Source organism: Trichomycterus rosablanca, chromosome 19 (assembly GCF_030014385.1).
Source record: "Trichomycterus rosablanca isolate fTriRos1 chromosome 19, fTriRos1.hap1, whole genome shotgun sequence".
NCBI lineage: Eukaryota > Metazoa > Chordata > Actinopteri > Siluriformes > Trichomycteridae > Trichomycterus > Trichomycterus rosablanca.
Window position 1 is genome coordinate 13,725,122 of NC_086006.1, and position 60,948 is coordinate 13,786,069.

Below are 60,948 nucleotides of genomic sequence, written 5' to 3' on the forward strand. Positions count from 1 at the left end.
CCAACAGACGAGCTACTGTAGCTCAGATTGCTGAAGAAGTTAATGCTGGTTCTGATAGAAAGGTGTCAGAATACACAGTGTATCACAGTTCGTTGCATATGGGGCAGCAAAAAGGGGACCAACACAATATGGGGAAGGTGGTCATAATGTTATGCCTAATTGGTGTATACTGTAACTGTGTTGTAAGTCGCTTTGGGTAAAGGTGTCTGCTAAATGCCAAAAAATGAAAATGTAAATGCTTCAGGGGCAGGGGTAGCTCAGTGGTTAAAGTACAGGACTAGTAATCGAAAGGTCACTGATTCAAGCCCCACATCTGCCAGGTTGCCACTGTTGGGGCCTTGAGAAAGGCCCTTAAACCTCAATTGCCTGCAGTGTATATCGTCTTTGTTGTAAGTCGCTTTGGATAAATGCTGAAAATGTACATTTAAATGCAAACTTAGAGCAGGATTAGGGATTAAACTAAACTTGTTACCTCATCAGCTGTTTTTTTCCCTTAAATTTTGTCAGCATTTCTTTAGCAGAATTCCTCATTAATAATAAACATAACAAGGTGCTTGGACAGCAGTAAACTATGCCGCTGGGATCCTGAGTCCATATCCCCAACAATGCCAGTCTGGCATCTATATACCAACACGATTGGCTATGTATGGGAAAGAAAAAGGGGGTGACCGAGGCCCCTATGAACTGTATTTATAGAGCTTGCACTTCTTATATCCTCTGGAACGCTCTTCAAGTGTGCAGGGCTCTTCAAGAAAAACATCTTCCGCTGTTAAAGGTCATCAGCAGGACTTTGTAATCAATGTGGAATTCAGCAGGCTGTCAGTATAAACTGAACAAGAGCAGGAAAATATGTTCATTTTCCTGTTAGGAAAACAAGCTGCTGTGTTCTAAACACACTTTTTTGGACATAAACTGCAGGATAGCCAGTTTTCAGTATCTAGAGAATATATGAGCATGTACCAGCATCATGCAGGGATAACACACGTCTTATTTTTGGTATTTGTTTTTAATTATTCTGTATTATGTGTTGTTACAGAAGATATAAGACCCTTTTATGAAATGTAAAACTATGTGCTTCATTTAGTTTTACTAGGCTGAATATAAAACCACACGTTTGTTATATAGTTAATTAATGACATACTTGTGTAAGCTGGTTCAGTAACACTGACAGTCTTGACCAAAGGCTTTTAAGCTGGTTTACTTACCCAAGTAATTGAATAATGGTGCCAATAATTGATGTATTTATTTATTAGGATTTTAATGTCATGTTTTACACACTTTGGTTACATTCATGACAGAACAGGTAGTTACTGGTTACACAAGATTCATCAGTTCACGTCTTTATGTCAAACACAGTCATGGACAATTTAGCATCTCCTATTCACCTCACTTGCATGTCTGAAAGACTGTGGGAGGAAACCGGAGCTCCCAGAGGAAACCCACACAGACACGGGGAGAACATGCGAACTCCACACAGAAAGGACCCGGACGGCTCCACCTGGGAATCAAACCCAGGAGCTTCTTGCTGTGAGGCCAAAGTACTACCCACCGAGCCACTGTGTCGGCCTGGTTGCCAATAAATGCCAAATTTTACGCATTCAACAGGCTGGCAAGTTTATAGTTAAAGCTATACAAATACATGAACTCATACATATCACTTTCCCAGGATCCTAACCACAAGGTGATAAATGTGTACAACTTACAAGACAATCAAAGACTTTGAGGCCATATCTCTGAGAGCTTTCATCTAAGATGCCGAAGAGTGCATCCAGTGTATCCTGTAAAAACTATTAAAAAAAAGTCCACTTTAGTGAGTAAGAGGTATGTAGAGGACACAGTCTTAAAATATTTATGTTTATTTTAATATGAAAATGATGATATTTACCTTGACTATTTCAGAGCCGTCGATGTCTTTTAGTTTGGACAAGCTGTCACCAATACTTTCTGGATGAGCTCTCCATTTCAACAAGTCCAGCATATCACCTGCATCGAGGAAAAAGCAACATTATAGGTTATTTACCAGGTGATCACCAGTGCTAGGTCTGTATCAGTGCTGTTTGGTTCTAATCATTGGTATGTAACAGAACAGGTTCAATTTGCAAAAGTGGGTAATGTACTGTTTATATGAACTGGTTGAACTGGGTACTTTTACATTATACAGTACAAGAATGGGCAATGATAACCAGCTATGGGAAATCAGCTATTTACTTGAGAAATTACATACGGGGTAGGGGAGTAAAATCCTGAATTGGATACCTCAACCTTCCAACTGATATGCCAAGGCACAAGCCAGTAAACTACCACCTTCACACTTCATGTTGCCAACATGACCCAATCAACTTTTACATATTGTAATTAACAACAATGGCGTTGTTAATACATGTTGATAATCAGAGTGGGTAACATCTATTATCATTATCATTTAGAATGCATGGTTCTAGTGACCAGCTATACAGTAAAAATACATCCATAATGCAAGATCACAGAGGATAAGCATGGTACCGTTCTGGGTGAGTTTGGTGGAGCAGAGGAAAGAGGTTATCCAGAATGACTCCTTGCTGCCCTTCACGGCTTGGTTGTTGCCTGGCTGGTTAGGTTTGTAGAAAGGTAGTTTGAGGTAGCGAGAGCAATCATCAAGATTAGTATTCTCCTCGCACTGAAAAACAAGCAACAAAAACTTGATTCAAATTGTTTAACATAGATTATGATGTCTCACAGATGCTAACACCTGGCTAACTTACTGATAAAAATGTCTGTTTTTCAATAATTCCTTTTGGCTGCTTACGTTAGCCTATTGGTCCGCATATTTGATTTGGCACTTTTTACACTTCCTGATGTAACCCTCCTATTTATCCAGGTTAAGGGTCCACGCTCCAATGGCTAGGTTCACGTAATGTCTGTATGTGTGAGCCTAGCGTGGGATTCAAACCCCCAGAACTCCAAAAACTCTTTAAAAACTTTTAAAAACTCCACCAGTGCTGCTGTGTCTTATCCACTCATACCAGCACAACACACACTAACACACCGCCACCAGAAACAAGGGGGTGGTTTTAATGTTATGGCTGATCGGTGTACATCAGAATTCATTCTTAAATTACACTATGGTTGATAACATTACCAGAGTTATATTAGATGATGAATTGGTGCAGATGGTGATGATAGTGGAGGGCACATCTGTATGATGTCATAATGCACTGTGCTGATATTATCTATGGTTGCATGTATTTGAAGTATATCCTTGAACAAATCTAGGGTTGTGAATCACTGGAAAATCAAAAAGCTATTAAAACTTCTTTAAAGAAAGTTTTATCCTTCTCTTTAAATGATAAAACACATTATAATGAACTCCAAAACATTTTTCTGCTCATAAACATTTACAAAGTTTTAATGAGTTATTTTTTTGCTTCAGAGGAACTGTATAAAGTTTACAGGAAGCCCACACAGACTGCATATTTAGATACTTTCATTTAGTCTGTAGCACGGAGGCAATATTTCATATTATATCAGAGCATCAGTGTAAAAATGTTTGTTAGTATTTTACCAGCCTGGGGCTGTAAATGCATAGGGTTATAAAGCTCCTTTTTACACAAAGCAGATGTTTTGTTCAATACATTAATCATATGTCCAGTTTAGGGCTGCTGCGATTGGTCGACCTAGTCGATGACGTTGATGCATTTTTAGTCAATATTTTAAGATGATGCATCCTTATTAAAACTATGTTTATAATTGATCCTTTATAATTTCTACAATGTTTCCAGCCATGTAACCATTCATTAGATTTCCCTCAGCACTATTTACTGCGTTCATGACCTAAGTCGTACTTGGTCCAGTCACTGATTGGCGGCATTAAGCGCAGTCTTAAAAAATGCCGTCTGCAGCAGTCAGAGGCCGATTGTAAAGAGCTTTCAAAGAAAAGCTAAAAGTTTTCCAAGACCCAAATCACAAAAAGTTTGGGAATACTTAAAACTGGCACAAAAAAGGTGGTTTGTACACTGTGCAAAGCTTTGATGCTACCACAGCAGCAATAGCGCAATGTTGCAGGTCTATATTGTTTCATTAAGCTTCTTAATCGCGGAGATCTTGGAATACTGTATTTCTGAGCGAGTTCAGTTAGGGCGCATGAGACGCGGCAAAACTTTGACTTCTATATTGTTTCATTAAGCTTCTTAATCGCGGATATCTTGGAATACCGTATTCCTTAGCGAGTTCAGTTAGACCGCCGCACACTTTGCTGCGTTGTGCTTGCAATTTTTGTGGTTTCCACGGTGCTCAAAGCACAAAACGCTTCACATGTGAAACACTTATCACTTTGTTTACATCGCTTAGAATGTGAAGTAAGTTTTGAGTGAATGTGTAGGGTAGATTCTGGGCTCATTCTGTCGTTACTGTACGTTGGACTGTACGTGAGACATGCCTACATCTAACTATTTTATTTCTGCTATAAGTTTAAGCACTTTGCTTTGTGTATGGAATGCCATAAACACATGCTGCACCTTGTTTAATATGGAGCACTTGAGAATTTGATAATATGGAAATAAACCCTGTTTACATTTAGTTGTTGTTGAAATTAATTGTTTAGATTAATCGACTAATCAATAAAATAGTCTATACATTAATCAATAGAAAAGTAGTCATTAGTGGCAGCCCTAGTCCAGTTTAATCCTGTAATACTGTAAAGCTCTAATTCAGGTTACATAGAAACAGCCCTATGTGTAACCCTTTAATCTATGAAACCAGGTGTGTATTATTATTATTATTTAACCCTCTCGGCTCCAAGGACACATAGCGTTTGAAGACCCCACCCACACAGTCCGGTCATCTCGCCGCCCTAGCAGAAACGTGTTTGCTGCAGGGACTGCCAATTATGTCTGCTAGATGGCGCCCAGCCGACTAGTGGCAACGTTGAGTTTCGAACCGAGGAGTTCAGAATCTCGGCGCTGGTGTGCTAGCGGAACATCCCGCTGCGCTACCTGGGTGCCTAAAATCTTTTCTTTCTATTTGTATCAGTAAAAGTATTCATGAGAATTAACAAATTGCAGATTGTTTTTTTTATTGTGTAAAATTCTTAAATAGAAATTAATAATAAAATTATTAATTATTATTATTAATTATTATTAATTGAAACCTGCTGTACACAATATGGTACATACTAAACACACAATAAGAAGTGAGATTAAAAAAAAATTACCTTATGGACGATGAGCTCATGGGTGCCGTCTTGCAGGGTCCGTCCATCTTCTCGCATTAAAGGAACAAAGGAAAATCCAAAAAGCTTCTTCTCTCCCTTGTCTTTTGCTAGAATTATATTAAATCAAAGCTTTGACATAACAAATCACATGTCAAATGTTTTTGCTATTTAACACATGTAAACATCACTTTGTTAGGCAAAGCTTCACTCAAAGTAGGGACTTTATAGATAACAGCCTCCACATCTTATGAAAGCCTTTCTAACATTTATAGCAGGAATTCATTCCAAGTCAATGTTACACACAGTGTAGACACTTTTAACAGATTTCTTTTTTTATTCTTTAAACACTAGCCTTCATTGTTACTGGTGTTAAAGATGATTAGACCATTATAGAACTATCATCTATTTTACCAAAGAATAAACAACAGTACTTAAATAGAAATTATATTCTATTTATGCATTTTCTCTTTTCACCCAATTTAGCGTGTTCAATTCGTCTTCAGGGGCGGCACGGTGGCTCGGTGGGTAGCACTGTCGCCTCACAGCAAGAAGGTCATGGGTTCGGTCCCCAGGCAGGGTGGCCCGGGTCCTTTCTGTGCGGAGTTTGCATGTTCTCCCCGTGTCTGCGTGGGTTTCCTCCGGGAGCTCCGGTTTCCCCCCACAGTCCAAAAACATGCAGTCAGGTTAATTGGAGATACTGAATTGCCCTATAGGTGAATGGGTGTGTATATGTGTGTCTGTGTGTATGTGTGTCTGCCCTGCGATGGACTGGCACCCTGTCCAGGGTGTTACTGTGTGCCTTGCACCCATTGAAGAGCTGGGATAGGCTCCAGCATCCCCCGCGACCCTAATTGGATAAGCAATTAAGAAAGTGAGCGAGTGAATTCGTCTTCCGCTGCTGGAAACTCCGATCATGTCCGAGGAGGGTTGTTTGCCTCCTGTTTCTACCAACATGCGCAGCCCTAACCCTTCTTATTCGCCTCCACCTCCTGTACAGACGCCTCAGGCTACCAACCAGAGTCCTTGCACAGCTCCGAAGACCCCACCCACTTTTTCAGTAGAGTCTTTTGTTCACCCGGCAGACATAATTTTTGTCTGCTGCAGGCATTGTCAATTATGCCCGCTAGGGGGGCGTCCAGCCGACCGGTAGCAGTGCAGAGTTTCAAACTTTAGAGTTCGGAATCCCAGCACTGGTGTGCTAGCGGATTATCCCGCCGCGCCACCTGGGCGTCCCGCTCCCTTTTTTATTTTTTTATTAAATTCATTTGCAATGTTGTAAATGTGGACTATTAAAAGGTTAAATTAGTGCAGAAAAAATGCAACACATTTGGTGGAAAGCTTATTAAAGTCAATACTTTATATGCTGTGTCTATAAGTCGGACTATAAACTCAAATTTAGAAAATATTGAGACAAATAAGTGTGTCAATAAGTCAGTTTTTTCTGACTTATTCAATTATTAAGTTACAAAAAAAATTGGTATTTCAAGACTAACATGACATGCATGTCCCTTTGAAGTATATGCAAGTATATTTACTCAGGCTTTTGATTAGTCTTTCCAAACCGGGGATGTGTGGCTCCAATCTTGGGGGTCTGGGGTCTGGGCAGTCTGGTGCTCTCATGTTTGTCAGATTGGCTTCTGGCTGTGCCTGGTCTCTGACCCCTAGGACCGGAACTGCCCACCTTGATTATAGACAAAGGCGCAGAGCTTGGAGGTTCTAGGTCATATACATTTGTGGTGATCAGGGATGTTGGGTTGGTGTCGTTCTGCCTCTCTTTTCCGATCACTCAGGTTTGTTGACGTTGGGGGAGGTGGGTGCTGATGTCCTATGAAAGCCCTCATGACTGTGTTACCTGCTAGTTCGCCTTTTTAGTTATGTTGTAATACTTCTTTGTTTTTTACCCTGTGGTGGTTCTGACCGAAACCTGTTCACCCACTTGAGGTTGAAGACTGCAAGTCAACAACAATGCTGCTCTTTCTAGATATAAAGGAAACCTGGCATGTTAGCAACGAAAATGTCCAGAACTCACTACGGACTTTATCACAGACTGGACTGAATAATAAATCTGCAACTGCTTGTTTATTCTTTTCACTAGTTTTAACCTTTAGTTTAAATTAATTTTGTGTATGTATGATTTGTGTAAGTCTACTTCATTCTCCAGGCCACCCAAGGAAGATGGGTCCCTCTGGTTCGTCTCAATACAAATCCACACTATACAAATAAATTAGACTTGACATATCAAGTGTTCTTACTGGAGCAGTGGCGGAACTCGAAGCGCACGTGGGAGCCGCGGAACATATCCACTGGGATGGGCAGCTTGATCTGTTCAGCCCATCGTGGACTGTTGTTGTGATAGAGTACAAAGGAAAGGTACTCATCTGCACCCGGCTCCCCTGAACCTGCTGCTACATAGCCCTGCAGGTACACACACACACACACACACACACACACACACACACACACACACACGTTACACATTAAACAAACAGGACAGTGTGTAACACTGCCCACTACCACCACTCATGTTCCACAGGAAACAGGAAAACCACAAGATAACAACTGCTCCATCGTTTGTGGGTCTAAATTTCAAAAATGAAACAAAAGTGCATCATGCTTGTGATTAGCTGCACAAATGCACCATTTGCAGATTTTTTTTTTTTTGCATGCACTTGTTGGCTAATAATACCCATCGCCTACTGACTGAACAGTGGTTTTAACAGGATGATGAGTAGAAGCTTAGTCATTAGTTTAAGAACCATTCACTTTATTTCTAGCATTATTACGCATTGACTGTTTAAACACTCATGCTGTTTTATCCTGAATAAAAAGCCCTACTCTGAAAGTGTTCTCATAAAACATGAGAGTCAGTGATAAACTAAAAATTAAATCATTTTAATTAATCTAGGCTAAAAGTGTTTTCTTTTTTTTTCTTAGTCTCCTTTCGTGTTTGCAATGCACCCACAGTGGCAGAGAGACATTCCTCCTCTGGCACGTTTGAAGACACTTACCACATCTTTTCACCAACCAGTTGGGTATTCCTACAAAGAGCCCTAATGTAAGAAGGAATATGCTATGTATTCATCCACCATCCAAGCCAGTATTACAGACAGAAAGGAGGAATCACTGTGTCAGCAGCAGGGAGGCGGTTTCCTCCCTCAGACATGTCCGACTGTGTCTGTTGAGTGCCCGACCAGGCCACTGGCATTGCTCAGACTCAAACCAGGTTTTCCGTGTTGCTGGGTGTTGCCAAAAAGTCTTGATCTAGTCATGGTTCTCGGTGCTCAATTAACCGCAGTAATCAGTATGACATGATTACCATGCAGCATGACGTCACGTCTTATTCCTCAGCATCACCTTTCATAAGAGCTTCACAGGCTTCCCATTTAATGATTAGCTGTTTGGCTAACATCAAAGACTGGTTGGCCAAGGGTTTTCATTAGATGAATATTAGATGATAAAACTGAAGCCATACTAATTGCATCCCCTTCGACTCTTCACTGGCTCCTGGTTCATTTTCACATCCACTATAAAATCCTCTGGTTTTCAAATCTCTCCATGGCCTCCATCCGGCTGGGCTGGGCGGCCACATGAACAGCGATTGGCTGTTGTTCAGGGTGGGTGAGGCGGACCAGGGCTTCTCATAACTGGTGCAATTACGACCTCTGCTGGCTGATTGATGGCGCCTGTACAGAGTTGGGGAATAATGCTGATCAGGGTGTGGCTCTCCATGCACAAGGCTGATCCGCATATGAACTCGTCTCGTGCAGGTGAAAAGAAGCAGTCGGTACTGCACGTGTGTCAGAGAGGGCGTGTGTCAGTTGCAAAGCTCCTCAGTCAGCAGTGGAGAGGGTGTATCGGCAGAGGTGAAGCGTAACACAATCAGGGTAATTGGATCAAACCAGATTAGGGGAAAAAATTGGGGGGAAAATGAAATCTCTCCATGGCCTGGCTCTCACTTATATCACTGATCTGCTGGCTAAGCACTAACCTTCGCACTCACTCTGGTCTTCTGATTCCCATCTAACTTTCTGTCCCTTTCTCTTAATTACGCACTGTCTGTGATGGGTCCTATAGTGTTGCAGGGTTAAAACTCTGGCACTTTTTTTATTCTGAGAAATCAGGTGCTTTGCAACATCCCAGCAAAAAATGCTAAAAATACATTTAAATATTTTTTAACATTAGTGGCTTATTTTGAATGAATTCATTACCCTGAGAATTTGGCCATCAGCATCCAGCGCATATACAGTGACCTCCACGTTTCTGGCTACGGTCTTCCCACCCTTCTCAAACTCGCCTTTCTCCAGAGTGATGTACAGATCGTTCCTCATCTCACCTAGGAGAAACCAGATAAATTAAATAGGTTTAACATGCAGGTATGTTTTAAGACATTTTACTTCATCCAAAAACATTTCATTTTACACATTTTGTAGACATTTTAGGCAATGTACTAAAATGTCAGGTAGTGCGACCATCTCAACCATTCACGAAGACGCATTTTTCTTTAATACAGAAAAAATAAACACATTTTAGGTTTAAAACCTTGCAAAAATAGAGCAGATTATAATGTGTTTAACAAGAAGCAAGGGCTGCATTAAACACATTGAATACAGCGATGACACTGAGCAATTAGCACTGTCTTTTAATTTGAGGTTCACTTAGGGACACAATAGTATAAGCATTAACAGCAAATTTTAACCTTTTTAACATCACTAGATGTATTATGCAAACATTGGGCTAAATTCTAAATACTATGGAGATTATATGGCCCTAATGACTGTTTTTATTCCACACATTATTCTGCAACCCATGTGTTAATAAAATAATTAAACATTAATTACTGGTAAACAGACTTTATTATAAGCACTTTACCCATATACTGTCTGGATTGAACCATGTGCAAATGTGTATATGTGTGAGTTTGTTTGAATAATGGGGTCATCAGAAATTCCACCAAAAGAGGTGGTTTCTAATCTTGGGGTCGATACCTGACATGGTGTCGCCTGAGATGCAAATGGGGTAATGAAATATTTTAACAAAACTGTTCATTTGGAGTTTAAATAAATCCAACTTAATCCATCTAAAGATTTAAAGATTTGAGTAATTATAATAATAAAATAAATAAAAATAATAACAATAATAACTAGAGAGTGCATTTCCGGAGAAAATGCGAGTGTGATTGCCGTGTCGCGGTCGGCAAGCGTGCGCAGGTTGGGGGTGCGCATGTGTTTAGAAGTGGTGCGGTGCGTGGGGTGTGAATACTTTCTCTCAGACAGGCCACTGTATCTGTGCACAAGCTGTGGTGTGAGCACAAGTTCACTCTGGGTGTGTTTGAAAAGCCAAACCTGTAAAAAAATGCATTTCTGCACGTTTGTACTGCTTACACATCAGTACTCACTCATTTACATGTGATTATCACTGCAGGGGCCATGGTATTGCGCAATCTATGATCGGCTGTGTCTCATTTACAGCTTTCAGGCATAGTGCACTCAGACTTCGGTCCCTCTTTTAGCATTTAGCAATTCCCATTGATTTCAATGCATCCGTTAGCCTTGAAGCTAACGGATAGAAATATCTTTTTTTCTGTTGCAACGCGAACGATATGACGCTCACTGCCAAGTCTAACTGAAGTATAATTTCATTCTGTGTAGCATTTTTACTTTAAAAATCACTAATACTTTAGTTACAGACCAAAATAAGTTCGTTTTCAAATCGGCAGCCATGTTGCTTTTTCGGAACAGTCCGAGGTGGTTGCCTACGTCATCACGTTGACGTGTTATGGAAGGCCAAAGATGTCAAAATTTTTCTCTCAAAATTCGGGCAAAAACGGGCATAAATGCCACACGGATGGGCGTATCCAGATGATTTTTTGGATTTGGGCGCTAATTAATGACCCGGTCCATCAAGAGTTGGAACGGCATTTATAGCTCGAAATTTTTTTCAAAATGAATGGGAGTCAATGGGGCAAAACGGGCACCTTAAAACGGGCACTGTGCCCACAGTGTTGGTTCGATCCAAAAGCTGTATACAAGCAGTCCATTCCCGTATGGGCCGGACGATTTGGCACTGGAACGGGGTCGATATCTCGAAAATTGCGGACGAAGAAAGGGAGACAAAAAACGGGCGGAATGGCAATAATATATTGAAAACGAAAATAACAATAACAATAGTGTGCTTGCATTCTGCAATCACACTAACTAGAGATGTGCATTTCCGGAGAAAATGCGAGTGTGATTGCCGTGTGCCGGTCGGCGGGCGTGCGCAGGTCGGGGGCGCGCATGCGTTTAGAAGTGGTGCGGTGCGTGGGGTGTGAATACTTTCTCCCAGACAGGCCACTGTATCTGTGCACAAGCTGTGGTGTGAGCACAAGTTCACTCTGGGTGTGTTTGAAAAGCCAAACCTGTAAAAAAATGCATTTCTGCACGTTTGTACTGCTTACAAATCAGTACTCATTCATTTACATGTGATTATCACTGCAGGGGCCATGGTATTGCGCAATCTATGATCGGCTGTGTGTCATTTACAGCTTTCAGGCATAGTGCACTCAGACTTCGGTCCCTCTTTTAGCATTTAGCAATTCCCATTGATTTTAATGCATCCGTTAGCCTTGAAGCTAACGGATATAAATATCTTTTTTTCTGTTGCAACGCGAATGATATGACGCTCCCTGCTAAGTGTAACTGCAGTATAATTTCATTCTGTGCAGCGTTTTCATCTTAAAAATCACTAATACCTTAGTTACAGACCAAAATAAGTCAGCTTTTTTGGCGGCCGCCATTTTCTATTCTCAGAACGGGCTGAAGATGCCGCCTACGTCATCACGTTGACGTTCTGTGGAAAGCCAAAGGTGTCAAGATTTTTGTCCAAAAATTCGGGCAAAAACGGGCATAAATGCCACACGGATGGGCGTATCCGGATGATTTTTTGGATTTGGGCGCTAATTAATGACCCGGTAAATCAAGGGTTGGAACGGCGTTGATAGCTCGAAATTTTTTTCAAAATGAATGGGAGTCAATGGGGCAAAACGGGCACCTTAAAACGGGCACTGTGCCCACAGTGTTGGTTCCATCCAAAAGCTGTATACAAGCAGTCCATTCCCGTATGGGCCGGACGATTTGGCACTGGAACGGGGTCGATATCTCGAAAATTGCGGACGAAGAAAGGGAGACAAAAAACGGGCGGAATGGCAATAATATATTGAAAACGAAAATAACAATAACAATAGTGTGCTTGCATTCTGCAATCACACTAACTAGAGATGTGCATTTCCGGAGAAAATGCGAGTGTGATTGCCGTGTGCCGGTCGGGCGGGCGCGTATCCTAATGCTTTATCCAACTCGGGGTGTCATCAGTGGGCTTTACGATTTAGAATTGGAACGGCGTCGATATCTCAAATTTTCAAAAAATGAATGGAAGTGAATGGGGACAAAAACCGGGCGTGGCAGGTGGGTGTGGGTTCGAATCCCCATGCTGTACCTGAGTCGGGGTTACATCAGTGAGCTTTACGATTTAGAGTTGGAACGGCGTCGATATCTCAAATTTTCAAAAAATGAATGGAAGTGAATGGGGACAAAAACCGGGCGTGGCAGGTGGGTGTGGGTTCGAATCCCCATGCTGTATCTGAGTCGGGGTTACATCAGTGAGCTTTACGATATAGAGTTGGAACGGCGTCGATATCTCGAACTTTCAAAAAATTAATGGAAGTGAATGGGGACAAAAACCGGGCGTGGCAGGTGGGCGTGGGTTCGAATCCCCATGCTGTATCAGTCGGGGTTACATCAGTGAGCTTTATGATATAGAGTTGGAACGGCGTCGATATCTCGAACTTTCAAAAAATGAATGGAAGTGAATGGGGACAAAAAACGGGCGTGGCAGGTGGGCGTGGGTTCGAATCCCCATGCTGTATGTTAGTGGGGTTACATCAGTGAGCTTTACGATATAGAGTTGGAACGGCGTCGATATCTCGAACTTTCAAAAAATGAATGGAAGTGAATGGGGACAAAAACCGGGCGTGGCAGGTGGGCGTGGGTTCGAATCCCCAAGCTGTATGTTAGTGGGGTTACATCAGTGAGCTTTACGATATAGAGTTGGAACGGCGTCGATATCTCGAACTTTCAAAAAATGAATGGAAGTGAATGGGGACAAAAACCGGGCGTGGCAGGTGGGCGTGTGTTCGAATCCCCATGCTGTATCTGAGTCGGGGTTACATCAGTGAGCTTTATGATATAGAGTTGGAACGGCGTCGATATCTCGAACTTTCAAAAAATGAATGGAAGTGAATGGGGACAAAAACCGGGCGTGGCAGGTGGGCGTGGGTTCGAATCCCCATGCTGTATCTGAGTCGGGGTTACATCAGTGAGCTTTATGATATAGAGTTGGAACGGCGTCGATATCTCGAACTTTCAAAAAATGAATGGAAGTGAATGGGGACAAAAAACGGGCGTGGCAGGTGGGCGTGGGTTCGAATCCCCATGCTGTACCTGAGTCGGGGTTACATCAGGGGGCTTTACGATATAGAGTTGGAACGGCGTTGATATCTCGAACTTTAAAAAAATGAATGGAAGTGAATGGGACCAAAAACCGGGTGTGGCAGGTGGGTGTGGGTTCGAATCCCCATGCTGTATCTGAGTCGGGGTTACATCAGGGGGCTTTACAATTTAGAGTTGGAACGGCGTTGATATCTCAAACTTTCAAAAAATGAATGGAAGTGAATGGGACCAAAAACCGGGCGTGGCAGGTGGGTGTGGGTTCGAATCCCCATGCTGTATCTGAGTCGGGGTTACATCAGTGGGCTTTACCATTTAGAGTTGGAACGGCGTTGATATCTCGAACTTTCAAAAAATGAATGGAAGTTAATGGAGCCGAAAAACGGGCGTGGCAGGTGGGTGTGGGTTCGAATCCCCATGCTCAGTGGGAAGTGAGCGTATCTAAATGCTGTATGTGAGTGGGGTTACATCAGTGGGAAGTGAGCATATCTAAATGCTGTATAGAAGAGGTACAGTGTGTGTTTGGGGGATGGGGGGTAAATACTTTATCTTTAAATCCTAGCTCTCGATTTGAGTCGAGGGCGGGTATAGGAAAATCCCATTCTAAAAAATGAATGGAAGTCAATGGGACCAAAAAACGCTACAAAAGCGGGCGTGGCTGGCGAACGGGCGGGCGGATCGAAAACCTGTATACAAGCAGTTGATTCCCGTATGGGCCGGACGATTTGGCGCTGGAACGGGGTCGATATCTCGAAAACTGCGGACGAAGATAGGGAGACAAAAAACGGGTGGAATAATAATAATAATAATAATAATAATAACTAGAGATGTGCATTTCCGGAGAAAATGCGAGTGTGATTGCCGTGTGCCGGTCGGGCGGGCGCGTATCCTAATGCTTTATCCAACTCGGGGTGTCATCAGTGGGCTTTACGATTTAGAATTGGAACGGCGTTGATATCTCAAACTTTCAAAAAATGAATGGAAGTGAATGGGACCAAAAACCGGGCGTGGCAGGTGGGTGTGGGTTCGAATCCCCAGGCTGTACCCAAGTCGGGGTTACATCAGTGGGCTTTACGATTTAGAGTTGGAACGGCGTTGATATCTCGAACTTTCAAAAAATGAATGGAAGTGAATGGGACCAAAAACCGGGCGTGGCATGTGGGCGTGGTTTCGAATCCCCATGCTGTACCTAAGTCGGGGTTACATCAGTGGGCTTTACGATTTAGAGTTGGAACGGCGTCGATATCTCAAACTTTCAAAAAATGAATGGAAGTGAATGGGACCAAAAACCGGGCGTGGCAGGTGGGTGTGGGTTCGAATCCCCATGCTGTACCTGAGTCGGGGTTACATCAGGGGGCTTTACAATTTAGAGTTGGAACGGCGTTGATATCTCGAACTTTCAAAAAATGAATAGAAGTGAATGGGACCAAAAACCGGGCGTGGCAGGTGGGTGTGGGTTCGAATCCCCAGGCTGTACCCAAGTCGGGGTTACATCAGTGGGCTTTACGATTTAGAGTTGGAACGGCGTTGATATCTCGAACTTTCAAAAAATGAATGGAAGTGAATGGGGACAAAAACCGGGCGTGGCAGGTGGGCGTGGGTTCGAATCCCCATGCTGTACCTGAGTCGGGGTTACATCAGGGGGCTTTACGATATAGAGTTGGAACGGCGTTGATATCTCGAACTTTAAAAAAATGAATGGAAGTGAATGGGAACAAAAACCGGGCGTGGCAGGTGGGCGTGGGTTCGAATCCCCATGCTGTACCTCAGTCGGGGTTACATCAGGGGGCTTTACGATATAGAGTTGGAACGGCGTTGATATCTCGAACTTAAAAAAAATGAATGGAAGTGAATGGGACCAAAAACCGGGCGTGGCAGGTGGGTGTGGGTTCGAATCCCCATAATGTATCTGAGTCGGGGTTACATCAGGGGGCTTTACAATTTAGAGTTGGAACGGCGTTGATATCTCGAACTTTCAAAAAATGAATGGAAGTGAATGGGACCAAAAACCGGGCGTGGCAGGTGGGTGTGGGTTCGAATCCCCATGCTGTATCTGAGTCGGGGTTACATCAGTGGGCTTTACCATTTAGAGTTGGAACGGCGTTGATATCTCGAACTTTCAAAAAATGAATGGAAGTGAATGGGGACAAAAACCGGGCGTGGCAGGTGGGCGTGGGTTCGAATCCCCATGCTGTATCTGAGTCGGGGTTACATCAGTGGGCTTTACGATATAGAGTTGGAACGGCGTCGATATCTCAAACTTTCAAAAAATGAATGGAAGTGAATGGGGTCAAAAACCGGGCGTGGCAGGTGGGTGTGGGTTCGAATCCCCATGCTGTATCTGAGTCGGGGTTACATCAGTGAGCTTCACGATATAGAGTTGGAACGGCGTCGATATCTCGAACTTTCAAAAAATGAATGGAAGTGAATGGGGACAAAAACCGGGCGTGGCAGATGGGTGTGGGTTCGAATCCCCATGCTGTATCTGAGTCGGGGTTACATCAGTGAGCTTCACGATATAGAGTTGGAACGGAGTCGATATCTCAAACTTTCAAAAAATGAATGGAAGTGAATGGGGACAAAAACCGGGCGTGGCAGGTGGGCGTAGGTTCGAATCCCCAAGCTGTATCTGAGTCGGGGTTACATCAGTGAGCTTTATGATATAGAGTTGGAACGGAGTCGATATCTCAAACTTTCAAAAAATGAATGGAAGTGAATGGGGACAAAAACCGGGCGTGGCAGGTGGGCGTGGGTTCGAATCCCCATGCTGTATCTGAGTCGGGGTTACATCAGTGAGCTTTACGATATAGAGTTGGAACGGCGTTGATATCTCGAACTTTCAAAAAATGAATGGAAGTGAATGGGGATAAAAACCGGGCGTGGCAGGTGGGTGTGGGTTCGAATCCCCATGCTGTATCTGAGTCGGGGTTACATCAGTGAGCTTTACGATATAGAGTTGGAACGGCGTTGATATCTCGAACTTTCAAAAAATGAATGGAAGTGAATGGGGACAAAAACCGGGCGTGGCAGGTGGGTGTGGGTTCGAATCCCCATGCTGTATCTGAGTCGGGGTAACATCAGTGAGCTTTATGATATAGAGTTGGAACGGCATCGATATCTCGAACTTTCAAAAAATGAATGGAAGTGAATGGGGACAAAAACCGGGCGTGGCAGGTGGGTGTGGGTTCGAATCCCCATGCTGTATCTGAGTCAGGGTTACATCAGTGAGCTTTACGATATAGAGTTGGAACGGCGTCGATATCTCGAACTTTCAAAAAATGAATGGAAGTGAATGGGGACAAAAACCGGGCGTGGCAGGTGGGTGTGGGTTCGAATCCCCATGCTGTATCTGAGTCGGGGTTACATCAGTGAGCTTTACGATATAGAGTTGGAACGGCGTCGATATCTCGAACTTTCAAAAAATGAATGGAAGTGAATGGGGACAAAAACCGGGCGTGGCAGGTGGGTGTGGGTTCGAATCCCCATGCTGTATCTGAGTCGGGGTTACATCAGTGAGCTTTACGATATAGAGTTGGAACGGCGTCGATATCTCGAACTTTCAAAAAATGAATGGAAGTGAATGGGAACAAAAACCGGGCGTGGCAGGTGGGCGTGGGTTCGAATCCCCATGCTGTACCTGAGTCGGGGTTACATCAGGGGGCTTTACGATATAGAGTTGGAACGGCGTTGATATCTCGAACTTTAAAAAAATGAATGGAAGTGAATGGGAACAAAAACCGGGCGTGGCAGGTGGGTGTGGGTTCGAATCCCCATGCTGTACCTGAGTCGGGATTACATCAGTGGGCTTTACGATTTAGATTTGGAACGGCGTTGATATCTCGAACTTTCAAAAAATGAATGGAAGTGAATGGGGCCGAAAATCGGGCGTGGCAGGTGGGCGTGGGTTCGAATCCCCATGCTGTACCTGAGTCGGGGTTACATCTGTGGGCTTTACGATATAGAGTTGGAACGGCGTCGATATCTCGAACTTTCAAAAAATGAATGGAAGTGAATAGGGACAAAAACCGGGTGTGGCAGGTGGGTGTGGGTTCAAATCCCCATGCTGTATCTGAGTCGGGGTTACATCAGTGAGCTTTACGATATAGAGTTGGAACGGCGTCGATATCTCGAACTTTCAAAAAATGAATGGAAGTGAATAGGGACAAAAACCGGGTGTGGCAGGTGGGTGTGGGTTCAAATCCCCATGCTGTGCCTGAGTCGGGGTTACATCAGTGAGCTTTACGATATAGAGTTGGAACGGCGTCGATATCTCGAACTTTCAAAAAATGAATGGAAGTGAATGAGGACAAAAACCGGGCGTGGCAGGTGGGTGTGGGTTCGAATCCCCATGCTGTATCTGAGTCGGGGTTACATCAGTGAGCTTTATGATATAGAGTTGGAACGGCGTCGATATCTCAAACTTTCAAAAAATGAATGGAAGTGAATGGGGACAAAAACTGGGCGTGGCGGGTGGGTGTGGGTTCGAATCCCCATGCTGTATCTGAGTCGGAGTTACATCAGTGAGCTTTACGATATAGAGTTGGAACGGCGTCGATATCTCAAATTTTCAAAAAATGAATGGAAGTGAATGGGGACAAAAATCGGGCGTGGCAGGTGGGTGTGGGTTCGAATCCCCATGCTGTATCTGAGTCGGGGTTACATCAGTGAGCTTTATGATATAGAGTTGGAACGGCGTCGATATCTCGAACTTTCAAAAAATGAATGGAAGTGAATGGGGACAAAAACCGGGCGTGGCAGGTGGGCGTGGGTTCGAATCCCCAAGCTGTATGTTAGTGGGGTTACATCAGTGGGAAGTGAGCGTGTCTAAATGCTGTATAGAAGAGCTGTAATGTGGGGTGTCGGGTGGGTGAAGACTCACAGGCGTCTCTATCTGAATCCTAGCTCTCGATTTGAGCCGAAGGCCGGTATAGGAACATGCCATTCTAAAAATGAATGGAAGTCAATGGGACCAAAAAATGCTACAAAAGCGGGCGTGGCACGTGAACGGGCGAGCGGATCGAAAACCTGTATACAAGCAGTCCATTCCCGTATGGGCCGGACGATTTGGCGCTGGAACGGGGTCGATATCTCGAAAACTGCGGACGAAGAAAGGGAGACAAAAAACGGGTGGAATAATAATAATAATAATAATAATAATAATAATAATAATATGACTTTCGGATAACAATAGTGTGCTTGCCTACTGCAATCACACTAATAATAATATGACTTTCGGATAACAATAGTGTGCTTGCCTACAGCAATCACACTAATAATAATAATAATATGACTTTCGGATAACAATAGTGTGCTTGCCTACAGCAATCACACTAATAATAATAATAATATGACTTTCGGATAACAATAGTGTGCTTGCCTACAGCAATCACACTAATAATATGACTTTCGGATAACAATAGTGTGCTTGCCTACAGCAATCACACTAATAATATGACTTTCGGATAACAATAGTGTGCTTGCCTACAGCAATCACACTAACTAGAGATGTGCATTTCCGGAGAAAATGCGAGTGTGATTGCCGTGTGCCGGTCGGGCGGGCGCGCGTAACCCAATGCTTTATCCAAGTTGGGGTGTCATCAGTGGGCTTTACGATTTAAAATTGGAACGGCGTCGATATCTCGAACTTTCAAAAAATGAATGGAAGTGAATGAGACCAAAAACGGGCGTGGCAGATGGGCGTGGGTTCGAATCCCCATGCTGTACCTGAGTCGGGGTTACATCAGGGGGCTTTACAATTCAGAGTTGGAACGGAGTTGATATCTCAAACTTTCAAAAAATGAATGGAAGTGAATAGGGCCGAAAACCGGGCGTGGCAGGTGGGCGTGGGTTCGAATTCCCATGCTGTATCTGAGTCGGGGTTACATCAGTGAGCTTTACAATATAGAGTTGGAACGGCGTTGATATCTCGAACTTTCAAAAAATGAATGGAAGTGAATAGGGACAAAAACCGGGCGTGGCAGGTGGGCGTGGGTTCGAATTCCCATGCTGTATCTGAGTCGGGGTTACATCAGTGAGCTTTACGATATAGAGTTGGAACGGCGTTGATATCTCGAACTTTCAAAAAATGAATGGAAGTGAATAGGGACAAAAACCGGGCGTGGCAGGTGGGCGTGGGTTCGAATCCCCATGCTGTACCTGAGTCGGGGTTACATCAGTGAGCTTTACGATATAGAGTTGGAACGGCGTTGATATCTCGAACTTTCAAAAAATGAATGGAAGTGAATAGGGACAAAAACCGGGCGTGGCAGGTGGGCGTGGGTTCGAATCCCCATACTGTACCTAAGTCGGGGTTACATCAGTGGGCTTTACGATATAGAGTTGGAACGGCGTTGATATCTCGAACTTTCAAAAAATGAATGGAAGTGAATGGAGCTGAAAAATGGGCGTGGCAGGTGGGTGTGGGTTCGAATCCCCATGCTGTATCTGAGTCGGGGTTACATCAGTGGGCTTTATGATATAGAGTTGGAACGGCGTTGATATCTCGAACTTTCAAAAAATGAATGGAAGTGAATGGGACTCTTATAGGTTAAATAAAGGTTGTAGAAATAACCATTCAACAACCATTCAGAAAAAATGAATGGAAGTCAATGGGACCAAAAAACGGTAAAAAAGAGGGCGTGGCGGGTGAACGGGCGAGCGGATCGAAAAGCAAAAAACAAGAAGTGACGTCAATAACGAGCCGGACGATTTATAGTTGGAACGGCGTCGATATCTCAAAATTTTTTCAAAAATGAATGGGAGTGTATGGGAAAAATTTTCCGGAAAAACGGGCGTGGCTGGCGACCGGCTAGGCGAATCGAAAACCTGTATACAAGCAGTCCATTCCCGTATGGGCCGGACGATTTGGCGCTGGAACGGGGTCGATATCTCGAAAACTGCGGACGAAGAAAGGGAGACAAAAAACGGGTGGAATAATAATAATAACTAGAGAGTGCATTTCCGGAGAAAATGCGAGTGTGATTGCCGTGTGCCGGTCGGGCGGGAGCGTATCCTAATGCTTTATCCAACTCGGGGTTACATCAGTGAGCTTTACGATATAGAGTTGGAACGGCGTTGATATCTCGAACTTTTAAAAAATGAATGGAAGTGAATAGGCACAAAACCGGGCGTGGCAGATGGGCGTGAGTTCGAATTCCCATGCTGTATCTGAGTCGGGGTTACATCAGTGAGCTTTACGATATAGAGTTGGAACGGCGTCGATATCTCGAACTTTCAAAAAATGAATGGAAGTGAATGGGGACAAAAACCGGGCGTGGCAGGTGGGCGTGGGGTCGAATCCCCATGCTGTATCTGAGTCGGGGTTACATCAGTGGGCTTTACGATATAGAGTTGGAACGGCGTCGATATCTCGAACTTTCAAAAAATGAATGGAAGTGAATGGGGACAAAAACCGGGCGTGGCAGGTGGGCGTGGGGTCGAATCCCCATGCTGTATCTGAGTCGGGGTTACATCAGTGGGCTTTACGATATAGAGTTGGAACGGCGTCGATATCTCGAACTTTCAAAAAATAAATGATAGTGAATGGTGACAAAAACCGGGCGTGGCAGGTGGGCGTGGGTTCGAATCCCCATGCTGTATCTGAGTCGGGGTTACATCAGTGGGCTTTACGATATAGAGTTGGAACGGCGTCGATATCTCGAACTTTCAAAAAATGAATGGAAGTGAATGGGGACAAAAACCGGGCGTGGCAGGTGGGCGTGGGGTCGAATCCCCATGCTGTATCTGAGTCGGGGTTACATCAGTGGGCTTTACGATATAGAGTTGGAACGGCGTCGATATCTCAAACTTTCAAAAAATGAATGGAAGTGAATGGGGACAAAAACCGGGCGTGGCAGGTGGGCGTGGGGTCGAATCCCCATGCTGTATCTGAGTCGGGGTTACATCAGTGGGCTTTACGATATAGAGTTGGAACGGCGTCGATATCTCGAACTTTCAAAAAATGAATGGAAGTGAATGGGGACAAAAACTGGGCGTGGCGGGTGGGTGTGGGTTCAAATCCCCATGCTGTACCTGAGTCGGGGTTACATCAGTGAGCTTTACGATATAGAGTTGGAACGGCGTCGATATCTCGAACTTTCAAAAAATGAATGGAAGTGAATGGGGACAAAAACCGGGCGTGGCAGTTGGGCGTGGGTTCGAATCCCCATGCTGTATCTAAGTCTGGGTTACATCAGTGAGCTTTACGATATAGAGTTGGAACGGCGTCGATATCTCGAACTTTCAAAAAATGAATGGAAGTGAATAGGGACAAAAACCGGGCGTGGCAGGTGGGTGTGGGTTCGAATCCCCATGCTTTATCTGAGTCGGGGTTACATCAGTGAGCTTTACGATATAGAGTTGGAACGGCGTCGATATCTCGAACTTTCAAAAAATGAATGGAAGTGAATAGGGACAAAAACCGGGCGTGGCAGGTGGGTATGGGTTCGAATCCCCATGCTGTATCTGAGTCGGGGTTACATCAGTGAGCTTTACGATATAGAGTTGGAACGGCGTTGATATCTCGAACTTTCAAAAAATGAATAGAAGTGAATGGAGCCGAAAAACGGGCGTGGCAGGTGGGTGTGGGTTCGAATCCCCATGCTGTATCTGAGTCGGGGTTACATCAGTGGGCTTTACGATATAGAGTTGGAACGGCGTTGATATCTCGAACTTTCAAAAAATGAATAGAAGTGAATGGAGCCGAAAAACGGGCGTGGCAGGTGGGTGTGGGTTCGAATCCCCATGCTGTATCTGAGTCGGGGTTACATCAGTGGGCTTTAAGATATAGAGTTGGAACGGCGTTGATATCTCAAACTTTTAAAAAATGAATGGAAGTGAATGGAGCCGGAAAATGGGCGTGGCAGGTGTGCATGGGTTCGAATCCCCATGCTGTATCTGAGTCGGGGTTACATCATTGGGCTTTACGATATAGAGTTGGAACGGCGTCGATATCTCGAACTTTCAAAAAATGAATGGAAGTGAATGGGGACAAAAACCGGGCGTGGCAGGTGGGCGTGGGTTCGAATCCCCATGCTGTATCTGAGTCGGGGTTACATCAGTGAGCTTTACGATATAGAGTTGGAACGGCGTCGATATCTCGAACTTTCAAAAAATGAATGGAAGTGAATGGGGACAAAAACCGGGCGTGGCAGGTGGGCGTGGGTTCGAATCCCCATGCTTTATCTGAGTCGGGGTTACATCAGTGAGCTTTATGATATAGAGTTGGAACGGCGTCGATATCTCGAACTTTCAAAAAATGAATGGAAGTGAATGGGGACAAAAACCGGGCGTGGCAGGTGGGCGTGGGTTCGAATCCCCAAGCTGTATGTTAGTGGGGTTACATCAGTGGGAAGTGAGCGTGTCTAAATGCTGTATAGAAGAGCTGTAATGTGGGGTGTCGGGTGGGTGAAGACTCACAGGCGTCTCTATCTGAATCCTAGCTCTCGATTTGAGCCGAAGGCCGGTATAGGAACATGCCATTCTAAAAATGAATGGAAGTCAATGGGACCAAAAAACGCTACAAAAGCGGGCGTGGCACGTGAACGGGCGAGCGGATCGAAAACCTGTATACAAGCAGTCCATTCCCGTATGGGCCGGACGATTTGGCGCTGGAACGGGGTCGATATCTCGAAAACTGCGGACGAAGAAAGGGAGACAAAAAACGGGTGGAATAATAATAATAATAACTAGAGAGTGCATTTCCGGAGAAAATGCGAGTGTGATTGCCGTGTGCCGGTCGGGCGGGCGTGCGTATCCCAATGCTTTATCCAACTCGGGGTGTCATCAGTGGGCTTTACGATTTAGAGTTGAAACGGCGTCGATATCTCGATCTTTCAAAAAATGAATAGAAGTGAGTGGAGTCGAAAAACGGGCGTGGCAGGTGGGCGTGAGTTCGAATCCCCATGCTGTACCCAAGTCAGGGTTACATCAGTAGGCTTTACGATATAGAGTTGGAACGGCGTTGATATCTCGAACTTTCAATAAATGAATTGAAGTGAATAGAGCCGAAAAACGGGCGTGGCAGGTGGGCGTGGGTTCGAATCCCCATGCTGTACCTGAGTCGGGGTTACATCAGTGGGCTTTACGATTTAGAGTTGGAACGGCGTCGATATCTCAAACTTTCAAAAAATGAATGGAAGTGAATGGAACAAAAAAACAGGCGTGGCAGGTGGGTGTGGGTTCGAGTCCCCATGCTTTATCTGAGTCGGGGTTACATCAGTGGGCTTTACAATTTAGAGTTGGAACGGCGTTGATATCTCAAACTTTCAAAAAATGAATGGAAGTGAATAGGACCAAAAAACGGGTGTGGCAGGTGGGTGTGGGTTCGAATCCCCATGCTGTACCTTAGTCGGGGTTACATCAGTGGGCTTTATGATTTAGAGTTGGAACGGCGTTGATATCTCAAACTTTCAAAAAATGAATGGAAGTCAATGAGGCTGAAAAACGGGCGTGGCAGTTGGGCGTGTGTTCGAATCCCCATGCTGTACCCATTTTGGGGTTACATTAGTGGGCTTTATGATTTAGAGTTGGAACAATGTTGATATCTCAAACTTTCAAAAAATGAATGGAAGTGAATGGGGCAGAAAACCGGGCGTGGCAGGTGGGCGTGAGTTCGAATCCCCATGCTGTACCTGAGTCGGGGTTACATCAGTGGGCTTTACAATTTAGAGTTGGAACGGCGTCGATATCTCGAACTTTCAAAAAATGAATGGAAGTGAATTGAGCTCAAAAATGGGCGTGGCAGGTGGGTGTGGGTTCGAATCCCCATGCTGTATCTGAGTCGGGGTTACATCAGTGGGCTTTACGATATAGAGTTGGAACGGTGTTGATATCTCGAACTTTCAAAAAATGAATGGAAGTGAATGGGACCAAAAACCGGGCGTGGCAGGTGGGTGTGGGTTCGAATCCCCATGCTGTACCCAAGTCGGGGTTACATCAGGGGGCTTTACAATTTAGAGTTGGAACAGTGTTGATATCTCAAACTTTCAAAAAATGAATGGAAGTGAATGGAGCCGGAAAACGGGCGTGGCAGGTGGGCGTGGGTTCGAATCCCCAAAACTGTATCTGAGTCGGGGTTACATCAGGGGGCTTTACGATTTAGAGTTGGAACGGTGTTGATATCTCAAACTTTCAAAAAATGAATGGAAGTGAATGGAGCCGGAAAACGGGCGTGGCAGGTGGGTGTGGGTTCGAATCCCCAAAACTGTATCTGAGTCGGGGTTACATCAGGGGGCTTTACGATTTAGAGTTGGAACGGTGTTGATATCTCAAACTTTCAAAAAATGAATGGAAGTGAATGGGACTCTTACAGGTTAAATAAACGTTATAGAAATAACCATTCAACAACCATTCAAAGAAAACGAATGGAAGTCAATGGGACCAAAAATCGGTACAAAAGCGGGCGTGGCGGGTGAACGGACGGGCGGATCAAAAAACTTTTTTTCAATAAGTGATGCCAATAACGGGCCGGACGATCTAGAGTTGGAACGGCATCGATATCTCAAAATTTTTTTGAAAATGAATGGAAGTCTATGGGAAAAAAATCGCTACAAAAGAGGGCGTGGCGGGCGAACGGGCAGGCGGATCCGAAAGCTGTATACAAGCCCGCGTCGCACCAACAGGCCGGACGATTTGGCGTTGGAACAGTGTCGATATCTCGAAAACTGCGGGGCGAGATAGCCGGCGACGAAAGTGGTGGAATAATAAAAAGAAAAAAAATAATAATAATATGACTAACGGATAACAATAGTGTGCTTGCCCATAGGCAATCACACTAATAATAATAATAATAATAATAATATGACTTTCGGATAACAATAGTGTGCTTGCCTACAGCAATCACACTAATAATATGACTTTCGGATAACAATAGTGTGCTTGCCTACAGCAATCACACTAATAATATGACTTTCGGATAACAATAGTGTGCTTGCCTACTGCAATCACACTAATTAGTGCCAGATTAAAATGCATTCACTACAGTAGAAAAAATTTGAAACTCAATGCACACATTGTTTGCATGTCACTTGACCTCTTTCCTGAAAACAGTATGCAGGGATTTGCATTTAAAAAACAAAATGCTGAAATATTATCAGAATTGTATATAATCAACTGTGAAATTAAATCAAGGAACAGCTTTATTGCTTTCCACCGTGAAGTGCTAAAATGACAAGTAAAAGATCCACTGCTTTGATTTAACCTCTTATTTTATATAAAATAGAATTTTCTATATGTATGAAAAATGCTTGGGTCTAACATTGTTTTACTATTCACTTAACTGCATTATATTATTATTGCAGTAAACAGATTATTTGATTGTTAAAATATTTTTTTGTTGCAGCCCTTGTTTATAAACCAGTTCACCAGCTTGTGCAGTTAACGGCATACATTGAAACAGGCTTTTAAGAACATCCATTCTTAAAAGTATTTCTGTTATGTATTCACACTGCACAATTTTTAGGTACACCTATCCGATGTGTGCATTTATTATTTTATATGCTACATAAACCAGATTTGAGTGGTGGACAATTCTTTAGCAATGCAATTATGCCAATGTGGTAATGACACAGTAATGTGTGTTGTATTTGTAAAATTGTGCATTGTGCAGGTGCAGCAGTGTTGGGATTTTTAAATGCTGGGAAAAAGCCAACAGTGTCCTGTGATTAGATTGTGTCCTCTGATAGACTAGAGCTATTCTCATTATTTAATGCACAATGTAAGTTAATCTTACACTAGTCTGTAATAAATTTAAACCCGCGAAAGATTGTGTTCCTGATAAGGCCAGCAAGTTTAAACAGTTTTTTAAAAATTCCAGCATCACTGCTGCACCTAAAAACACACTAATATACTATGTTATTACCATGTTAGTGTAATTGGTGCAGTGCTTAAAATGATCCAGTGGTCAGTGGGGTCCCTATTCAATTTCTTTGATTGCTAAATGTGGTACAGGGGGGTGAAAATGGGTACACACAATGGTTTTCTGTATGTTGTGTACCTTATAAATTATCTTTGAATGTACATACCACATAAGTGTACTTAATAAAATGCATTTTAAATATACTATTTTAGTACATAGAATGTGGTTTGGGACATAGCCAGAACATCACTTGCATGCATTGTACTGTATATAAATTGTATATAAATAAAGTTGACTTGACTTGACTTGACTTGACATTGTCTGACTAAAACCAAAGCTCTGGTGACTGTTTACCATCTGCCAGTTTTAATTAAGATTATACTGTCAATGTAATGCCCCATTTTATTTTCAACTTCTGTAGTTCAGCACAGTACGTAACTTTTTTTATTAGTGATCATGTCAGTTATTGACATTTATTATTATAGATTATTGTTGTTTTTGATGTTTTTTCTTTACAAAAACAACAGAGTGATTACATACAGTAATGTTTGCGCATAGACATACAATATGGCCACTAATTGTGTGGACACTTGATTGTAAGACCTCCCAGTTAAAAACAATGGGCATTATAAGAGAGTCCACTCTTCTGGGAAGACTGTGCACAAGAATTTGGAGTGTGTCTGTGTGTGTATGTGCTCATTCTGTCAAAAAATCATCTGTAAGGTCGAACACTGATGTCGGAACCGAAGGATTGGCATAATTTGTGTTAATCTCAAAAGTGTTCAGTGGGGTTGAAGTCAGGGCTCTATGCAGTCCACTAGAGTTCCTATGCCACACAAGCCAATAAATCATGTCTTTATTAACCACACTTTGTGGTCAGGGACACAGTCATTTTAAAAGAGGAAATTGCCCTCCTCAGACTGTCGGCACAAAGTTGGAGAAGTAGAATTGATTTTTATACACCTTGTTGGATGCAGCTGAAACACTTGAAAAAAGATGTGTCCACATACTGCTGGTCTAGTATGTTGGCTTGGCAAAGCCAAAGTTCTGTTCTGTTCTTTTTATTATTCGTATTATTATGCTGGCTTGACAATAGACAGCTAAACCCATCATCTACCTCACAGACGATTACCCCTAAACTCTAATCACCCCAACAACTAAATAACCTTCCAGTCTCAACTATCACACAGCCAATTACCCATCAACTAATATTACCCCAACAGCTAAATAACCCCTCAGCCACAACTACCTCACAGCCAGTTACCTCTCAGCTTTAATACCCCAACAGCTATTTACCCCAACAGCTAATTACCCCTCAACCATAATTACCCCAACAGCTTAATAATCCCTCATCCTTAACTACCACACAGCCAGTTACCCCTCAACCCTAATTACCCTAACAACTAAATAACCCCTCAGCCTCAACTACCCCTCAGCCAATTACCCATCAACCAATATTAAATCAACAGCTAAATAACCGCTTAGCCTCAACTACCACACAGCTAATTACTCCTCAACCCTAATTAACCCAACAGCTAAATAACCCCTCATCCTTAATTACCCCACAGCCAATTACTCCTTAACCCTAATTAGCACAACAGCTAAATAACCCCTTAGCCTCTACTACCCCAAAGCCAGTTAGCCATCAACCAAGATTACAGTTGACCAAAACTACCACAACATCTAAATACGTTCTACCACAACATCTGAATGCGTTCTCTTCACTGGCTTCCTGTAGCTGCACGCATTCAGTTTAAAACACTGATGCTCTCCTACAAAGCCAAAAATGGACCAGCCCCAAGCTACCTTCGAGGTCTAATCAAACCCTGCTCTGTACCATGCAACCTCCGAGCCACTAGTCTCGCTCGACTAGATCCTCCACCCAGGACTCGAGGAAGACACGCATCAAGGCTTTTCTCTGTACTTGCACCCAAGTGGTGTAACGAACTTCCTCTGTCTGTCCGAACATCTGAGTCTCTCGCTGTCTTCAAAAGACGATTAAAAACCCACCTCTTTACCAAACACTTAAGCTGACATGTACTTACTTACTAACGCTCTTATTTATATAAAAAAATAAAAAATAAAAAAATAAAAAAACAGGGCTTCAGCAGATTTGTGTTTTTGGACTGTTGTCTACTTAAACTAGAATAAGTAATGTTTACTATGGAAGCACTTCTGTAAGTTGCTCTGGATAAGAGAGTCTGCTAAATGCTGAAAATGTCAAATGTAAATGTAAATACCCTTCCAACCAAAAGTGATACTATTAAAAGTACTTACACATTAGCAACCAACTGCCAGCACTTTAGCAACCGCCTTAAACATCTTAGTAATCAACCCGACAACATTATTAATCAACCTGTTACTATAGCAACGTCCTAGGAATATATTTTCAACCTACCTCTGTATCATACTACCCAGCTAGCAACACATTAGAAACCACCTAGCAACACCTTAGCAACCACTCGATATACTTTAGCAATGGCATAGCAACACCTTATCAAGCAACACCTGGTTACAGCTTAACAAACACCCAATACACCTTGTCAACTGCCTAGCAACACCTTAACAACCAGCTTGCAACAGCTTAGCAATCTCTTTACACCTTGGCAATTGTGTAGCAAAACCTTAGCAACCACCCAGCAACACTTAGCACATTAGCAATTAGCGCACTACCATAGCAACTGCCTAGCAACACCAAAGCAGCCACTTGCCATCATCGTAGGAACTGCCTATCAACAATCTGTTAGCTGGCAACCACACAATCATCTGTCTGCAAACATATTTACACCACCACCAAATACATGCTTGCACACACAATCGCCTATCATTTTACCCCTTTTCAGGATTTTAACAGACTTTTTTGTTGCTAATTGCTAAATCCAAAAGTTCAGCTAGGCTCAGAGACTCATTAAAAAATAAAGAAAAGCAATGTAAGAGTCTTTCTAAATGTGAAAATGATTTCTGCTACTTGTGTGATTGTCCTCCCAGACTGCCCTTAAACCAACATTTTCATGAGCAAATAAACATTTCAGATGCCTTTATAAATACTATATTAATTATATTAATTGCTTAGGTGGCATAGTGGTTAGCACTATCTCTGTGTAGACACTGTCGGTTGGCTGGCTGGGCGTTTACATGGACATGACTGGCTATGTCTGAGGGGGTGGGATGGCCAAAGTAGACCCAGACCGAATATTTGATTTTTGGTTAAGACATTCTCGGAAGTCTAAGCTTAGGTCATGTAGTAAAAATTGGGAATTACCTCTTTTGTCCATGCTAATGTCTATTTTGGTAACATTTAAAATGTTTAGGTTTATAGATGAAAGACTATTCTTAAGCTTTTCTATGTTTATGGGTTTTGCTCGACAAGGTGCCTTGGAACCCAGACGTGGATGTGTGTTGGCACACTCTGATGGAAGGAGCATCAGATGAATGTGAGCCAGTGTGGTGTGAATCTGAAGACCCTCTCTTTATCCTTTATACCAGTGGCTCCACTGGCAAACCTAAGGTATCATTAAATATATTGTGCTAATATTTTGCAATAACAATTCAGAAAAAGCTGGGATTTATAAAAATGCAAATAAATAAACGCAGTGTTTCTTACATTTACTTTGACTTTAGTTTAATTGCAGAAAGTATGAAATCAAGATATTTCATGTTTTGTCTGGCCAGCTGTATTTAATTTGTTAATATACATCCATTCCTGCATTTCAGGCCTGCAACACATTCCAAAAAAAAGTGTGAACGGTAGGGGTGTAACGATGCATCGCGATGCAAAAATGTAGCGATGTGCATCGTGGACATCTTCGCAATTGCACGTGCGTTCTGTAATTTATTAGTGATGGGTCGGTCGCGAACAATCTGGCTCTTAGTCGGCTCTTAAAGTAAACGACGGGATCCGGCTCCTCATTGGGAGCCGATTCGTGTTTTTTCCGGGGTTTTTTCTGTTAAAGCCGCACGTGATTGATTTACACTGAGCAGGAGGGGAGGGGTTACATACACACACACACACACACACACACACACACACACGGAGAGCGAGCACACGAACAGGAGAGAGTGAGAGAGAGAGAGAGAGAGAGAGAGAGAGAGAGAGAGAGAGAGAGAGAGAGAGAACTTGATTTACAGAGTGTAGTTTTACAGAAAAAAGTTTTACAGAGCGCTTTACATAGCCAGACATTACACGCTGGAAAGGTGAGGAAAATGAGTGACATGAAACAGTTCAGACCCACTGAGCTGGTGGGAGACCAAGTGTTCAGTCTACCCACATCTTATACATGTCACTGTGTACTGTAGCAACATCTGTCCCCTCAGATAGAATCTTTTCTAAAACAGGGCAGATCATAACAGAAAGGAGAAACAAGATCAACCCCTTAAAGATGAGCTGCTTGGTTTTTCTGAATGCCAATCTTCACTAAATACTTACAAATACTGTCACCTGGATGCTGCTTTTTGTTTTGCACATTTTCATTTATATTTTGTTGAGTGATGCTTTGTTGATGTTGTGGTGTTCCACTGTAGATGCAAATTTACAAATAATATACACAATCAGACCTTTTTGTCTAATTGAGATGGGTCTTTTTTGTATTTTATAATTTATTGTTGTGGCACTCTGTTCCACGTTAAGTATATAAATAAAGCCGTTTAAATAATAAACATTTAATCAAATGTTTTTTACATTAGTATTTCATTATACATGTAATTTGGTAATAAATTAGTTTAAACAACAACAAAAAATCTGTTTAAAGACTCAGCTCAGCTCAATGAGCATGTTTGATTACTTTGATTTTCAATTTAAGATGGCGATAAGTAATTTTAAATTTGGTAAACCTGTTAGTAGGTTACAGTAAAGTACTCTGTTCTTGGTAATTACCTTTAAATTGCAGGGGACTGAAGTTTTTTGTTTTTTTTTGCTTAAAAATGTACAAGAAAATGTGCATTGTTTTGCACTGTTTACACTTCAGAAAAAATCGTGAGAAAATCGAATCGTGAACTCAGAATCGTGAATCGAATCGAATCGTGAGCAGAGTGTATCGTTACACCCCTAGTGAACGGTGAAGGATTTACCATTTGCCATTACGTTTTACAAAACTTAAAAAGTTTTGGCACCAAGGAAGAAGTGTTTCAGGATGCCGCTCAGGTGGTAAAACACACACTCTTCACCAGAGCTGAGATCTCGCATACATGGTATCAAAACTCAGCTCTGCCTTGCCGGCTGAAGGCTGGGCGGCTGCATGAACAACGATTGGCCGGTTGTTCAGATGAGGGGAGGGAATTCGCTGGAAGGGGACACTCTCTCAGACTAGTGTGATTACGCCCTCTGCTGGCTGGTTGGTGGCGCTTGCATGGAGATGGGAAGGAGTGCGGTGGAAGGGTGTGATCCTCCGTACGCAGTGCTTTGCCACGCTACACTCATCAAGTGTAGGTGATAAGACTGTCGATTGCTGTACACGTGTCGGAGGAGGCATGGAGCAGCTTCGTCAGCCCCAATCAGGAGCAGGGACCAGCATTAGTGAGAGGATGACTGATGGGTAGAAATTGGATGCGCTAAAGTGGAAGAAAAAGGGGTAAAAAAATATATGTATTTCGCATTTTATTATTTCCAAGTTTTCCACACATTCTCTTTTGGGGTCAGGTCAGTACTGCAGACAGGCCAGTCCAGTACCTGTACCCTCTTCTTCTGCAGCTATGTTTTTGTAATGTATGAAGCATGTACTTAAAGTTTTAAGTGGCAATTGTAAATACAATTCCGTAATGTAGTGCTTAACAAAGGTGTGCCAAAGTAATCCCTTGCCCATGTGTTTTTATCAGCTATTGTTAATGGCATTCTTGGTAAAGTGCTGACTGAGGGATCAAAGATCATGTGTGTTCAGCACCCTTGACCTTTACACTCTGAAACTCCTTCAGATTCCTGGAATCCTTTAATGATGATATGCACTGTAGAGGGAGAAATATGCAAATTTTGGCTGTTTCACCATTGATGTTGTAGTATGCAAATCTTAATACCTTACTTTTATGTATTCTGACTTATCCTGATCAGTGATTCTGGTTTGTTTCCCAGGGTGTGTTGCACACTGTCAGTGGCTACATGCTTTACACTGCAGCAACGTTTAAGCTGGTGTTTGACTACCATCCTGATGACATTTACTGGTGCACAGCAGATATTGGTTGGATCACAGGTCACTCCTACATTACCTATGGTCCACTTGCTAATGGTGCCACCAGCGTTCTGGTGAGTGAAAACTATGTTCTTTTTGTTAATAAAGTAATACATTTAGACTAGCTGTTCAGCTGTTTTTGATTTGTGGATTTATTTTGCTTTGTCTATGGTTGCTCGTACAGTTTGAAGGTCTACCCACCTATCCCGATGTTAGCAGAATGTGGGAGATAGTAGATAAATACCTTATCTCCAAATTTTACACAGCGCCTACTGCCATCAGACTTCTCATGAAGTATGGCAGCGAGCCAGTACACAAGTAAGTACTTTATTACAGCAGGATTTATTACACCTTTTTAATCCTGTAATAATCCTAAAAATATTACCATGTTTTGCAGCCACAGTGCTGCTTTAGACAAATAGCTATGTTGCACACTCCAAAAACTGGAAGAGGGCCATGTATATAGCTATGTATGATAGGTGTATTTGCAACAAAGTTAATGCTGTAAAATGTCAAAAAAATATTGCATTTAGCTTGATTTATATAATTTATGTAAAAATATGATAAAGTGGTGAATTTGATGTAACATACATTTGAGTCTACTGTTTGACTGGTTTACACTACTTGTCCAAAATATGTGGACACCCCTTCTTATTAGATGGATTGGCTGCATTGCAAAACAGTTTTTAAATGTAAGCATAGACAAACATTGGCAGTTAAATGGGGTACACTTAAGATGTCCTTCACCAAACAATACCCACATTTCATTCGTCAGTGTGTTAGATTTGCCGTAAGTTTGCGGAATCTGATACTCTCATCTTAGAATCATATGGAAGTCCCTTTTCAATTGGAATCTAGGGTACAGTGGATGAGAATTTTTTACAGGAAAAGATAGGCTACAGTCAGTATTTGTGTAGCCTCAAATTTCATCTGTATGGAAGCTGTATTTTGTAAAATAATACATTTTATTAAAATATGTACTGCACATGCATTCATAAATCTAGACATAGCTTCATGGCTTCTGATTACATGGCAGTATGCACAATGGCAAGCTTAGCCAGTAGTGGTGGAAAGCCCTACTGAAAGCCACTAGACACTTGAGAAGCAAAAACACATTCACAAGTGTAAATAAATTACACTCAAACATCTGGAAGTCAAAACTAAGAAAGTCTCCTGCCTGAATGTAAAGTGTACTTGTACATTTACTTTGACTTGAGTTTAATTGCAGAAAGTATGAAATCAAGATATTTCATGTTTTGTCTGGCCAGCTGTATTTAATTTGTTAATATACATCCATTCCTGCATTTCAGGCCTGCAACACATTCCAAAAAAAGTGTGAACAGTGAAGGATTTACCATTTGCCATTACGTTTTACAAAACTTAAAAAGTTTTGGCACCAAGGAAGAAGTGTTTCAGATGTTATTTTGTGCAACAGTACGGGGTTGTCGCATTTTATTATTTCCAAATTTTCCACACCTTCTCTTTTGGGGTCAGGTCAGTACTGCAGACATGCCAGTCCAGTACCTGTACCCTCTTCTTCTGCTGATATGTTTTTGTAATGTGTGAAGCATGTACTTAAAGTTTTAAGTGGCAATTGTAAATACAATTCCGTAATGTAGTGCTTAACAAAGGTGTGCCAAAGTAATCCCTTGCCCATGTGTTTTTATCAGCTATTGTTAATGGCATTCTTGGTAAAGTGCTGACTGAGGGATCAAAGATCATGTGTGTTCAGCACCCTTGACCTTTACACTCAAACTCCTTCAGATCCCTGGAATCCTTTAATGATTATATGCACTGTAGAGGGAGAAATATGCAAATCCCTTTTAATCATTTTTGAACATTTCAATAATATTGAAACATCTTAAACATCTGGAAGTCAAAACTAAGAAAGTCTCCTGCCTGAATGTAAAGTGTAATTGTAACTTTTTTGTTGCAGGATGAATACTAGTCTGGGGTTGTTTTTGTTAGCTTGTGGTGGAACTTGTGGAGCCAGTTAAAAGTCCAAATGCTACAGCATACAGTGACTTTCTTGGAAATTGTAGATGGAGCTTTAAGAAGGCAATACCCAGTGCATAAATCAATACCCATAAAAAAACAGTTTGCCAAAAATGGTATAAAATAGTTTGACTAGACCTAAACCCCAGTTCTGATGTATTCCAGTTTTGGGATTATTTGTCATCCAACATCAGTCACCCAACCTTATAAATGCTTTTGTGGCCATGTCATTGCCTACATTGTTTTGGCCATGTACTGTAGATTGGTGTAAAATTGTGTTCTGTTTCCTAGCCCTATCTGTTTTTAAAAATGTATAATTGTGTTGACAGATTTAAGCGTAGTTCTTTAAAGGTCTTGGGTACGGTAGGTGAACCTATTAACCCTGAAGCATGGCAGTGGTACTACAATGTAGTAGGAGAGAAGAGATGCCCCATAGTCGACACCTTCTGGCAGACTGAAACAGTAGGCAACTAATTTTTTGTTCCTTCTCTAATTTCTGCATTTGAAATAGTAATGTGCACTTGATTTGATGATAACGTTTTGTTATGTTTTTAGGGAGGACATGTTCTAACACCTCTTCCAGGTGCCATTTCGTTAAAACCAGGATCTGCTGTGAGTCTCTCAATTTGTATACTAACTCCATTACTAGAAATGTTAGGACATTTTGTAAAAAGAAGAATCTGTTAGAAATGAAAGATTTTCAATGTTTTCACTGATCAGTATATAATCCATCACCTTTACTATCAATAAAACTTTTTATGGTTTTAGGAACTAATTATTGCAGTTTTGCAAGTAGAACTGTCCATTCCTTATTGATACAAGACTTTAGCTTCTCAACAGTACATTAAGGCCATTATCTGATTCTCCTCTTAATGAAGCACTATATACACTGCCTGGCCAAAAAAAAGGTCACCACCTGGATTTAACTAAGCAAATAGGTAAGATTGGATAATTACTGCATGGGTGATTGTTTCAGCTGGCAACAAGTTATTTAACCCTAACTGATGCAGTGAGTAGCTTCTCATTTGTTAAACAACCATGTCGAAAGACACATCCTGTGGTCGTGGAAAAGATGTTAATCTGTTTCAGAAGGGTCAAATTATTGGCATGCATCAAGCAGAGAAAACATCTAAGGAGATTGCTGAAACTACTAAAATCGGGTTAAGAACGGTCCAATGCATTATTAAAAAGTGGAAGGACAGTGTGGAAACATCGTCTTCGAGGAAGGAATGTGGTTGGAAAAAAAATCTTGAATGATCGTGATCGGTGATCACTTAAACGTTTGGTGAAATCAAATCGTAGAAAAACTAGTAGAACTCAGGTATATGTTTAATAGGGAAAGTAAGAGCATTTCCACACGCACAATGCGAAGGGAACTCAAGGGATTGGGACTAAACAGCTGTGTAGCCTTAAGAAAACCACTTGTCAGTGAGGCTAACCGGCGAAAACGGCTTCAATTTGCTAGGGAGCATAAAGATTGGACTCTGGAGCAATGGAAGAAGGTCATGTGGTCTGTTGAGTCCAGATTTACCCTGTTCCAGAGTGATGGGCCCATCAGGGTAAGAAGAGAGGCGGCTGAAGTTATGCACCCATCATAGCTAGTGCCTACCGATCTGGGGTTGCTGCAGTTGGTCAGGTCTAGGTTCAGCAACGTTATGTGCCCAAAGAATGAGGTCAGCTGGACTACCTGAATATACTGAACAACCAGGTTATTCCATCAATGGATTTTTTCTTCCCTGATGGCACGGGCATATTCCAGGATGACAATGCCAGGATTCATTTTGTGAAAGAGTGGTTCAGGGAGCATGAGACATCATTTTCACACATGGATTGGCCACCACAGAGTCTAGAACTGAACCCCATTGAGAATCTTTAGGATGTGCTGGAGAAGACTTTGCGCAGTGGTCCAAATCTCCCATTGTTAATACAAGATCTTGGGGAAAAAGGAATGCAACTCTGGACAGAAATAAATGTTGTGACATTGCCGAAGCTTGTGGAAACGATGCGACAGCGAATGCGTGCCGTAATCAATGCTAAAGGCGGTCCAACGAAATATTAGTGTGTGACCTTTTTTTTGGCCAGGCAGTGTATTTATAATAAGAGACAGATCTGGACTGCAGGAAGGCCAGTCAAGCGCACACATTTTGTCTCTACGAAGCTACACTGTTTTAGTGGGTACAGAATGAGGCCTTGCATTGTCTTGCTGAATAATCATGAACTTCCTGGAATAAGATGTTGTCTTGATGTCAGCATCAGTGGTACCTTTACACATATGCAAGTCACCAGGCACGTGCACAGATAGACCCCTAGTGATGCTCAAGCACCTGCCCTTTTGCCCTGGATGAGAAAAGTGCCCTTTCTGCTGGAGCCCAATTTTTTTCTACATTCATCATTATTTAAAAATAAAAATTACCCTCTCTGTCATCAATTCCCCCCAAAAGTGTTTTGATATCTGACGGGCATTTATGAGTTCTTGTGAGAATTCTGCCCAGATCTGATCCGCGGTGCGCATAAGCTCCCGCCTTGCCCCTCCCTCCTCCTCCTCCGGTTAGCACTCATGCAGTGCTGAGCGCCAGGCCAAACCGCTGCTACACACTTCTCCTCTGACCTGCAGCATCAGACAGACAGGTAATGACAGTGTTTCATACAAAGAGCATCCATGCATAACGCATAGCCTACACGTTTTGTACTCATGAGTCATGAAATACGTGATTTCAAATGATTTGATGTGAAAGCCTGAAGAAAAAAAAAGCATGAGCACAAACATTTTGCAGGAGAATAGTAACTCTCACAGTAAAGTGTTGAAAATAGATACAAACATACAATATTTTATCATTACAGCATCCTGGCCAAAACGCTGTGTAGGAAAGGTCACCTTTAGTCAAGGAGTTATTTTCATGCAAGCATTTATACTTCAACAGTTGAGGTTTACAAATGAGGAATAATTTTGCTAGGTAATTAACATTACAAACTAATATATGTAGAAGGCTAAATATAATGCTTTATGATATAGAACAGCATACAAAAATGATGAATAAATAGGAAAATGTTATTTAGCTGTCTATTTGATTTTATTGGCATAATAATAGGCCCATTGTTAACATTAACTACCCAAAGTGGGTTTCTGATTTGAAATCAAAGGTAGGTCTTAAGTTGAGCTACATGACAGGCTGGTGAGGTAAATTAATAATAATAATGGTATATTATTAGTGTAATGCTTCAACTCTGTCAGAAAACAGTAAAATGATGTATACTGTGTTCTCCCCTTTATGGAGATTTAGTAAGTCACTCTTGATTATTATGCACAACATTGATTTATCTCATTTACAAATTTTGCTGCATAATGCCAAGAAAATAAAGGTTACAAAAGCAGAAAGAAAAGGAACTACAGCAAGCAGCTCAGGGTAGCAGCTCTCTTTTATCCTGGATTAGGCCATCTACCAGTAAAGCAAATGAGGGAGATGTATCAGTATCAGTTGTTTGGTTATTAAAAAGCACGCACAATATGGCCTTGTTTTTGCCTGTTTTTTTATTTATTTATGCAATTTGATAATTTGAGTTATTTGATTAGATGTGTATTGATTGTGTTAACAAAATAAAAATGTAAGTTAAATATCCTACTGTTTTTTTTTTTTTAATTTTATGAATAATATTGGCGATGGGTGCCCTTTTTTTTGGCTTGAGCACCTGCCCCCAAAAATATCTGTGCACGTGCCTGCAAGTCACCCATGTTGTGGGCACTGATGTCCCCCATACCATGACAGGTTTTGGCTTTTGCATATTTCATTAATAACAGTCTGGATTGTACTTTTTGTCTTTAGAACAGAGAACTTCATGTCTGTTTTTTCTGAAAACAAGCTGAATACATTACCACAGTTTTTTGGTCTTTTTGAGATGAGCTTGGGCCCAGAGAACTCGGAGGTGTTTCTGCATAGAAATTATGTCCAACTTTCTCTGTGTAATAGTTTCAGGTTGCAGGCTGTGTTAAGTGACACTGGTTTTGTCAAGAACTCCTGAGCCCATGTGGCTGTATTTATCACAGTAGCATGACATGCAATATACCTCAAAGGTATATTCAAAATCTGTGGGTAACTTTTATGAAATTCTTAGTCCTTTGAAGTCACATTAAGATGTTCTTTATTACACCTTTTTAATCCTACTCCTACCATGTACCATGTTTTGCAGCCACAGTGCTGCGTTAGACAAATAGCTACGTTGCACACTCTAAAAACCGGAACAGAGCCATGTATACAGCTATGTATGATAGGTGTATTTGCAACAAAGTTAATGCTGTGAAATGTCAAAAATATTGCATTTAGCTTGATTTATATAATTTATGTAAAAATATGATAAAGTGATGAATTTGATGTAACATACATTTGAGTCTACTGTTTGACTGTTTTTTTTAGTCCTTTGAAGTCACATTAAGGCTTTAGATGTTCTTTTTTTAATTGCAAGGTTGTTATGATGTGATTTTTATTGTCAAAACAATTGGTCTTTCATTTTGTTTTTAAACTGGGACTGTTTGTAGACGTTTCCGTTTTTTGGAGTTGTGCCAGCCATACTAAATGAATCGGGTGAGGAACTGGAGGGACCAAATGAGGGCTACTTGGTAAGAGTTGTTTTTAACACCTAGTATTTTAATAAAAAAAATGTTGTCATGTTTACTGTTTACATTTTGTAACAAAGTTCTATAATGCTGTAAAACCCCTAACGATGCCTTAGCTTGCTGCTGTTTTAGCTATAGTGTTATAAAGTACACAAATACAGTAGTTGCCTATAAGCAGTAACCATCTTTGTTTTAAATTATCAAATTCAAGGTGACTGACTTGCCGCTCAGGTGGCGCAGTGGTAAAAACACACGCTGACACCAGAGCTGGGATCTTGAATACATCGTATCGAGGCTCAACTCTGCCTGCCGGCTGGGCTGAGCAACCACATGAACAACGATTGGCCTGTTGTTCAGATAGGGGTGGGATATTAAAAAGCCGGATAGGGACTCTCTCATAACTAATGCAATTACGACCTCTGCTGGCTGATTGATGGCGCCTGCACAGAGACGGGAAAAGAGTGCTGTCAGGATGTGTCTCTCCGTACACAGTGCTGATCCGCACTGCACTCGTCAAAAGTGTAGGTGACAAAATGCATACGGCTGCTGCCCACATGTTGGAGGGGGCGTGGGTTAGCTTCGTTCTCCTCAATCAGAGGGGGGATCGGCATTGGTGTAGAGGAAGCATGATGTTATCTGGCAATTGGACGCGCTAAAAGGGAGAAAAAGGGGAGAAAATGCATAAAAACTAAATATAAATATATATCAATATAAATATATATACAGTATATATATATATATATATATATATACAGTATATATATATATATATATATATATATATATATATATATATTAGGGCTGTCAAACGATTAAATTTTTTAATCGCGATTAATCTCAGAATTTCATATAGTTAATCGCGATTAATCGCATTAAAAAAAATCGGTGTAAATGTTATAGAAAACAAGGATTTTTATGTGAAATGTTACAATTAAAATGGTGAACACATTTTATGCTAAATGTACTTATGTTAAAAACTGCTGGGACAAGAGAAAACTGTAAGGGAGTTTTATTCACTCACATACTAGGCAGTAAATGTCAGATTGTAGTTTAGAATTTCTCCATCAGCAAACATTGTAGATCAGCGGTGCTTTAGGTGGGATAAGGCGTAGTTATTGTAACAGACTTTTCTGTGGTTGTATTGTGACAATGGTTTGATGGCCGTTTCTACACGAAGTGAGTGTGTTTTGACCCTTTGGGGCTTCCATAGTGCATGGACTAACGTGCTTAACTCAGCTTTCCGGTATTTGGTACCTTAACAGAATAAGTTAATAAAAGTGTTCTGCTCCCGACAACTTGTGAATATAGCGTGTATTTATTTCTTTATAAGTGCATCACTACAACGCTCGGTTACATTATGTTAACAAACCGCAAATGAAAAACGGTGGCAAGTCCGACAACTTTAATGTCGGACTTGCCACCGTTTTTCATTTGCGGTTTGTTAACATAATGTAACCGAGCGTTGTAGTTCTACCAGTCAAGTCTCAACATTAACTAGAATTTGCGTTAACGGCACTATTATTTTTAATCGCGTTAAATTGAAATCGCGTTAATGCGTTATTATCGCGTTAACTTCGACAGCCCTAATATATATATATATATATATATATAGGTGACTGACTTTATTTAGCCTGAATTTCGCCTTTAATTATTACAAGATCAGTTGGTATATAATTTTGCCTGTGTGGGGAAGTTACTATAGCATCTCTATTGATGTGTAGTACATATAAATTTTTTTTTATTAGACTGGATTTATGCTTTAGGAATAGTACATAATGATTAAACCAGTGTGACTTATGGTTTATGATCCTAATGATGAATGAAAGTTTGAATGAAATGTTTTGCTGTGTCCACCTGTCCTCTTTGTTTTTGGTAAAACAACAAAGTTTAAACATTTCTTTGAATTGCATCTCAACCAGAATAGGATGAGAATAGATTATACATTATATTTAAATATGAACATAACAATTCTGAAGTGTATTGCTTAAAATGTATACTATTTTAAACTTTTTTAGGTATTTAAGCAGCCTTGGCCTGGGGTGATGAGGACTGTGTATGGAAACCACCAAAGATTTGAAACAACTTACTTTAAGAAATTTCCTGGATACTACGTAACTGGAGATGGTAATTTGTTAGCACCTATTTCAAACCTCCTTATGTTTAGTTTTTACCTGTCTGTGTACATCACTGGTGACCACACATATGAAGCCATATATGCCAGCTGGTGGTGCTTGTTATAACTGGTCGATTATTTTTTTATTTATTATCATTTTTTGTTTTGTTTTGCTTTTGTTTGATACCACTATAGAAATTGCCGTTGCTGTCTCTGGTAGCAAAAAATGACTACAGTTTTGTCTAATGTTTATCCACACAAAAACCGTGAAAAACACAGTTAGTGTAAACTAACAGTTTTTTGTTTTTGTTTTTCTTCAAACACAAATACATTAGTTATTATTTACAGTCGGTCCAGTTTTTTTTTTCCAGAAATCAGACCTTACATCCTATAAAAGGCATACATAGTATAAGTTCTTACATAAATTCCTGTATCTGTAAACAATGCCTTGATTAATTTGTCGAATTACCTGCAATTAAAAATGACACAAAAACGTTTAAAAAGACAGAATGTTTATAACATATGTATTTATTTTTTGTCATTGTGAAATAGTTAAGGATGCCTTAGTACCACTACATGCAATCATTGAAGAAGACAATAAATAAAAAATAAAGGTTTAAGAAATATTACAGCAGAATGGCAGGCAATTGGTCAGTCAACTTGAGAGAAGTTGTATGATGCAACAAGACAAAACAAAACAATAATTATTTTTAAGATAACTAAATTTGGACTTTGAAAGAGCTGAGACCATAATCCAGTTTCTTTGCCATGACCTGACCTGATGTAAGAAAACAAAAAAGGTTTTAAATTTTTTCTTCTTTTTAACTTCATGCAATTATTTAATAGCACAAGTCTGATAGGCAGCCATGGAAAATGTTATTGCAGTTATTAAATGTGACCACAATGGTTTATGCTGGCAAAATCATTTTGAATAATTTATGCTAATTTTCTCGGTAATTAAAAATGTTTTATTCATTTTCCTGCAAATGTGTATTTTCTTATGTGTAATTTAGCATGTCATTATATTTTAACTCACTTTTCTGTGTTTCTTAGACATTACGAATGTAAAATACACTCTAAATATGTTTGATTACACATTCAGGTTGCCGCAGAGACAAAGATGGATACTACTGGATCACGGGCAGAATTGATGACATGTTAAATGTTTCTGGTGAGAGATGATGACCATGTATTTTGCTGCTTATAATGTTTTTATTTATTTTTTTATTTTTTTCAAATTTTATTGTAATTGATTGTAAATTTCTTTCAGGTCATTTGCTAAGCACGGCTGAGGTGGAATCTGCTTTGGTTGAGCACAAGGCAGTAGCTGAGGCAGCCGTGGTGGGAACACCGCACCCTGTTAAAGGAGAAAGTTTGTATTGTTTTGTCTCGCTCAAAGATGGCATCAGTTACACCTCCACCCTTGAAGCTGAGCTAAAAAAGCAAGGTGTGTGTTTGTTTAGTGTCTATGTGATTTTTCTTTTAGTTTATGTTTCTTTAAATCAGCCTTATAAGTAGGTCCCTACTAAATTGATGGGAAAATGTGCTTAATTTCACAGACCTTGTTTTTCAAAAATCACAGATTTTATGGATTTTTAAAGAAAAGTGCCACATGTCAAGGCAGTCATTAAGTAACACTAATAAATTGAATGATAGAATAAATGGAAGCTACAATAAACAGCACAGCCTATCTTAATAGTTGGATGTAAACCTAGAACATTCAGCGGTGGTGCGAGGCTCTGTCGCAAATCCGAATTTTTTTTGTCCTTGTTTTGACTCTTTGTCCACACAATAGTAGTAAATAGTTAATTAACCAGTAAACGTGAGGCACTTGAACGCTATGCGAATGAAAAATGTTTAATTGCTAAACACAGTCGCTGAAACTTTAAACTGAGGACCTGCAATTGGGAATTAAAAATGAATATATTGAGAGAAAAAGGGGAAAAAATGTTTCCAATCAGCATTGACTGGTCAAATCATTTTTGGTTAATTATCTTTCAAATCTAACCAGTGGTCCAGTACCAATAATAAATTTTTAATGATATTTTTTAATGATTCCCTAACAAACATTATCGATCAGGAACATTTGTGACAAAATGATTGCCACAAAAATGAACACTTAACTGAACAAGCACTGCTGTGGCCGAATTTTAATAGAAACTGTACATTGACGTCTCGACAGGGTTGCCATTTTGAAGCCTTTTGTATAAAAAATACAAATACGTTTCAGTAAGTTTTAAGCACAAAATCTAAAAGTAAAATGGTCTGAATATATGTTTGGAGGAACTCATAAAACTTCAACCATCAATCTTGCCAACTGTTAAGTACAATATAGGATTTGATCTGGCGCTATCATGGCACCCTGTTTGGTTTGCGATACGGCTAATTATGTAGATTTATTGGAACTTTATTATACAAGATTTTGTAAACTCTAGTTATGCTGAATAAGTTAGAGTTAAAAGAGGAATTTTGTTTGATAATTCATAATAGTAAATCACTAACATTTAGATGTTCTTACTGATTGATTGGCTAACCAATACAATAGTATATTACTGTATACTGTATATTTGATTAAAATAACAAATAAACAATACCAAGGTAGGACTGCTTAAACTTACTCTAGAGGTTATAAAACAGCTGTTGTTAATATATTACTGAGGTTATCATCACAGAAAATCTTTGGTCCTAATATAAAATAAAATATTTCGCATGTTTGTCGCATTGTTACAGTGAGAGAGAAGATTGGTGCAATAGCTACACCTGACTACGTACAAAATGCCCCGGGGCTTCCTAAAACCAGATCAGGTACCAGAATATTATTTTATTATTTGTTTGTGTACGTATTTGTGTTTATGTATTATTCTCAGAAAATGAAACTGTCTTAAAATATCCTCCTCAGGTAAAATCATGCGGCGTTTGCTACGCAAGATAGCGGCCAACCAGCACGATCTAGGAGATGTGTCCACTTTAGCAGACACTTCAGTCATTCAACAACTGTTTGAGAACCGCTGCTGTACTGCTGTGTGAGCACTAGAGGATGCTGTTATATTTCACTTCGGCCCGACGGAGACATGGAGCAAAGTGTAAATTTACTACAAAAAAAGGTATATAAAATACTGCAATTTCCAAAATGATCAGAATCACTGGGATATAAAAATGTCGAGATGGAAGTTTTTACTGGACCCATATATGTATATTTGTTTTAAACACTTACAGATTTTGGTTCGCTTTTGTTCGGTTAATATTTTATGATTTGTATAATTTGTTGGAGTGACTGGAGTGACACATTTGATTGTATTTCATACTTTTTCAACAATTCACTCAATGACACATTGGGTTTTTATTAATGCGCAGAAATTAATTTGCCATGGCCGCAAATCATGAACTTGTTCTTTAAAAAAAAAAAAACAGTTTGCCCTGTTGTGGTATAATTACATTAACATCTGCTACATTCATAAGTGAAATTACCTGATGAGTATAATGTCATAGCTCAGGTGTTGGTTGCTTTTGTCCCAAGAACCACAAATTAAAAACACAATTATTGTTTTCTTTACATTATTACCTATTGGGTATGAGGTACTAAATGCCCCTTTATATACTGCATGAATGCAGTAGTGGAGTGATTTGTATAATGCTTTAAGTTTGTAATTTTGTGTTACAAATAGGTAAGCATTACTTCTCATACATTTTAAATGAAAATAATACAAATGATTTTAATACTCACAACCTGTTATGTACTATGTGCTTGTGATATGTAACAAGATCATTTATAAATGGACAGTTAAATGTTAAATGTATTCCTTCATTAAGCCATTGCATCAATTTTATAAAAGAAACATGTAATGTTAAAGAACATTATTAGGGAATATGCCATTTTGGAGTTTTGCTTTTTATTTGTGTCTACATGCAGGTAATCTGCTTTTCCCCCTCACCCCTGGTGAAAATCATGCTAAAGTGGATTAATTACTCTAATTGCCACTTTGTGTAAATTTGTAAGTAGTTTTTTGCAATGTGTTGGCATCATCTCCAGGGCAGTGCTAGCTTAGTGGTTAAGGTACTGGACTAGTGATTGCTGGTTTAACCCCTAACATTGCTAAGCTGCCACCATTCATTGCCTGAACAAAGCCTATAACTCTTAATTGCTTGCATTGTATTAGTCACAGCTATGTGTTGCTTTTCATTAAAATGTCTGCTAAATGCCATAAATGTTTAGGATATTCCTTCAAGCACTTAGGATTTTCTGATTGGCACCTGACCCAACATGACCCTTACTAACATTAAACAATTGGTGAAAAAATATCTTCTTTCCTCTTTTCCTTGGCCTTTATCCCATTCGGTTGCGGGGTCGGCTCTTCGGCGGATCATGATCTGCGCATCGATTTGGCACAATTTTTACGCCGGATGCCCTTCCTGACACAACCCTCCCTATTTTTATCCGGGCTTGGGACCAGCACTACAATGCACTGGTTTGTGCATCTAGCGGCTAGGTATCTATAGGACAATTCAGTGTTTCCAATTAGCCTGGTGGCATGTTTTTGGACTGTGTGAGGAAACCGGAGTACCCGGAGGAAACCCACGCGGACATGGGGAGAACATGCAAACTCCTCACAGAAAGAACCCGGACCGCCCCACCTGGGGATCGAACCCAGGACCTTCTTGTTGTGAGGCGACAGTGCTACCCACTAAGTCACCGTGCCGCCCGGTGAAAAAATATAAATTAATAAGACACTAATTGTTAATTGCACTTCAGTAATAGTTTAATAATAATTTATTTGAATATACTGTTTTTAAGGTTAGGCTTCACCTAAACATTGCATTGCAAACTAAATTCCACATTATATGTTAATTGTTTGGTACTTTCATTAAGCTCAAAGTTTATTGTAACTAGTTTTAGGAATCAGCTAATAGTGTAGTTTTCATATGTGTAATTCCTTCATTAATGCTTGTATTCTTTAATGCCCTTTTTTGTTGTCAGTGATATTTTTGTAATCAACTTGACAGATTATAAAATGGTGGCTTATTTTTTCACTAGCGAAATAAAAGGCTAATTCTGCTTTCCCTCAATGAGGCATGATTTTTGTTTTCTGTTTATATTCAATTCAACGGTAGCTTTATTGTCATGGACATTCATATTGCCAATGCTCATTAAAAATACTGCTTGCAAAATATATAAAAAACAACAATAATACTAGTGCAAATAGTAACAACAAAAATAATAGTAACAACAATTACAGTAAAAATACGTATATTTAAGTAGTTAACACACGTTTGTGTGTGTTACGTGGTCATCCACTGTTCTTCATCAGGGTGTGTATGTATTGTGCTGCTAGTGTGCATCTCTCTCTGTGTTCCCCCAGTAGGTGGGGCAGTTTGTCGGGATCTGAGAGGGAATGATGGTGTTGAATTTGGGGAAGAATTGGGTCCGAATGTGGCAGTATTTAGATTTGTTCAAGCAATTAATTGCATGATTTCCTGTGACTGACTGGCCTCTGCAGGGAGTACCAGGGTGAATTTAGACTTATCACTACCCTTATCAGGAAAAAGTGGCAAATATATAGCATTTATACAGTTTATTATACAGTCCTGGGCAAAATTGTAAATAAAATAAAACAATACATCTTCTACAGAAATATATCTAGCTCTGAAGAAATTATGACACTACACACACGGTTATGTGGAAAAAAAAAGGTTGTCACAAGAAAACCTTTGTGTTTTTTTTTTTTTTTTCCTTTTTGCTCCCCCTTTAGCGCATCCAATTGTTCAATTTGCATCGTGCTTCCTCTCTGTCTATGCCGAACCCTGCCCTGACCGAGGAGATCGAAGCTAACCCATATCCCCTCCGAAACATGAGCAGCAGCCAGATGCATTTTTGCCACCCACACATTGATGAGTCTGGCGCCACCTAGCGTTGCATGCGGAGAGACACACCCTAAGGGCACCCTTCCTCATCTCTTGTGCAGGCGCCTCCAATCAGCCGGCAGAGGTCGCAATCGCATTCTGACAGAGAGAGACCCACATCCGGTTCTTTGTCCCACCCCCCAACTGAGCAACCGGGCAATCGTTGCCCATACAGCCACTCAGCTTCGAACCGGTTGCAGCGTGTCTTTTTACCGCTGCGCCACCTGAGCGGCCTTTGTGTTTTTTAACATACTTGAACATATAGGCTTTTGATCTTTTTCATTTAAAAAAAAATGAGAGATTGAGGTAATATAACTAAATAAAACTGATCTAATTGATAGAAATGCAATTTTGTTCTGAGGAAAAAGTTAGGACACCCTCACATTTATTTCAACTTAGATTAGATTCAGAATAGAATCAGGTACACCAAATCAGTGACATGATTAGAATATTGTAAGACTTTGTAAGATTTTTGAGAAGCTTGTCTAATTTAAACCTTAAGCATTTAGTTTGGTTTTGTTCACTATATTTATGGTGAGGTATCTCTGAGGCCTTTGGAGAGAAAGTGGTATGTGAACAATCAGTCTGGTAGACTGGAAAAATTAGCTATTAACCTGTCTGTAAAAAAATGTAAAACTGCAAACATGGCCAGGTCAGGCAAGTTCAGTCCAAGTTCAGCTCAAAAGAAGATCGCAAGATGTGTAAAGAAGCTTTTGCCCCAGTTGATGTCAAAGTGCATGCATCTAACTTCAGAAAGAGACTGTACAAGATTATCATGAAAGGTTACACAGAAGGAAGTCTTGCTTTAAATAAAATGTGCAAAAGCGCAAGGCTTAAGTTTGCCAGAGAATGCCTAGACAAAGACCAGTACTTCTAAAACAATGTACTTTGGACATTTACCACTTTATGTTGCTAACCCTTCTCACAAAACTCATGAGGCATTTTGGCACTGAGGATACCAAACAATGAAGTGTTTGGGTGTTATTTTGTCCAGTTCTTCCTGCAATCATCTTAAGGTGTGCATCAATACCAGTGTCAGCTGGTGGTTGTAAAAGTAGAGTAGGAAGGAAGGTAAGCTTGATGAATGAGGGGGGAGTTGGGGAGGTGTTAGTAAGGGGTATATGCATGCATGTACAACATAGATACATTTAAAGGCAGCAGTAAGGACACCTTGTCTACAACTAGTAAGCTAACATTCTACAAACCCAAATCGGAGCAAAGATATTTCATGTTTTGTCAACTTCATTTAATATTTAATATACGTACATCTATTCCTGCATTTCGGGCCTGCAATGCCTTTCAGAAAAGTTGAGACAGGGCAATTTGGGGGTAGTAATGAGGTTAGATATGAGGTAGTCACTGATGTTAGATGTCATAAAAAGCACAGTTTTTTGTAATGATGTTAATGCCGGAGGGTGTTTGCAGAGCACTGGCGACTTTAATGCAATATGTGCCTCAGCACTGTGTGCAAATTTACATGGTCTGTATATACAGTGGTGTTCAAAAAAATAGCAGTCCAACACCATTAACCTGATGAATCACTGTTTTTAGTAGAAGTGATATTTCTACATAGCAAATAATTTACTTGAAAGTGTAGTAGAGTAATGAAAACAAAACAAACCCAACAATTAGGACATTCTGAGTAATCGAAGCATTGATTGAAAGGGGGTTGTTCAAAATAATAGCAGTGAGGAGTTCAATTGGTGAAGTCATGCATTCTGCAGAAGAATTGGTGTCAATTTTGTCCCTTATTTAAGGTAGGAGGGTGGCAAATGTTGCACAGGTTGGTCATAGCACATTTCCTTCTGAAATACTGGGTAAAATGGGTTGTTCCAGACATTGTTCTGATGAACAGCATACTTTGATTAAAAAGTTGATTGTAGATGGAAAAAACATACAGAGAAGTGCAGCAAATTATAAGCTGCTCAGCTAAAATGATCTCAAATGCCTTGAAGTGACAACCAAAACCTGAAAGACGCAGAAGGAAGCGTGGAACTACTGTTCAAAAGGATTGAAGAATAACCAAAATGGCAAATACTCAGCCAATGATCATCTCCAGAAAGATCAAGGAACATCTGAAGTTACTAGTGAGTACAGAAGATGATTAAGTGAAGCCAATTTACCAGCTAAAACTCCTTGCAAAGTCCCGTTGTTAAGAAAAAGACATGTCCTGAATGGGTTCAAATTTGCCAAGGAACACATTGACTGGTCCAAAGAGAAATGGCTCAACATTTTGTGCACTGGTGAAAGCAAAATTGTTCTTTTTGGGTCCAGTGGACGTAGACAGTATGTCAGATGACCCCCGAGCACTGAATTCAAGCCAAAGTTCACTGTGAAGACAGTAAAGCATGGTGGTACAAAATGATGATATGGGGATGTTTTTCATACCATGGTGTTACGCCTATTTATGGCATACGAGGGATCATGGATCAGTTTAAATATATCAGAATACTTGAGGAGATCATGTTGCCCTATGTCGAAGAAGAAATGTCCTTAAAATGGGTGTTTCAACATGACAGTGACCCAAAACATCTTGATTACAGACAAACAAGATTGAGGTAATAGAGTGGCCAGCCCAATCCCCTGACTTCAGTCCCAGAGAGAACTTGTGGGCTGATATCTGAAATGCGTTCTTTTGAGGCAAAACCCAAAATTGCAGAAGAACTGTGGAATGTAGTCTAATCATCCTGGACTGGAATACCTGTTCAGAGGTGCCAGAAGTTGGTCGACTCCATGCAACACAGATCTTGGAAACAATTGTTATGCCACTAAATATTAGTTCAGTAATTTAAAGTAAAGTGAAACCTCAAACATTTTTTTCAGTTTATACATACATTTGTTGAGTTTTTAAAGAAAAATGCTGGCACTGCTATTATTTTGAACAGCCTAATATTCATTTTTCTTAACTTTCTGTAAAGGATTAACACAAACTGGCTAAATTTTGTTAATGTTTTGATTTAGAATTGAAAGTGTAGTATTTTCAGTGCATTTGCATTTATGGAAATAAAAGTTATTATAATGATTTTGTGCTTTATTCTCTTTTTTAAAATCACTGCTATTTTTTTTAACACTACTGTACAACAAGAAGTCACAGTAAACAAAGAAAGAATATTTATTAATACATACAAGCAATTTTGATAACATATGTTGATAAAATTTTGAGTTTGAATAAAAAACATCTAGTTCTCTTGACAAATGTCCATGTTCACTGTTATTTAACCCCCAGTCTCAGTACTTGGTGGAGCATCCTTTTTCTTTGATATCCTCTAACAAGCAATTTCGCTAAGTGCTAACATGCTTCTGACATTTCTCTTATATGCCCATTTTTGTCATTCAAAAGCTTTCAGATTATTTGGTTTTCTTTAAATCCCATCAAAGGTTTACTATAGGATTTAACATGACAGGATATTCCATGTCTGATTCCTGAACCAAGCTTTGGTTGACTTAGAAGTGTGATTGGGATCATTGTCTTTCTGAAAGGTCCAAATATCTCCAAAGTTAAATTTCACCACAGAAGACATAACATTCCTCTTCGAATGCCACTGCATTTCTGTGAATCCATGATGCCAGTCACATGGTCAGTGTTGCCCATTCATGCAGCAGAAAAACATCTTCATATTATCACTGACCCACTTTCATGCTTGACTGACGGTATAGTGTTGTTCTGGGCATAAGCTTTGCCTTAATGCTCAAGAACAAACTGCTAATTCATATGGCAAACGGTTTCAGTTTTGAAACATTCCTGTATTTTTAAGGGAATTTTTCCTTGCCACTGTTGCCCTCAGCTTGCTCAACGGGTTTTTCGTCTGTTGGTCCTGGAGTCTGTAACGTTGCTTTGAGATACAAATAAAATTGACTTGACTTGGCATTGAAAATCTTCTTATAGCCATTGCCCTTTTGGTACAATAAAATGATCTCTCAGCTTTTGTGACAGCTACTCAGTTTTTACCACATCTTAAACATATCCCTGTGTGGTGTTTATACAGCATCACATCAAGACACATCAGACAGATTAGAAGTAGGTTTTAAGACCAGTAGTTTTATGTAGGGTTTGAATAATTGTGACATAGCATTAACAAAGTATTTTGCTACTGTAAAATACTACATCATTTATTTTCTTTGATCAGTTGCTGTATCATCCAATGAATAAAGACTTGATTTACAGCAAAATGTAGCTCTGCAGAAATGTTTACAGTTGTAAATCCTTATTTTATTTGGGAAGTTGTATTTTGTAAACATAAACACATTTAGATTTCATTTTATATAAAGTTAGTTGCCTGCAAATAAAGACAAATGTATGTTTGTTACTGTAATACATCACCTTTATTTTTTATTACATTTTTAACTGCTGGGAACTAAGAATACTCAAAAGTTTTCACTGTAAAAACTATTTGCCTATTCCTGCTTGATACAAGACAGTCTGTCTGTCTGTCCATCTACCTGTCTGTAAATGTAAATAAAGGATTGACCATGTTTTATTTGTAATTAAAGGTCAAATTATTTAACTCTTGTGGTTTCAAGGTAATGTGTTTTATCCAGGGTTTATACATATTATAATAAAATGTTAGTCATTTAGTAAAAGAGTCTGTCATGTTTTTTTGTAAGTAATTAGAATTGTGGTAAAGGCTTTTAGAAGCAGGTCTTTGACATGACTAGCTGCAGAAATGTAAACAGGTTGGTCTAACTTTGTGTTGTTCTGATGCTGTGTTGTCCCAGTCATGTTATGCATTGCTTTGATCAAAAAGTTTTTTACAATTCTGTTTTTATAGGTCTTTAACTTATTTGCAATAGTATAAACAATGAAAAACTTTAATGCTAAATTCTAGATTTTCCAAGAGGTTTTTAGATGGTTTACAGACTTTTTTATGCAAACAGTTATTAACAATGAATGAATAAATACTCCTGCTGAAGCAGTCATTGATGAATGGCATGCTGCAAGACATCCCTGGGGGTGTGTGTGCTTCTGTCTATGTGTTGGCCCAGCTGTCTATGGGATCGGACCCAGAGAAGCATATGCGCTATGTAACACATGTTTAATTCGCACAACACAAATGTCACAACAAGTCATACTCCCTGAAGAGGGAGGTGTAAAGGAGAAAATAGAAAGGGGCAGTGGAACCTATTTGGAAACACAAAATAACAATGAAAATGTACACATGGATGAACCTAAAATAAAATATAACAACAGCATTTGGGTCAGCAACAATGTTTAATTTAAATAAACAAATACAATAAAAACTATACAATTACTTTGTGTTTTTCTGCTGTAGCTACTGGTTAGAGGAAAAAGAGAAAAGATGATCTGGTCCTGCTGTCACCCACTACACATATATTGTATATTTTATTACTGATGTGAATTACTGAGCAACAATTAATAATGCAACATGCTTTAAGATACATAAAATCTCAGGCATATGCAGCTGAACCAGAATCACAGCTGCATCTATTTTAAGTACTTTGTGTATTCCAGTTTGCTATTACATGACTAAATACATTTACAATTTATTTTGTAATAAATTTTGTAAGCTGATCAAGCTTAAACGTCTCTTTGTGAAAACTGGAATAGCATGCTAATTATCACCTATTACCTTCTTACACTTTTTCACCCAGTCCAGCAAAAGAGAAACAAAAAGAAACATTGACTTATGGTCAAATTTGGTACAGCACCAAGTATTGTTTTTGTTTTTTTCTTCAGATTTTTAGTTTTTCTGCAACAAACATTTACTCCCATGCTGTGCATAAAACAGTTGTTTTTCAGAATTGTTAGTGCACAACTTGTTCTTTTTCTTTTGTATCCCATTACATCATTCTGCACAGCATGCCTTTATCCCCCAAACTTTGTTGATGGTTACTACATGCCACAGTTGTTGTACACAACAAAGTATTGTCTGGCCAGTTTTGTATTGTCTGCCTAGTTTTAGGCTATTAGAAAAATCGTGCCACTGTGCAAAAAGGCAAGACGCAGACAGACACTAAGTAAAGAATAACATTGTGTTAAAAAAAGCTTAAGCTAACATTGCATGCAATGTACTGGAGGTCAGATTGTTGTAATAAATATCATTTGAGCACTAATGTGCTCAAATGATATTATAAAATAGTGCTCAAATGACATTTATTACAACAATCTGACCACCAGTACATTGCATGCAACTAATCTAAACTTTAGATGATCATACCGCTGTACCCTGTGAATAGTAGTGTTCACACTACCTTTGACGGCTAGCTTTTTAAGGTGACAATAATTCAACCTACCATTATAATATAGCAATGATGAATTTGATGGTGGAGATGAAATATATTTCAGGGGTTGCATTATTTGAATGGTTTTAACTGTGAGAAAGAAAAAACTAAAGGAAACTTAGTAACTTACCTAAAGCTCACCTTTACTTACTACTGCATGCATTTACACTGATCAGCCATAACATTAAAACCACCTCCTTGTTTCTACACTCACTGTCCATTTAATCAGCTCCACTTAGCATATAGAAGCACTTTGTAGTTCTACAATTACTGACTGTAGTCCATCTGTTTCTCTATATGCTTTATTATCCCCATTTCATGCTGTTCTTCAATGGTCAGGACTCTCCCAGGACCACTACAGAGTAGGTATTATTTGGGTGTTGGATCATTCTCAGCACTGCAGTGACACTGACATGGCGGTGGTGTGTTAGTGTGTGTTGTGCTCACTAAAGTAAACAATAATACCTGCTCCGTGGTGGTCCGGAGGGGGTCCTGACCATAGAAAAACAAAGCATGCAGAGAAACAGATGGACTACAGTCAGTAATTCTAGACCTACAAAGTGTTTCTATATGGTAAGTGGAGCTGATAAAATGGACAATGTGTGTAGAAACAAGGAGGTGCTTGTTTCGGTGTACATACATGTTTACTTTAGTGAGCTGTTCTAAAATCATCCAGACTGTTATCAGTAAAAGGTACAAAAGCCAACATCTGTCATGGTATGGGGGTGCATCAGTGGCCATGGCATGGGTGACTTGTGAAGGTACCTTTGACATAGAGGCATATATTGGAATTTTAGACACATGGTGTCATCAAAGAAACATCTTTTCTTGGGAAGTCCATGATTATTTAAGCAGGATGCTCTGGTAGATCCATAAACAAACTCCAGTTAGTTCAAAATGCAGCAGCTCGAGTGCTAACTAGAACAAAAAAATTTGACCATATTACTCCTGTTCTATCATCTCTACACTGGCTGCCAGTTAAATTTTGCATTGATTACAAAATACTTTTACTAACTTATAAAGCGCTACATGGTCTGGCTCCACAGTATCTGAGTGAGTTTATTAATTACTACAACCCAGCACGTCCACTTCGTTCACAAGATGCGGGGTACTTATAGTTCCTAAAATTAAAAAGACCACAGCTGGTGGAAGAGCGTTTTCTTACAAAGCTCCACAACTTTGGAATAATCTTCCTGCCTCGGACACAGGGGATTCGGACACAGTCTCAATGTTTAAGTCTAGACTGAAAACATATTTATTTTCTCAGGCTTTTGATTAGTATAGACAAAGGCGCAGAGCTTGGGGGTTCTTGGTCATAGAAACTTGTGGTGATCAGGGATGTTGGGTTGCTGTCATCCTGCCTCTCTTGTCCGATCACTCAGGTTTGATGACGGTGGGGAGATGGGCGCTGATGTCCTGTGAAAGCCTTCATGACCTTGTTACCTGCTCGCTCTCCCTTTTAGTTATGCTGTAATAATTAGGGCTGCCGGAGTCTAAAACTCTCTGTAAAACTGTTTGTCAACTAGCATTGTACATTATTAACTACATTCTCTGTTGTTTTTCTCTGTTGGGCATTCTGATGGAAACCTGTTTACCCGCCGAGGTTAAGGATTAAAGTCGAGACTGCCGGGACAACGATGCTGCTCCTGTCAGATGTGACGGGTCTGTAGTAATTGCAACGACAAGAAATCACTACAGACTTTATTGAAGACTAGAGCGGATAACAACTCTATTATTATTTAATTGTTTATTTATCTATTTATTACCACTGTATGACTTTTAGATCATTTAATTCTGTCTTTGTATGATTTGTGTAAATCGTGTATTTATTTAAAGTATCCTCCAGGCCACCCAAGAAGGATGGGCCCTGCTGAGTCTGGTTCCTCTCAAGGTTTCTTCCTGTAATTTTCAGGGAGTTTTTCCTTGCCACAGTCGCCCTCGGCTTGCTCAACAGGGATTTTTGTATCTGTTGGTCCTGGATTTTGTAAAGTTGCTTTGAGACAATGTATATTGTAAAAAGCGCTATATAAATAAAGTTGACTTGACTTGACTTGACACAGAATGCATGTGCTTGATCAACCTTTTGTTAATGAAATGTCTTAAAATGTTTGAAGTGTTGTAAGAAAAAATGGCAACATTACAAAGTGGTAAATGCTTTACAGTTCCCAAACCATTAAAAAGACTCATTAATATGAAAGGTGATGGAACTGTTTTGGAGTGTGTTGCAGGCATCAAATTCTAAACGTGTTTATATTTACAAAATACTATAAAGATTCTTCTTTTTATTGCATTTTCAAAACGTCCCAACTTTTCTGGTGATTAGCTGTCACAGGAAAACCATCCTAAACATCTGCTGCCCGATGATGTGACATGGTAGCATATACTGTTGTCACAAGAGCACCCTCAGCTCGTAATCCAGCTCTACTTTATTTGTTTCTATATTTCTATATTTATATCTAGAACTTCTGTTTTGACTGAACTCCCAGCAATTGGCAGGAGTAAACAGTAAAGGGCAGATGATTGCTCTACAACATCTCATCAGTGAACGCCAGAAACCTGCAAAACAGAAAGAACAAGGAGGCAACAAGACAGGAATCAAACAATGAGCTGAATTTAGTCCTTTTATAAATCATGCATAATTAAGTGCAAAATACTTATGTTATGGCTCCTAAAGTTTCAAATTCTATCCAAGGACCATTGTGAAACATTCTCTTGGAAACCAAAGCCCAACCTTGAGTGATGACGTGGGAAGGTAATAGGGCAAGCACCTACCCTGCTTGCTTGGATACATGGCAAACCATGTCATCCTGGGTGCTGTGACCGATAGTGATGATGTGACTTCAGGCACTGAGACCAACTATCTCAAACTGAGCACTGTGACTAACAAACATACATGTTACGCAGTGACCAACTGGGTTTGTGTCACTTTGAGCACCATGAACAACCATGCTGCCAACATAGTGTGCACCACCCTCAGCCACTGGGGAAACAAATAAACAAAAAAGACGTTTAAAGGCTTGAAGCTGAAAAAAAGAGCAAAACTGCTTGCATGGGGTTGTAGCCAGCCCCCAAAGCTTTACTGGTTTCATGTACTGGCTGGGTTCTTTGGTCATGGGCTAGTGCCATGTGCCAGATGTAAGCCTGCCCCTACGATGTTAAAGGGTATAGAACCCAAATCCAAGATACTTAACCAAGGCAGAACAAAGAGCCAAGAATTTTAAAAAAGGGAAACAATAGCTAAATAAATTAACAATGTGCTAATATTTGAGATAAACACAGAACACAACCAACCCATAAGCTGCCGTCCAAAGCTGTAATAGAAATTGCACTGCATGAGTTGAGTCTAATAAGTGATTGCCCAGAAACCCAAAATAGAGAGATAGCCTGGAGGAGAAAAAATCTTGGTTGTCACTTGTGCCTACTCCATCCCTAGCAAGTAACAATCTACGCTCTTGAAAAAAAAAACAAGGATGGGTCTCTCATGACAGCCACATGCAAGAAAATGATGCCATACCACCAATGAAGGCAGCTCACGTCTAGGATGGTTCTCTTAATGGCTGCACTTAGAAAATGCAAACAAAAATATACAATAGGAGTACCATTGGCTGATTTCCTGAAAACCTGATCAAAAGTACGCTGGCAGAAGGACTGGCAGGAGAAGCCAGGGGGTTAATCAAGTTCAACCCTCAGCCTAGTACAGCAGACTAACCATCCAACAAAGAGATACACAGACAAACAAGCAGGCGATAAGATGGGAACCCAGCACTTAGAAGAGTTTAAAGGTTGCTTATGAAGTGCCTCCCAAAGCTGAAGCAAATCATGTTTAATTAGCTGCAAAATGCTTTTAAGGTCTCGTTTAAAGAGAGCTGCACTTTCTGGCAACCTGATGGTCAACATGTGTGTGGTAGGTGGACACTTTACTGTGGTAGTCTGTATGCATAACATAAATGTGTTTGTCTGTCCATTATGAATGTGTTTTAAAACTGCTTTGATACTTTTCTAAGTACTTGTCTACTTTTTCCATTGTATTTGATTCTACATCTGAATAGAGATTAGTCTGAAAAATGCAGGTGTCTCTCTAGTGCCATGTTGCCTGTAGCAATATTGGTCCTTCAGTGAAATCTTACACATACAGTGGTGTTCAAAAAACATAGCAGTCCAACATCATTAACCTGATAAATCACTGTTTTTAGTAGAAATGATATTTATACATAGCAAAAAATTTACTTGAAAATGTAGTAGAGTAATGAAAACAAAACAAACCCAACAATTAGGACATGCATACTGCTCATTCTGAGTAATCGAAGCATTAATTGAAAGGGGGTTGTTCAAAATAATAGCAATGAGGAGTTCAATTGGTGAAGTCAGTCATTCTGCAGAAGAACGGGGGTCAATTTTGGCCTTTATTTAAGGTAGGAGGGTGGCAAATGTTGCACATGTTGGTCATAGCGCATTTCCTTCTGAAATACTGGGTAAAATGGGTTGTTCCAGACATTGTTCTGATGAACAGCATACTTTGATTAAAAAGTTGATTGTAGATGGAAAAAACATACAGAGAAGTGCAGCAAATTATAGGCTGCTCAGCTAAAATGATCTCAAATGCTTTAAAGTGAAAACCAAAACCTGAAAGACGCAGAAGAAGCATGGAACTACTGTTCGATTGGATCAAAGAATAGCCAAAATGGCAAAGGTTCAGCCGGTGATCACCTCCAGAAAGATCAAGGAACATCTGAAGTTACCAGTGAGTACAGAAGATGATTAAGTGAAGCCAATTTACCAGCAAGAACTGGTTGCAAAGTCCCGTTGTTAAGAAAAAGACGTGTCCTGAATGGATTAAAATTTGGCACGGAACACACTGACTGGCCTAAAGAGAAATGGCTCAACATTTTGTGGACTGATGAAAGCAAAATTTTTCTTTTTGGGTCTAGTGGCCATAGACAGTATGTCAGACGACCCCTGAGCACTGAATTCAAGTCAAAGTACACTGTGAAGACAGTAAAGCATGGTGGTACAAAATGATGATATGGGGATGTTTTTAATACCATGGTGTTATGCCTATTTATCGCATACGAGGGATCATGGATCAGTTTAAATATATCAGGATACTTGAGGAGATCATGTTGCCCTATGTCGAAGAAGAAATGTCCTTAAAATGGGTGTTTCAACATGACAGTGACCCAAAACATCTTGGTTACAGACAAACAAGATTGAGGTAATGGAGTGGCCAGCCCAATCCCCTGACTTCAATCCCATAGAGAACTTGTGGGCTGACACCTGAAGCGTGTTTTTTTTAGGCAAAACCCAAAATGGCAGAAGAACTGTGGAATGTAGTCTAATCATCCTGGACTGGAATACCTGTTCAGAGGTGCCAGAGGTTGGTCGACTCCATGCAACACAGATCTCGACAACAATTGTTATGCCACTAAATATTAGTTCAGTAATTTAAAGTAAAGTGAAACCTCAAAAAAAAATTTCAGTTTATACATACATTTTAAAGAAAAATGCTGGCACTGCTATTTTTTTGAACAGCCTAATATTAATTTTTCTTAACTTTCTGTAAAGGATAAACAAACTGGCAAAATTTTGTTAATGTTTTGAATTAGAATTGAAAGTGTAGTATTTTCAGTGCATTTGCATTTATGGAAATAAAAGTTATTATAATGATTTTTCGCTTTATTCACTTTTTTAAAATCACTGCTATTTTTTTTTAACACTACTGTACTTATAGTACCATTAAGACTGTGCAGACGAAGCCTGCCACTGGCAACACAGGCTTACACAAACAGCTTTTTTAACAAATGAACAATATTTCATAAAATAATTAATTGCAATATAATATTCTACAAATATAATAATCATAATAATAAATATAAATATATAATAAATATAAAGAATAACCAAACATTTATTATATAATAATATAATAGTGTTTGTTTGTTTATTAGGATTTTAAAGTCATGACAGAAATGGTAGTTACTCATTACACAAGGTTCATCATTTCACAAGGTTATATCGAACACAGTCATGGACAATTTTGTACCTCCAATTCACCTCACTTTGGTCTTTGGACTATGGGAGGAAACCGGAGCATCCAGAGGAAACCCACGCGGACATGGGGAGAACATGCAAACTCCACAAAGAAAGGACCCAGAACGCCCCACCTGGGGATCAAACCCAGGACTTTCTTGCTGTGAGGCAACAGTGCTATCCACTTAGCCACCGTGCCACCCGTAATAATATAATAATTTACTGGCTATTATAAGGGCATTTGTCTGATGTTATGTCTGGTGTATGTAAAGGTGCTTGTTAATGTCAATTCTAAATGTCACATCTAAATGTCAAAATGAGAAAGCTAAAACACTTAAAACCATTTGAACACTGTAATTTTAGAATGTAAATTATGTTATGCAAAAACATATTTTTGGGAAATTATGGACAAAAATGTTTTGTGTTTGATTTGAGGAACTACATTATGATGAGTAGCTCTGCAGGCTTCCAGATGTGCAAGTGTGAAATGTGCCAAATCCTTGTCATCATGGTTCCATGCCCCTAAATGGTGGTGAGAAACTATTCCACTGTTATTGTGAGATCTTCCAGAGGGCATTTAAGAATTACTTTGTTTCATCTTGTGTTTAGACAAAGAACACTATAAGAGTAAAAAATGTAAACAGAGGTGATGTAAATCTCATTACTCTTCCTGTTACACACACACAAACAAGCATAAGCACATGCACCCGCCACACACACACACACACACACACACACACACACACACACACACACACACACACACACACACACACACACACACACACACACACGATTTTATGCCCTGACTGTCTGCCCATTGCCAGGCTCACAGTTGCCAAGGCAACCAGGACCTATTTGTGCAGCATGTTCTTTTTTTCCCCACTCAGCAGAGCAGCAGTGTACAGTGAGACAGTAGTGAAGAGGTATTGGTAGTGCATAGAAAGACACACTGCATTTGCTTACAGAAACTCATGAGAATTAAAATTTTATGAAACACTGACTATTGCCAGTTTTTATTTCCTGTTGTAAATAATTTATGAATAACCACAACAACAACAATAATAACAATAATAATACATTGTAGTACAGTCCATCCCAGATGCGTCCAAGCTGCTTCTGGACATTGTTCACATGAGGCTTTTTTGCACAGTAAAGTGGCATTTGTAAATTTGTAGTGCTTGACAGAGGTTTACCAAAATAATCCCTTGCTCGGGTGGTTCTATCAGTTATTGATGAATGACGGTTTTTGATGAAGTGCCATCTGAGGGATCGGAGATCATGGGTGTTGAGCTTCTGCTTGCGCTTTTGCTGAAATGCAGGAATGGATGTATATTAACAAATGAAATTAAGTTGACCAGACAAAACAAGAAATATATTG

General features: G+C 40.2%; 2 protein-coding genes across 2 annotated transcripts in view; one reads left to right on the plus strand and one right to left on the minus strand.

The window, feature by feature from the left end:
- The window catches only part of LOC134333883 (dedicator of cytokinesis protein 4-like), a 19,421-nt gene extending 9,241 nt beyond the window's left edge, over window positions 1-10,180 (minus strand). The window contains exons 1-7 of the mRNA XM_063016051.1: window positions 10,174-10,180; window positions 9,397-9,521; window positions 7,441-7,603; window positions 5,189-5,295; window positions 2,503-2,656; window positions 1,886-1,983; window positions 1,704-1,787 (exon numbers count right to left, since the gene is read on the minus strand). Of these exons, the coding sequence (XP_062872121.1) occupies window positions 1,704-1,787; window positions 1,886-1,983; window positions 2,503-2,656; window positions 5,189-5,295; window positions 7,441-7,603; window positions 9,397-9,521; window positions 10,174-10,180 (738 nt within the window). The remainder of the gene's footprint in view (window positions 1-1,703; window positions 1,788-1,885; window positions 1,984-2,502; window positions 2,657-5,188; window positions 5,296-7,440; window positions 7,604-9,396; window positions 9,522-10,173) is intronic.
- Window positions 10,181-29,899: 19,719 nt separating this feature from the next.
- Window positions 29,900-55,662, plus strand: LOC134334015 (acetyl-coenzyme A synthetase, cytoplasmic-like). The gene is made up of 12 exons (XM_063016209.1): window positions 29,900-30,035; window positions 32,589-32,759; window positions 32,870-33,003; window positions 35,010-35,142; window positions 35,236-35,292; window positions 39,212-39,292; window positions 41,305-41,413; window positions 42,505-42,573; window positions 42,673-42,849; window positions 44,133-44,207; window positions 44,302-44,506; window positions 55,150-55,662. Exons 1-11 carry the CDS (start codon window positions 29,940-29,942, stop codon window positions 44,427-44,429), a joined length of 1,230 nt encoding a protein of 409 aa, XP_062872279.1. The 5' UTR covers window positions 29,900-29,939; the 3' UTR covers window positions 44,430-44,506; window positions 55,150-55,662.
- Window positions 55,663-60,948: the final 5,286 nt, after the last annotated feature.

Coding starts and splice junctions, on each gene's coding strand:
- LOC134334015 (XM_063016209.1), top strand. CDS start 29,940: ATGGAAGGAGCATCAGATGAATGTGAGCCAGTGTGGTGTGAATCTGAA. Junction 35,143..35,235: donor CCTTCTGGCAGACTGAAACA/GTAGGCAACTAA, acceptor TTATGTTTTTAG/GGAGGACATGTTCTAACACC. Junction 44,208..44,301: donor GCTTCCTAAAACCAGATCAG/GTACCAGAATAT, acceptor TATCCTCCTCAG/GTAAAATCATGCGGCGTTTG.